We start from the raw sequence: 72,089 nt of genomic DNA, 5'->3' as shown, positions 1-72,089 counted from the left end.
AAATCCTAGTACAAACTGACCACGCATACACTCATACAGAGATGGGTAAACATATTTAATGTGGCCACTACAAGCATGATGGCTAAGTGCTCAGCCCAAATCTTCAAATAATGTTTTTGTATGGCAGATGAAAGATTACAAATTTCCTTCAAATGGCTTAATGGAAATCGAGAAAAATGATCCCTCTGCTCACTAGGTGAAGTGTCAAGACAAGGAAGGATTTGGTGGAAATAGGGGGTGGGGGTATAGAATAACAAAGAATGTCATAAGATCCTTTTTCCGTTTATACAATGAGATGCTTAATTCAATGTCTTGTCTAATGAATCGTCAAGATGATTGGGAAGAAGGACTCAAAGCTAGAAGGAAGATATACACCCATTGATACGTGCTAATGAATTACGCTTGTAATGAACCTGAAAATTGAATCCAATCTATGATCAAGTCTAACTTTACGTCAGTAATGGGCTTGAGATACAACATTAATGTTCTTATAACAACACTTGTGCACACATACCAAAGAAGCTTCAAGATAATCATAAAAGTAACCAAATTGCAAACAGACACAGAGAAAGAGAGATGCCAAGGCTTTCAGAATTCAGATAACTACAATCCAGTGGCCTCAACTGTATTAAACTCATTTACTAATGGCTTAACCATTATAGTAGAATTTAAATTTAGCGGATAGAAGTCAATACGAAGCACAAACACTTCAAAAAACAAAACAAAAGAAGGAAAACAAAGGGAGCAGTGTCCATGTCCAATTTCACCCTATGGACTCAGCACATACAAGCGAGCAAAAGTGCCTGGTAGCCCAGCCTGACAATGCACTGAGTATGCATAGCACAGCCCCTCATTCCCATCCACTATATCATATTTCAGTACATATGGATGTTTGGATTCATAGAGTGATAACGAAGACGACATCTCTGGGACCTTAACTCTTTTGTTTCACTGAAACATTAACTGGACTAGAACTTACAGCTTAATGCACTGAAGTACGGAAAACAGAATTAGTCAATTGGTCTTGACATATCAATCAAATACCATTGTTCATGAAACAAACACATGCCACCAAACAATTCCAATACACTGTTATATGCAAATATTCCTATTGAAGCATGAGTGCATGACCAAGAAGTCATCCCAGCGACCCAGATCATATCTGAGAGAGCCAGAGAGCCGTTCTTCAAGCCTCCGTAGAATTGAATTCGCACATTCGAATCAAAAAGAAAATTACGGGATTGCACGCAAAACAGACAATTTAATACACATAACAATGCTCTTTTCAAACGGAAACCAAGGCCTAAATCCACATCCTTGATTATGAGAAACTAGATTGACCCGATAAAACTCCACCCTCGGGCCTAAGAACTCAATGAGTCCCGATTCTGATTCCTTTTGACAGTAATGATCAGCAAAAATTATTTCTGGGAAGAAATTCGGGAAACCCAAGGTTTATCTGCAGGAAAGTTTCCCGAAATCAGTTAGAAATTAGAATTCAAAGGCCATCGTACAGATAGAAAAATGAATCAAAAACCCTACCTCATTGAAGACACGATGATCACATAACGAAGTTTTGTTTTAGAAATGAAACGCAAAACTAAAGCATACCAAATTGAAAAACAACTAGAAACACTTGTCGCCTGATGGAATGGTTAAATTGAACCGTCGTGATCGAAAAGCAAAAGAGGAATATTTGAAAATTGGAGTACCCTGGGTAGTTTTTTGAAAAAAGCTTTCTGTGGGACCAGGAAAAAAATTTTTTTCCCAGGAACTCTAATTTTTTACTGGGTACCTCAAATTTACAAAGTATATACTTAAAAAGATACGTAATTTTTTATATTTAAAAATTCAAAATAACTATTTTTATGTAATTATTTGATTGGATTAGATTCAAGCGAACATTGTCAATTGTTAGAATTAATTAAAAAAAATGGCTTATTTTTGTGAATAGAAAAGAGAGAAAATGATAAAGACCTTTTAAAAATATTAATTTCAATTAAAAACCACAACATTTTAAAATTTTATTTAAGAACTATGGTCCTTAATTAAGATTAAAAAATATAGTTTGTGAGGTGGGATTCACTAATGTTACTTAAAAATTTACTAACCCAACTTGAAAAAATTGCAAATGTATATTATGAAAACATAAAATTCTACTTAAGAATAGATTGTTTGATAAAAAATATCATTAACGACCTTTTAAAAATATTAATTTCAATTAAAGACCACAATATTTTAAAATTTTATTTAAGAACTTATGGTCCTTAATTGAAATTAAAAAATATAGTTTGTGAGATGGGATTCACTAACGTTACTTAAAAATTTACTAACCCAATTTAAAAAAATTGCTAATATATATTGTGAAAACATAAAATTCTACTTGAGAATAGATTGTTTGATAAAAAATGTCATTTGAGAATTCACTAATACAACTTAAAAAATTTCTAACGTATATTGTAAAAATATAAAACTCCACTTGAGAATAGATTGTTTAATAAAAAATTTTAATTTGGACAACTCACTTTTTGATAAACAATCTATTCTCAAGTGGAGTTTTATATTTTCACAATATACAATAAAATTTTTTAAGTTCGATTAGTAAATTTCTAGTAATGCTTTTTGTTAAACAATCGATTCTCAAATGAAGTTTTATATTTTCACAATATATGTTAAAAAAAATTTCAACTCGAATTAGTGAATTTTCAAGTGACTTTTTGTTAAACAATTAATTTTTAAATAAAATTTCATGTTTTTATAATATACATTAGTAATTTTTTCAAGTAGCGTTAGTAAATCTTACCTCACAAATTATATTTTTATTTCAATTAATACCATGGTCCTTAATTAAAATTTTAAAATATTATAAACTTTAATTAGGATTAATATTTTTAAAGGTACTTAATTATTATTTTCCGTTAAAAAAGGGCTAATTCCAGTTGCGTTGATCAAAGGAGGAGACATGGATTTCAGGAGAATCATTAATAATGACAGCTCCTACAAAAATAGGGGAGTCCAAAAAACAAAGGAACCCATCTTGGCCATTTGATTCAAGTAATAGAGAACCTAAGCATTTAAACCCAAATAAATAAAAAATTGATAGAGTATAATTCCACTGTGTCTAACAGGCATAATTCTTTAGTCATTTTGGAAGAATTGGGTCAAATATTCATGTTAAGGCCCACAAATGACAGCACTAATGAGCTCCACGTCAAGACATTTAACGGAAGAAATCAACCTGTTTTATGGCCAGCACGACCTGTTTATGAGATTCGCCAAGTACTTCGATCTAAATTGGTCTGGATTTTATGATGAACTTAAATTATATAAAGAAGAGGAAGTAACGAGAGAGCACGTGAACCGGCTGAATTGTATTGTCATGTTCAAGTATGATGCGATTCCCTTGTACACGCCGAGTTGTCTTGTAAGGTCGTGGGCCGATCGACTTTTACGGCGGACCTTCGGAATCGACTAATTAGTTAGATGTACTGTAAACTATTGGATTTGGAGGTAAAAAGATGTAACTTACTGGATTAATGATTCTAAATTAAATTTTACAATGATCACATTTCGTTTTTTTTTTAAATTAAGAAAATAATAATGAAACCGAGAAACGGGGAAAAAACTCACGGGTGAAATTTGCCGGAGCAATTGTCATCTTAATAACGTACGAGTCTACAGCGCCCATATTCATTTCAATTTTGTTTGTTTTTGTGAGTAAGTAAAGCATGACGTCATAGTTTGACCCAAAAAAAAGAAAAAGAAAAAAAGGCATAATATAAGAAAATTAAACAAGCGAAACAAGAACCTTAGAGACCATGTGAGGCGCGTTACAGCTAGTCAGCGTCTTCCACCATTTATCTCTGCATTAATTTGCACGGTTTATTAATCAGAGAAATGATACGGGCATATATGATTATTATTTTCAGACAACACATCAGCGTATGGGTGTAAAGTTACTCGTGATAAAGTGAAACTTCGCGGATCAAGCATCCAGATGCTGCCTGTTCCATTATTAAACAACCATAGGTCTGTGCCATGCCCAGCAATGATGACAATTTCAAAGTTTTCTTTTAAGAAACATGCTTATTTTAAAGTAATTTGCACAGATCTCAGTATCGATAAGGATAATTCATATGAAACCATTTTGAACTATTTGTATGATTGGTGCTAAGATGATAGGAAAATAGGTGGACCTGATCCTTAAAAGCTTAGGCGTTAAAGACTAATTTTTTAAATTTAAATAAATATTGATTCCTGGCTCCTATTAAAAGGGATTAGAGCCAGACTCAAAAACCTTGTTTTAAAAAAATAAAAAAATTAATATTATATTTTAATTTTATTTTTAAAAAATAATTTAATTCAACATCATAATATTTAACATTATAATTTAATTTTAAAATTTAATATAAACTAAATTAAAATCTCACATCATGTAGAAAATAAATACTAAAATATTTTAAAGTTTAAATGCATGTTAGTTTATACCATCAAAATTCACAATAAAGTCACATTAACAAAAATATGTGAGGTATATCGATATAATCTTCATAGAATAAGATAAGAAGTTAAAATTTTTAAATTAAATTGAAATCTTAAAAGTGAGCATTAAATTAAAATCTTGGATATTTATGATCTGAACAAAATGTCTATGTTGGAAGAGGAATTACTTGAGAGTAAAAAAGCCAAAAAGACAAATCAATAGAATGCCAAGAGGGAGTCGTTGAGCTAAGAGATGTTGCATCAAGAGACAAGATGAAGAGGGAAATTGAGAGATAGAGAAAATTAAAGGATGAGCAGAGCAGTGAGGAGAAGACGCAAGACAGCTAGAGAAAAAGAGAGGATGAGAGGGAGAGGTTGAGTCGAGAGATGAAAAAAGGTAAAGAATTTGGAATGGTTGAATGCTTAGGTTTTTTTTCATTTTTCAAATGATGCGTTCTAAGATGAAAGGACAAAAAAATAGCACAAGGTTTGGAGAGTTGCCAAGATCCAAGCCTTTTTTTTAGAGCTTATCAAAGCCAAGCTTAAGAGCTCAGTTACCTTAAAAATCTCTCATTTTTCAAGCTCTATCTCTTATTTAAATTGGCTCTCTAAGTCCCACCCTTATTCCCAACTCTATGTTGAAGTCCACGTTGCCGTAGGTGCATGTGGGGCTCACAGCTTACAGAAATCTAAGATTGATTTTTTTTTTTGAAAAATTATATCAAAGTCCTATACAAAAAATTAATTATTATAAGGTTCATTAGCAACTTAATTAAACAACATTGACAACACATTTAGTTGTCAATGATATTTAATTCAGTTGTTAATCAACCTCATAGTAATTAAATTTTTTGTGTATGGCTTGGTTGCAATTCTCCCTTTAAAAAAACAATACTCCTTCCATACCAAATTATAAGACATTTTTGGATAAGATTTGATATCTCAAAATATAAAATACTTTGAGAATATTAAAATTTTATTAAATATGCTTATTTTAATATTACTCTTTCTCTTTTTATAATTCATTTATATCCTTTCTCTTTTCAATGTATTAAATGATGGATATTTTTGAAAGTTTATATTTTTATTTTGAAAAAATAAAGTTGTTAAGTATATTTAATGAAGTTTACTGATATTTAAAATTTTATCTAAAAGTGTCTCATAATTTGATATGGTGGGAGTACTATATATTTACACTTCTCATGGTTGAGAAATTTAGAAGGTTAAAAAAGAGAGAGAGAGAATAACAAATAAATCCCTTGAGAAATGATAATTTGATCCTATAAAATATAACAATATCTTCTAAATTTCAAGAAACTTAATTATCATTAAAGTTTTAATGAAGTGACAAAAGTACTCTTTAATAAATAAAAAACACAACAAAGCATTTTTCATTTACAACTTTAGTTTTAAAATTCACAATTATAATCCAGCAAATGAATAAAGTGGTTTATAATTAACAACTTTCTCTCACCATATTTTTTCAAACAACAAAGTGTAACGATTTTTTTCCTTTACAACTTTGATTCTAGAATTTAGAACTCCATTGAATACATGATAAAAGTAATTTGAGCATTCTAAATTTTCTATCATCATTTTCTTCACTTTTTTAAATTAAGGGTATTTTTTTATTCATCAAAAACTTTAATAACAATTAAGCCCATCACATCTTATGAGATTAAATTATCAATTTTTTATTTTAAAATAATTTTTTTGTTATTCTAAAAAAACCAAGAAGAGTCTTGTTATTCACTTCAAGGGATAAATAAAATTTAATAAAATATCTATGACTATTTCTAAAAATGCCATGCATCTTTTGTTTTGACTTAAGTAGTTTAAAAAACTGTGAAACTTGTTTACATCAATTTTCTTAAATTCCTTAACCTCCATGGAGAAAATAGTAAGTGCAACCTTATAAGAAAAAAAACAGGGAAGGAGTGCTATTTATTAGCAACAATGTGTAGCTAAGGCTCTTTTCATATTAATTAAATTTCAGTTGGATTATATTGTCCAGTTTAAGCTCATGTCTTATTCTCTCATGTCAATATTAATTAGTTTTTAAAAATATAAGTTATTTTTTTAGGAATTAGATGATATAAAATGTTAAAGTATTTTTAATATTTTAAGGTATAATTAATGTATATATATTTTAAAATAATACTTAATAAATAAGTTATTTTATACTTATTTTAAAATGAAATATGTCATTAAATAAAAATAAATATAAAAATAATATTAATTTAAAAATAATTAATTAAATTATTGGGAGTGGTAAGAGTACTTTATACGTTCGAAGGGGTGAAGTACATGTGATGTATTTACAGACTTACAGTTACACAGAGCACAGTGGATGGGTCCCCGTGCCCGGAAACAAAGTCACGTGGACACCGTTTATTGCTTTAACCCATTAATATATTAATTGTGACAAATACAGAATGTGGTTTTGTTCAGGTGGAGCCATGGCGATATGGCTCTCGATGTTCTCATATACATACATATATATAATATTGTGGTTACTTCTCAAGGGAATCTAATGCAGGCGTGTTTCTTTAATTTAATTGAAAATGGACGATTGGCAAAGGCCTAGCGACAATTACTCCGCGGCTTGTATTAAAAAGGAAGAAGTGCATGAGTGCTAGAACTGGTAATATAAATTGAATTGCAGATTTAACTCGTAAGCTTACAAAATTGCGATAGGTTGAGTTTTAAAAAATGAACTAATTTTAATGCGGGTTGAGTTAGACCTGCACTACATAGGCTAATCAATGTGTTTGATGGGTTAGTTTGTCTTTTTTAAAAAAAAATATTCTCTCACAAGTAAAGAGTGGTCTAGACCAGAGGAGATGTGCAAATTCTTTAAACCACTTGCAGTGATAACGAAGTTAATTTCTAGATCATTATATCCAACTCCTAACATGTATTTCATACAAATTTTAAATATTGAATCATTGTTAAAAGTAAATTTAGATAATGTTGATCCTGTGATTGAAGATATGGCTTCTAAAATGCTTGTCAAGTTTGACAAATATTAGAGTGATTATTGTGTCATTCTTGCTCTTGGGATTATTCTTGATCCAAGGATCAAGTTTAATATAGTGAAGTATTCTTACTCAAAACTTGATCCCGTATATTGTAATGAAAAAAAATTAAATATAGCAGGAGCAAGTTGTATTATTTGTTCAATGAGTATAAAGATGTGGGATTATCATTATCTTCAGCTACTAAAGATGTGGGATTATCACTATCTTTAGCTACTAACAACAGTATTAGAGGAGAAGGTGCATTCAGTTCTAATGTGTTGGGATCATCATTATCATCATCATATCAGTTTACTCTTGATTTGGTGAGATCAAATGAAGATAATTATACAAATGCTTTTGCTGTAAGTTTTAAATATTTTTATATTTAAACATGTTTTAATGATATTGGGATTGACAATTTTAGTTATGCTTAATGATTTAGTTTTATATTCTAGGACTATCTTACTTGCAATAACTAAGACATTGCATCCATAAAAAAGTCTAAACTAGACTATTACTTGGAAGATCACTTGATCCTAATTTTAAAAAATTAAATGTGTTGGAATATTGGAGGACTAGCTCGTCTTGATTTTCTCGTCTTTTAAGGATGCCGTGTAATATACTTAGCATCCCAATCACTACAGTAACTAGTGAATATTGTCACACCTGAAAAATGTAACACGGACGATGTGCGAGCGGAAGTTTCAGCCTTCAAAAAGAAGACCGAAGAAATGAGAGTCGCCATCAACATTTTGAAAAAAAAAAATCTTAAGAAATCATTTAAAGAAGGTAAGTGTGGTTTGCGAAAATAAAAAATAAGTTCGGGAGTGGATTGAGTGCGAGAAAGGTGTTAGGTACCCCACAACACCTGTTCATAAGAACGATTACTTGAAATTTGTTGTGTTATATTAACATGGTTTTAAAATTATTTTAATTATTCCTTTTTATATTTATATGTTTGATATAAAAATGATAAGAAGTAAAAAATATTTATATATTTACGAGGGAGGACTTGACTCAGAATTCAATTTTGAGGCCTATGTACCCTATAATGAGGATCAAAATCCATATAGTTCAGACTTGAAAGTTGTTGATGAAAATATTTTTGAAGAGAAATTAATTATAAATAATTTACCATTTTGCAAATAATTTTTTTTTAAATTTTGATATGTGTGTTTTAAATTACAAAATGTGATTTAATTTCAATCATTTTCTCAATTTTTGAATTTGTTGAAATAAATAAAATAGTTTTAAAATTATTTTTCATGTTTTATTATTTTTTTAAAAAATTTAACTGTTATACTTGCAGAGCCTTATTAGCTCATACGATAATACAGTTATTCTAAATATCTGTGGAGATTCCAAAATCTCTCACAATAAAAGAGTGATTTAATTTCAATCATTTTTTTAATTTTTGAATTTTTTGAAATAAAGAAAAGAATTTTAAAATTATTTTTCATGTTTTATTATTTTTTTAAAAAATTTAACTGCTATACATGTAGAGTCTTATTAGCTCATATGATAATATAGTTATTCTAAATATCTTTGAAGATTTCAAAATTTCTCACGATAAAAGAGTAAAATAGTATAAATATTTTTAGTATGTTTTAATGTGTAATTACATAACTTATATTTTTGAACATAGAAATTTTAATCACTATACCTGTGAAGCCTTATTGACTTACACAGTAAGACAATTATTCTAAAGGTCTATAGATATTCAAAAATCTCATATGGTCAAAAGATTTAATACCTTAATTTGATTGATTAATTTTATTAAAAATATTTATAATTTTATTTACAAAAATTATTTATTTATTATATAAATTAATAATTTTAAAATTTTGTGAGGATTTATTATTCCATACAATAATACACTTAATTTATTTCTCTATAAAGATTCTTAAAATCTCTCATAAAACTCAAATATTTTATTAATTATAAAAAGATAATTAATTTTAATGATGAGTCTTTGAAACCCATATTATTGTATACAAAATTAATTCTCATATCTGTAAAATTTTATTAATCTTCACAATATAAAATCATTTTAATTATCTATGCAGATTCTGTGTTAATGTAGGCTCGATGCATTTTTTGAGAGTGAAGTTAAGACCCTATCCATGAACCAGATCATTTTGAATCATGTGCTACACACAGTGCCATTCTTGGCTTGGATGTCTAATCTCCCTCAAATTTTCAGTTAGCTTTCTTTCTTTTTTTTTTTCTAGAGCTCTCAGTCATCTCTCCCACCCTCGGTCCTCTCTCGTCCTCCTCTTCTTGGTTCGTTCCGAAGCAAAAGTCACAGGTCCTCCTTGGTCTCCTCTTCGTTTTCTCTCCGCAGCTGCTCTCTCTCATTCCTCCCCCCAGTGCTTTTCTGTGCGTTCATCACAGGTCCTCCTTGATCTCCTCTCCGTTTTCTCTCCGCTGCTGCTCTCTCTCATTCCTTCCCCTGGTGCTTTTTTGCGTGTTCGTCATAGGTCCGCCTCGGTCTCCTCTCCATTTTCTCTCCACAGCTGCTCTCTCTCATTCCTCCCCCCAGTGCTTTTCTGCATGTTCGTCACAAGTCCTCCTTGGTCTACTCTCCGTTTTCTCTCCATAGCTGCTCTCTCTCATTCCTCCCCCTCAGTGCTTTTCTGCTTGTTCGTCCCTGCTCCTCCATGCTCTGTTTTTTTCCTTCCTTTTCTCTGTGTCCATTTCTAGTTTCCCTTCCTCACTCGACCTCTCTCTTCCTGCTTCCACCTTCTGCTCCTTCTCCCTTTTCTTTCTCCAACTTCTTCTCTTTCTCTCTCTTGTTCTCCGTCTCTAGTTTTTTTCTTTTTGCGTTTCGTCTCTGCTTCTTCATGTGTGTGTACGTGCTGCGTTTTTTTAGTTTTTATATATATATATATATATATATATATTTTAATGCCTTTTTTCTTCTTTTTTTTGCTAATGTTTAACGCCTCTCTCTTTTTTTTTAATGCTTTCTTTTTTCATTTTTTTCATATTATGTTAATTATAATTTTGAAAATCAGATTAAGAGAAAAAAAATTTAATTTTGAGTTAAGTAAGAATACCTTTTTTTTGTTATATTTTTTTTAAAAAATATAATCTTAAAAGAGATTAAATTTTATTTTTGTATTTTTATATTTTTTGAGTTGAATTTATTATTATTTTTATTAAATTTTAAAAAAATATTCAGACAAAATACAATGTTCACAAATATACTTTTAATATTGGATCGATAGTTCTCACAAAATATCGAAGTAACATTTTTCCTAATAATGTTAAAACTTTTATTTATACTCGCAATTAGATTCTTAATTTTCCATGACTTAGTAGTATAATATTTATAGTCTCTCATTTACCTTTTAGATTTTTAAATGTTAATTATATTTTCATATTAATTATGTTTTTGTCTTCAATCTCTCTGTCCTTCAGTTCCACTTTGACTTGGCATATTTTATGACAAAGAGTTTTTAGCCAACTACAGTACAAATGGTTTAACTGTGAAAGAATACGCTTATAGCTTAATTAATATTCCATATTTGCTTCATTCCTCTTAATCTGTTGATGAGATTTTTCAACTACATGACCAAATTTTTTGAACTTTCTTGGTTTTAATATTGAGGTGATCAACAACTCAATTTAGAGAAATTAAAAAAATAAAAAATATTCTTTTATTAGCTGGTTAGTCCGCAAACCCACTACAAATTAGTCAATTTGCTTATATATAATTCACATAAGATACAAATTATGTCAACTCGCAATCTGATGTGGGCCAACCCATGAGTCGTGGGTTGGTCTATATTACCTGGTTCAATGAGTGTGTCAAGAATGACCAAGCCCCATTTTCGTTTTCACTATTAACCATGAGGAAAAAAATTAATGGGTTTGAGTAAAAGAAAAATAATAGAGAAGACTAGGGCTGTGCATGGGCAGGGTCGGGTAGGGCAGCCCCTTAACCCGATGCCCTGCCCTAAATGTTTTTGGGCAAGCAAATCAAGCCCGAAGCCCGACCCTACCCGAAAAATGCCCGACTTTGGAAGGGCCGGGCGGGCAGGGTCGGGCAGGGATCGGGCTCATCGGGCAGGGTCTCTAGCCTTGCCCAGAAATTCATCATGAAAAAGTCTAAAACAATATACTACACACCTAGTAGACACTAGACAATATAAAATGATATTCCACCACTAACAACAATAAAGGAAGTCAAAAATAGAAGATAAACATAACATGATAAAATTCATCATAACACAAAGAGATTTCTCTAATAATTCAAATATGGTCCAGTCATCCATAAACAAAAATAGCCTTTTAAAAGGCCATAGATCTATCTTCCACAAACATCAACCATCAAGCTATCAAGCCATCAACCATCACCACAATAAGTTTTCAAAAGCCACAAGTCAAATAGTCTAATAATTCAAAGTTCAAACATAAAATTAATCTTAAAAAAATCCAACATAAACTAGACAAATTAAGTTGCCAATGCCCATTTGGCCATTCCTCCTAAGGTTGAAGCTGAACTACTGAACCATCACATCAAGAACCTGAAATAAAACAATAAGAAGAATTAAATTATATGACAATTTATAATAGAAAAAATAAATTAATTTAACAAAACTACCATATTGAGCATTCAAGCAACAATCTTTGTCCCTCTTTCAACCATCCACAGTCATAGTATCATAGTGATCTCCTTCAATGACAGTAGTTACTTCTAAAGGAAAAAGAAATCAAATTAAAAATATGTCCAACACTGTACAATAGCTAAAATCAATATTCATAGCACAGAAAAATACAGAAAAAAAATCAAATTAAATTAAAAATATTACCAGATTGAACAACATGATCTGTCTCTTTAAAGTTATCAAATTCACGCAACTTATTAGCAAGTTCAGTGAGAGATGTTCCAGGTAAGAGCCAGTTTTGAGCACAAATCAGTGCTTCAGTCATTCGAGGAGATAGTGAACTCCTATATTGATCAACTACTCGCCCTCCGGTGCTAAAAGCAGATTCAGATGCGACTGTTGACACTGGAATAGCCAACACATCTCTGGCCATAAGAGAAAGAATTTTATATGTAGATGCATTTGCCTTCCACCATGACAAGATATCAAACACTGTACCAGAACCAGAAACGATCTCAAGATTAGCTGCAAGATATTTGTCCAACTCTGTCTGATCATCATTGGAAGTCTTCTGCTTTTGTGACTCCAGCCATAGAACACCAGGGTCATTATCATCATCTAAAGAGTCATCCTCTAATGAAATCACCCCTGATGGTGTAGATGAAGAGGGGATACTTGATTCCAAACTTACTCCAGCTGAATACTCATTATACAAATGATACAAGCAATCTTTCACCCTCATTTTCATAGCTGCACATACATCTGAATCAATGTAAAGCTGCTCAAAAACATGATTCACATAAGCCAATTTGTATCGAGGGTCTAAAATTACAGCAACCATCAATAAAGGATTCATATTATCAGTTTGACCCCAATACTTCTCATATTTTGTTTACATGCTAAGGCTCATGTCCCCAAGGAGAGGATCAGCATTCAATATATATTTTTGCAACAAATTCTGCACACGTGCAATTTGATGGAAGCATGTGTTAGATGTCACATTCAATGTAGAAGAAAACATCAATGTGATATCATAAAAAACCTTCAAAAACTTGAGGAAGATACGGGCTCTACTCCAATCCCTTTCCTTAGGATATTCACGTCTACATAAACGGCCGATTGGGTCACGCTTAGAGTGAGCACGATATTCATCATCTTCATCATGCATTCTTTCAAACACTTTTTCAAACTTCAAAGCAGATTCAAGCATCAAATAAGTAGAATTCCATCGTGTAGAAACATCTAAGCATACAAGGCTTTTAGTGTCCAATTTCTCTCCATCAGCCCAACTTTTAAATTTAAGAAACCTAGAAGGAGAGGAACGAACATACCTTACAGCATTTCTAATGGAATCAAAGCTCTCCTTTAACTCCTTCAAGCCTTCATTCACCACCAAATTCAACACATGAGCACAGCACCTCAATTGTAAGTACTCGCCATCACATACTAACCCCTTCCAAGCCTTAATCCTCCTCTTTAAGTATGCTAAAGCTGTGTCATTAGCTGTTGCATTATCCATAGTTATTGTGAATACCTTGTCAATTTCCCAATCTAACAAACACTTCTCAATTGTCTTTCCTATTGTTTCACCTCTGTGATTTTCAATCATACAAAAATTCAGAATTCTCTTATGAAGTTTCCACTCAGGGTCAATAAAATGTGCAGTCACACACATGTAGTTGAAGTTTTGATTGGATGTCCAGCAGTCGGTAGTAATACAAACACGATGAGCACACTTCTTTAAAGCCTTCTTTAACAGCTTCATTTCTCCAAGAAATAACTGCCAACAATCCCTTGTCACAGTTGTTCTTGTAGGAATTGGAAATCTGGGTTCTAATTCATGCATCAATTTTCTAAATCCTTCCTTCTCAACAATCCTAAAAGGCTGCTCATCTGTAATTATAAATTCAGCAAGTGCTCTTCGACATCTCTTCTCATTATATGTGTGAGGAATCAAGCCTCTTCCTTGTCCTTGCATGCTTGCCCCTCCTTGTGACACATAATTCAGCATTGATTGCTTATTGTCTGTTGTGGCTTTGTGTGGGTTCTTGGGACATTTAGGTATGTGCCTTTTCAAGGAATTTGTCCCATGCTTAATTGGGTCACAGGCATATGTGGTGTGGCAATATTTGCAAGCCGCTCTATACTCCCCATTTGTCTCTTCTAATGGCAATCTAAAAAAAAATTCCCAAACTTGTGATGATTTTGGTGTCCTCTTTTCAGGTTCTTTTCTCTTTTGACCCTTACACTCTGCTTCCTGAGGGGCTTTTGCAGTGGTACTAATAGGAGGTAGAGGAGGTAATGAAGATGAAGGCATTGGAAGAGGTGCAATCGAATCAGGATTAGTCCCACTTTCATCTTGGGGAGAGGGTATAGTCATAGGTGTGAATGGAGTAAGGTTAGCATTGGGACCCGTGGGAGTGGAACCAGGACTGTCGTGTGCTACATATGAAGGAGTAGAAGCAGAATTTTGTTCTTCCATTTTTGTGGCCTAACAAATAATTTCATTAAACTAAAAACAGAACCAGCATAAGAGTAGGCCAGCATATCGATGAACCATTAAAAAACCAGCAGAAAAATTAAAATCATTTTCAATTTAATCAAAACAAAATAAAAACAGAGATCTCACAAAGAAAAGAAACAATCCAGCAGCAATGATACTTGAGCTTCGAATAGAGAGAGTGAAAGAGAACAGCTTCGAACAGAGAGAGTGAAAGAGAAGAACAGGTATGAAGAGAAGAGACCATTTACCTAAGCCTTGAGGAGACGAGTTGAATCAATTGATGAACTCGAGTGCGATGAGACGAATGATTCTGAACTCTAAAGCTGCTAACCCGAGTCCAAGATAGAGGAAGCTCTGAACTCTGAAGTTGCCAATGCCAGACGAAGGAAGCTCGAAAAGATCAAGGGACAGAGAGCGATGCCGGAGATGCGATTGAGAGAGAGGGACAGAGAGCGACGTCGGAATACGATCGAGATAGCAGAATGGAGAGTAACGCTGGAGATGAAATCAGATTCAGTGGCTGTGCGAGTAATCGAGTATGCAGCTGTGAGCAGGCGAGCAAGGCTGTGAGCACCGAGCACCGAGCAGGCGAGCAAGGCTGTGAGCACCGAGCACCGAGCAGGCGAGCAAGGCTGTGAGCACCGAGCAGGCGAGCAAGGCTGTGAGCACCGAGCACCGAGCAGGCGAGTAAGGCTGTGAGCACCGAGCACCGAGCAGGCGAGCAAGGCTGTGAGCACCGAGCAGGCGAGCAAGGTAGGGTTAGGGAAGTTCGGCTGTGACTGCGAGCACCGGCTGCACTATTTGTTCTCAATCTAAATCTATTGAAAATATGAGTGACCGAGTGAGAGAATTGAGACTTAGGGTTATAATATTTTTATTTCCATTCATGCCCCTCACCAATTTAACAAATTACATAATATATTAATATTTTTATTAAAATATATATATATACCTCGGGTCGGGCAGGGTCAATTGGTTGGATACCTTAACCCTAAACCCTGCCCAACCCGAATTTCGGGCTCTGCCCGACCATGCCCAATCAGTGCTGGGCACATTGTTTAGGGCTCGGGTCGGGCATATTTAACTCGGGTCGGGTCGGGCATTACGGGCATATGGGCATCTTGCACAGGCCTAGAGAAGACATTACAATTAATCCATTGCTGCAGGTCTCCAAGCAAGCTGAATGAAGGTCAATTGAGCATCACTTATCCGTGACACTGGTCTTATAAATAATTCTGAAAATGGAGCATTAATTATCTGGGCAATGGACTGCCCCACATGGTAATGATCTGGAGATCAATTCTGATTGTGCCTCTTCAGGTCAGATGGAGAAGCCATGTGACTTAGCTTGTTGGTGTGAGATGCTGATAACATCTGCAGGCAAAATGTCTTCCGTTTGAAAATGTCATCTCTCAGAAATCCTCAATCTACGTGGATCCCCATGAAAGCCATCGCCATTGCTAGTTTTGCTTCTTCTTCTTCTTCTTCTTTTTGTAACGATTTTTTTCAAAAATAAAAAAACATAAAACTTTATCGTTTTAGGATTTTAAAATATTAAAACGTTTTTTATTTTAAATAAAAGCCAATAATTAAAAAAAAAGACGAAATCAAAAGGTTAGAAGAGGACAGATTAAAAGTCACTAACCCCTATTTTGATGATTCATATATTTGTTTCACCTAGAAACTCCGGTTTATTTTTTATCTTAATTATATAACCACATGATCTTGTTGGCGGAAAAACTTGTAATGAATATTCGATAAAGTCAGGAAAGAATACTATTGAAGAAAATAATCACTTTCCTCTTTCCCTTGGCGACCCCAGCGTACGTACTACGTACCCTCCATCCCGGCTAAAGGGATGAGGCTCTACGTTTTCAATCACGAGCAACTTTCACAAAGATGGAAACAATAATCAAAACACAAAATATCTATGAAGCGCGGCTAGGATTTAGGTGGAGAGGACGATTCTTCGTGAATATAAAAATGCGATAAATTCACATAAAAATCATCATAAAATGGCAGCAAAATTTTAAATGTAATTCTACTTGCAATTGTTTAAATTAGTGGCCAAGCGACATTGGGTTGAGGGAGTGCACCCCGTCACTTTGAAAAAAGGTACAAGTAGGGTATATAGAATTTACAACTCTATACTCCATACTTTTAATATTTTACATCTTTTGAATTAAATAAAAAATATTTAAGTTCAAAAAATTATTAAGTATATAATATTTTAATAATTTAGATAAGATATGAAGAGTATATTTATAATATAAGATCATATTAATCTATTTAATATAATTTTTTAAAATTAAAAATAATGATAAAACTATTTATATTATTATAATTTTAGTCCTAACATAATTATTATTTTTATTGAATTATTTTGCACCCCTAGCTCAGGTCGTAACTCTGCCACTAGTTTAAATCCATATCTATAACATTTTTTTAATTTTTTTAAACTAACTTTCAAACTATCATTTTCTTAAAAGTTGTTTTAAAATTGATGATAGGCACTTATTAAAGTGACATTAATTAAAAGAAGAATATAGCGAAGAATTAAAAATACAGGCGTGGCCCCATCGAGGGCTGAATTTATAGAGATCGATCGAAGCTGCAATCTGCATCACTTGAATACCACTCCAACAACAATGACTGAAACAAGTCAACGGCAGCAGCAACAATAATAATACCTTCCTTGACTAAATAATTTCATTCACGAACCCTTGTGATTAAATAAATTATTAAATTCAAGCAAACAACGGTTGCGCATAATCATGGATCAAACAAAATGTAGGTGTCATGTTTTTAGGATTACGGTGCATTCTTATCTAGAAGATATATCAACTATTCCCAGTATATAATTGTTTGCTGGTCAAAAAAAGTATATAATTGTTTAAAATCAGTACTGCAACGTGATCAACCTTTAACAGTCAACATTAAATGAGAGGTTGGAAATCCTTTCTTAACCCAACATTGACCACTAGAAAGAGCATTATTGTACCCATTTTAAAAGATTATAAATTAAGTTTCTGCACAATTTTAAGTTGCCTACAGCTACCTCAAAAAATAATTTCAGGGCAAAGATGTATTTAACACTTCTTTTTATAACAAACATGAAATGATTTACAATGTTGATAAATTGTAAATAATAGAATTTGTTGCCACACCTTTTATAGTTTACATTGATTAAATATTGACATTGATATTTTTTTGTCAGTTTTATACAATATACTTATCTTTTTACTGTTTTATCAAATATAGAATCATAGCTTATTTTTAAAATTTTAACATGTAAACAATAAATCTGAAGTCCTTTTTTTTTTTTTTGCATTGAACGAAAACGAGAGAATAACTAAGTATAATTTTAAATAATAAGATACAATTGCACAGTAATACAGAAAGTACCATTAAAATAAATAATATAATTGGTATATTAATATACAGTATACAATTTATAGTCTTCATTTAGAAACAAAACATTGGCAAAAAGGGAGAAAAAAAAGAAGTAAAACTTCTCTCGAATTAGCAATCCGGCCTAGTTGAAAAAGGTCCTGCCGGGCTCCAATCCATTGTATAAAAAAACATATAAACAAGAAATTATTTATTTATTAGCTGGCTATTCTATATGACACCCGTTTATTTATGTTTTTTTTTCCCAATCGCATTAGGTGGTCATATAATAAATTAATAAGTAGAATTAATGAGGATGTCCTTTTAGTGTATTGTTCCCTTCGGCCGCAGGTATATGTCGTCGCGGCGTCATAACTTATCCCATTGTATTCACCAAACAAAAGAAAGAAAGAAATAAAGAAGGAAAATTTTTTGGAAAATTAGGGTTTAAGAATCACTTGGTAGAGTACCCTCTATACAGCTAAGCTCCCGCGTTCAACCAATGGGAATACAGGGAAAGCAAAACCTTCAATAATAATAAAGCAAAAAAGGAAGGCCATGCCATTCTCTCTCTTACTCTCCCTGCTCTCTGTATAAGTATCTGACCTTCTCCCGATTTCGCCCTTGCAGGTTCCCTCTTTCTCCTTGATCTCTTCTTCTCAGGACTTAGATCCCATCTCAGCTGTTCTGTTACATATTACACTTCTCCTTCTCTTTTTTTTTTTTTTTTGCTCCAGATTTTTCTCTGTTCTCCAATCATGTGTGTGTGTGTGTGTGTGTGTGTTTGTATTTTCGAGTTTAGGTTATGCTTGATATATTTTCCTACACTTAAACTACTTCCGACATTTCCCGCCTTTCCAGTTTTCCTTGAGCCATCGTAAAAGAAGATAGAGATTTGTCCAGGTGGAGTCTTTTGGCTCTAAATCTAATAATCCGAGAGGGATCATTGCTGTTCGGGTTCGATTTTGAAGAGTGAAAGAACTGGGTTTCTTGCCCTTCCTCTTCTTATTTTTTTTTCAAAAGACTTTTCTTTTCATTACCCAGAATCTTGAAAACGTTTTTTTCAGAAGCCATACAGTTAGTCAGACCTGGAGATTTCTGAGCTATTTGCTTGCCTCGAGATCCCTTTCGATCGCTCTCTACTGTTTGCTGTCGACCTTGATTCTAATGCTGAAAGCATAAGGCTGAAGAACTAAAAAGCGAAGATTGGGGTTTGGCTTTTCTTTCGTAGGTTTCTCGAGGGATTAGTTCTTAAATCAAACATGATTTTTCCGGGCTCATCAGCTCCTCCCGCTGCCAAAAAAACTTCGGTTTTTCACTTTCTTCTTTATCCCCTTTACTTTCCGCTAGCTTTGTCTCTTGCGGTGTTCCTTTCTTTTTCTGATCTGTCTCTGGGAGACTATTTTCAGCGAGCTATAAGGCTTTTATTCCTCCCTTTTCTGGCCATATATATAATCATTTCGATTCGACGATGAGATTGGTAATCCCGTGGATATTTACTTTTTTGGGCTATATCATTGCATGGGCAGAGATTGGTTCAGTCGTTGTTTGCAGATGTAGCATCATCAAGATTCACATGCAAATGCAACAAGTGGAAGCGGGATTGTGAATGATGGATACAATCTTATCAAAATCTCTGTCTCTCTAGCTACATAGTTTCTTTCGGAAGTGAGAATCTTGATGATGCTGCATCGGCCATGAACGACTTTGTAAAAGCAAACAGCCAAACACCCAAGCCTCTCAGATTCTGTCTGCTGTGCACAGTGAAATAACAACAGGTGACTCATCTCTTTCTTTCTTTCTCTCTACTTTCCCTCTTGTTGTTATCGTCGTCAGGTGGGTCTTCCTAATATTTAATAAGATTCTTTAAGTCTTGTGATTTTATTTTATACAGAAATCAACAACAATCTCTAGATCCTTCGCATCTAGCAGAGGAAATCCTAGGTTATCAAATATATGTGTAGGATATATTTGGAGGCTGTGTTTGAGCGGCGGTTAGGGCCTTTTACTGCTGCTGACTTCACAGATCTATATATGAATATTCTTGTCCAGCAGATCATGACTTCATGCTTGGATTAAAAATAGTATCTTTTCACTGCTTTCTCATCCAGATCTATATATCCTTCTAAATCTAGACTCAGAAATAGCACCCAGATTTGGGTTTTAATTAGGGTACGGAACCCTTACTTATTAGTCTTATTATATGTATACTATTCATGGCCTGTGATCTGAAGACATATCTGTATATATTATTGATGGCTTGTGATCTGAAAATATATCTAGGACACAAACACAGACTATCTGTGACTTGACTCTGGGTCTTCTATAATATTATAATATACATGATTAGAAAATAAGTTAAATTGTAGACATTCTTGCAAGTGGGTGACAAACACACACACACACACACACACACACGTGAGGAATGAAGGTCATTGAAATTTGAAATTGAAGCTGGCTTCTTCGGAACTTGGATTATACATAAAAAAAAAAAAGGGAACAGTTTGTTTCACTATTATGGGGAAGGAGGTGACTTTGGCTTTAATCAGAGATGAGTGTGTTGCTGGTGGACCAACTGAAGCAGATAGCTAGGGACATCTTACAAGTTGGGGTTGGATTATCGGTATCTACTCTATCCTCTATTTATTCCCTACATATTTCACCAACCACTTACAACCCTTCTGATTTTTGCACGTATAATACTGATAACAAATTGAAGATATTTAAATAGATGGATATTTTCCCGATTTCTGCGCTTCATTCTTCATTATAGATTTAGTTTGGTTGGAGATTATGAAGATTTGTGTCCCGTATTAGGGTCTAGTTTAGAAATAAGAATGAAAACTAGAACGAATCTTAATAGAAGTTGGCAGTGGTAGCTTGAAAAAGAATATTGAATATATATAATACAAAAGTTAAGCTAATTAATTATCATAATATAATTGGGATAAATATAATGATAAAATAATCATCTTATTTGCAGCGGCGATGGATGGCAACTGGTGGCGCTCATGGCGGTGGCAGTTAAGATGATCCGTGTTATATTAAGTCGATTTTATGACATAGTTCGCATTTCCGTCCGTTTTAATTTACAGTCCAAACTCTTGCTTAGAAATCTTTCTCTACTTCAAAATGAGGTTATATTCAGGCGACAATTGAAGGAAAAACAAAACAAATGCAGTTTTTTTCCATCTCAGCTCGTCGCTCTCAGATGATCAAGGCTCAGCTCTCCTTCGTCATAAGTTTATGAAGTTTGTGTAATTTGATTCTCTGAGGTATTACTTATGAACTCAAATGAGCTAATAAATTTGGTTGGAAGGCTACTATGGTCTTTTCCGATTTGGAGTCTCCGGTATGGAAATTGTCTGTAATTACATGCATGCTTTTGTAAGTTAATAGTATATATATTCGATGCAACTTTTTATCCTTACTCGTACACTCTATTTACGTTCTTACCGATCAGCTTCATGATGTTTACTTTTCTCTTGTTCCGCACTACATTATTCGTGTTTTTGTACTGATGTCTCCCTCCCTCTTCACAGCTGGAAAACACACACAACAACTATATTTTAGGGTTTGAAAAATATAGATTAATGCTCACCAATTGGTATGAGACATGATCATGAACTGTCAATGAATCCAGAATGTTGATGTGATTAACTGACAGAGAGAGAGAGAGAGAGAGAGAGAGAGAGAGTTATGTTATATTGCTATCGACTAAATATTATTATAAACAGTGGATTCGATAAAATTTTGTCATCTCTATGACTATAAATCTGCATTTCTGCTGCTGCCATATCTGGCTTCAGTCGAAATTATCATTAGATTTGATATAAATTATGAATGCCATCTTGATATGAAGTAATATATCAAGATCGAATCTACAGTAATTGAAGTTTGAACTGGCACATTTGTTTAGGCCGGTCTTATTTTGTAATTTGTCCAGGTATATATACATTCTTCTATACGAGGTTTGGCATGCATTATTAATTGATTGGGAGATGTTACTATATAAGATAATTACAAAATAAAATGACAATTATATCATGGAATAATGTATCTCATTCTTTTTCTTAAATGGTTTTCCTTCCTTGGAATGATATTTGCTACTGGTATATTTCTTTGAAGTGAAAAAGAACGCACACAGATCGAATAATCCCGTTACTCTCGTTTTAGAGGGGAAAAATAGTGAAGTCGATTAGATTAAAAATAAGCATTAAAATTAAAAGCATGTTAAGGATTAGGACTGCATTACTTTTGATGTAGGGCATTTTGGTTCTGAAAAGTTCTGAAATAGATTCATCACACCCTCGATTCAGGTGTTTCAATAGGACCACACTAATTTATTTCCGCAAGCACTTTTCCCTCCTTCCCATTTTTTCTCGCAAGGCACAATTTGTATTCAGATAATATATAAATAATTTTATTCGGAAACTCTGTTCAAGAAAAGAAATATAAAATGAAAGAAATAATAGAATGTGGACAATTTCATATCAGTTTCACATATGAGAGAGGAGTGATGGTATTGGTCCCAATGGATCGTACGTTGGGGAGGCAGACATGCAACCCAAGGGACCGGCTTGGGCCCATATCCCCAAGTTTCAGTGTACAGTATTCTGACCTGTTAAGGACTCTTACGTCCCCTGCCTTCCACTGTCCTTTATTATTATTATTATTATTATTATTATTATTTATTCTTTTCATATTTTTTCTTTTAATGTAATCCATTTTAATAACCTAAATATTGGTTCAAGAGTTAATTAGAAACCCTAATCAAACAGTTCATAAATAAAGTATTTCATTAAATCAATAGTTTATTAGTTCAATCAGCTGGATTGACCAATGATTTCAATAGTATAATAATGTCATAATCATATTTATGTGAATTCTGCATACTTCGATGAGATCTATAGTAAAAATAATCATAATTCAAGGTATAACTGCCACACACTACTTCCTTTATTTTTTGATATGTCGATTTTATGGAAAAAGAATTGTTTTTATCTTTTATTAATATTTCGTTTTGTAATTTTAAGACAATGTCAATTCCCACTTTACCAAATATTCCTTACAAAGGGAGGGAAAACAAATCATTGGGTAACTTTTATTGGCCAATCTTTAATAGAGACATATCTTAAAAATAATTAAAAAAAATTTCACATAGTAATTGCTTTTCTAATCTCCGTGCAAAAACATTAAACATACACCGATGAATCATAAATAATACTATTCACATCAAATCCCGTATGATGGAGGGGATTGATATTTACTTATTTAGTTCAAGATATATTACAAAGTACCACTGAGAAAGTTTTTTATTTTTTTAAATGTGAGTATTTAGTATGTTGGGCCCACCTCACTAGAGTTGTGAATATCTAATAAGACCCAAACTAATTTCAATTGATTATGCATGACAAGAATCATTGAAGTGGGAGCTCGTAATCATTTACATTGCTGCATTCTTAAGATTTAAATTTGAGAATTCTAGTTATACTACTTCACATTCATATTTTTTAGAATCCAATATTATGAAAATTAGATCGGTCATTAAATCAGTTGAGATATCGTTCACGGTTCAAGGTTGAACCGTGATTTAAATCGAGGTTCAACCGGTCATAAATAAATTAATATATTTTAAATATTATATATTTAAAGTATTAAGAAATAATCATATATGGTAAGAAAAATAAGTATGCAAATTTTGAACAAGATAATTTATAATTTATGACATCATTTCCACCCAAAATTTATATAATATTTCATAACTTATAATTTATAACTTTAAAATATAAATAAATATACATAATTCATACATATTTTTTTTTATTTTTTCATTCCATCATGAATAGTAGGTATAAATATGTATAAATTATATTTTAGACATATGAATCAAAAATAAAAAAATAACATGGCCAGTTTTACTGGTTTTGGCAGGTTTGCAGTTGGTTCAACCGGTTCATGAGCTATTCACAGAAAAAATAATTTTAGCTGTAACCGGATCGGACCTATGACCGGTTCCCGATTCAATCAATCGGATTGGCCGGTCTGATTTTGATAATAGTGGTAGAATTTTTCATTTTTTTGAAAAAAAAAGACATTTGTATTGAATATATATTTGATGTGATACACCTGTTACAGTTCACATGCATCGCGTGCGCGCTTGTTGGCATTTGCTGTGCATAAAGAATCTTAATGATAATCAAAATAGAGATGGACATTTAGTTTAAATTAAAATCATCAATTAATTTATTTCATATTCTTATTGATACCTTGTATTACATTCGAAACATTTGTTTGAAATTTAGTAGTGACATTATTTTTTACGTTAATATATTTTACACGCTGACCCACAAGCATTTCTTGTAAAAAAAAAAAACTTCAAAAAAATTATAAGTCCATTTGTTTAAGGTTAAAAAATAAAGAGATTTTTAAATAGTTTAAAGATTTCATAAAAAATACTTTGTAAAAATTTTATAAAAAATGGACATTATTTTATGTTTCATTACACTAGGAATAAAGATTATTAGTTAATCATTTTAAAATTTCATAATATCTTTTTTATTTTTGTTTTATAAAAATGACTAATTATTTTAAAATTTATAATATATTCACATATTTACGTTTTTAAAATATTTTTTCTCGTCTACCATATCAAATTATTTTCAAAAATTATTTAATGTAGCTTCTAAAAATAATCAATCTTTTTTTAAATTTCGATTATTAACAAACATTAAAAAATTATATAGTAGATTTAAAAAAAATAATTTTTTCATAAAATAAATTAAAACATATGAACCCATATCCAATACATTGTATCGTCTTTCAACTAAAATCATTGCAAGATATCATTAAATAGTTTAGAAAAGTGAGCTTAGGAATAACAACTCAATTCTCAACCTCTCTTCCTTTCACCCAACGTTGATTGAGCAGCACGCTTCTAATATGAAAGCTGGGGCAGGTACTTGTTTGAATGTTTCAAGTCGAGCGCTCGCTTTTGCATCTCAAGATACACGAATTTGATTCTGCTGGTTCTAACCATGCTAATACACTCAGCAAAATCTCAATCCATGCCAAACAATTACATCAAACCAAAAACAAAAGGAAAAAAAAAAGTAGAGAGTGGAAGTTTTGGAAGGATAACTATACAGATAGGACATCGAAGGATACGTAGATGCTCATACCATGGGCCAAATGGCCAAAATAAGGGGTGGTTAAGACCAATGCTAGCTTTGAGGAGAACCAGAAAGGATGGGATCAATTATTGCCGCACCATTCTTTTTCAATGCAGGAATACTAAGAGAACGTTTTCTCAATTTGACTTTGCTAGGATGTAATCTACTCTCGCTGTTTTCCATAAATACAGACGCATAAGAGCACAAGGGCCCAGGAACTGGTTCGCTTCTAGTTCTGAGGTAGAGACCATGGTTTTGACCATCCTCATTTTCCGGCACATTAGTTCTATGGTCCCCACGACCAAGCTTCCCTTTAGACTCGTCATCATCACCAGACCAATAGCCATTTTTCACCGTATCTTGCATTGCCAAATCATCATACTCTTCATCAGACTTCGTCGATTCCTCATCAACTGAGCCTACCTGCACAACAATGGAAAACTAGAAATTACAACTACGCATTGGTTTCATACTCCATACAGTAGCTTAAACTTGGACTCAGTCCATTCGAAAATTTTCACAATTTCGTGGGCTTTGAAAGGCAGCTGATCTCATTGTTACAAGAAGACCAGCACGGATCAACGCCCATGTCAGCTCAACTCCACTCTACAAACTCAATACCAGTAATAAATATAAGATCCAAAAAGGCAATGGTATGATTTGGAAACCAAACTCTAGGGTTAATTTCATTAAATATTTACAAATTTGAAATCATTAAAACTACAAGCTAATTCTACCTCATCATGGACTCGTGTGTCACCATCTTCACTGAAATCCTCATCGCTGCCCACCTCGGGTGGATCATCAATCTCTTCATCACTACCATGCACTGACTGCTCCTCCTTAAGCTAAAAAGGAACACTAAACATTTATCAAAATTAACAAACAAGAGATGAAGAGATTTAAAATTTTTATATTTATTTCCCATTGACATCAAGCCCATAATTTCATATTCAACTAAGAAGTTACTTAAAGGGGTTTTCCAAGTTTACCTCCTTTGCAGGTCCATCAGACAGCCTTGGTGAGCTGCAGCAGGAGGACAAATATCTACTGCCAGTATCAGTCCCATCAGCCCTTGACTCATCAACACTTCCAGCACCACTAGTACCACCATCACTGGGCCATGCACTGATCCCGTACAAGCCAAACTGAAGATTTACAGGCTCAGCCTTGCCAATCATTAGAGGTCCATACCATGGAATACCTATTCCATGAACTGATCCATCAGCCCATAATGGGTTTCCATCACTATCGACGGAATTAACAGGCCAAACCTTTGCGACAGACCCATCTGTATTAACGAGAGCCATCAGATGCCTTGAAGAACCTTTTCTCTGGATCAACTGAAACATTCCTTTCGAGCTCAAAGAATTGGCAGCACATTGATTTCTATATTCCTCATCAACAACAGTGACAGTGTTCCTAGTAGGATCATACAGTAGTTCCCCGGCTTCGCGCCTGCGAAGACAGCTGAAGACAGTAGCATGGATAGCTGCTACACTCTTGTCAACATTAGTATTGTTTATTTTTGGAACTAAATGCTTGTCAGCACGCTTACAGAGATAATCCTGGATTGTTCTGATGTTTCGGATATACTTTACATATTTATTTCTTGCTGGGTCCAGAGTCATATACTTTGCACGTACAGCAAATCGTTCCAAATGCTTATCCTCATTTGTAATGTATATCATGAATGGTATGATCGAAGGATGTTTCTTCATTAGTCCCATCTGTTCCATAATTTTTTTACTGTTATTATCAATTAAAATATATAAATGATACCTAGGAAAGAAGAAGAAAAAAAAGGATCCAATAAAGAAAATTTGACATACAACAAAGTTGAGGCTCAAGTGAACACCCTCAACTACAACGGACTCTTTCCGTTCTTCCCAGGCAGTGATTAACCTATCAAGACTGTCAATCACCATCTCACTCTGCGCCTTAAATCCTTCAATTGCCATTTGTTTTGGATTTAGCAGTTCTGTGTTAGTAGCACCCACATCAGGCATCAGCCCATCAGATTTCCTGGAATTATCACCCTCAGTTGCCTCACCCTTGGGAAGTGAATGTGACACACCAGCCAACTTTTTGGCTTTCCTTCTAGCCTTTGCTTCAGCAACAGCAATAGGATCCAAGCACTCGCCTGCATGGTAAGTAGAAGCCCATAACAAGGGGTTTTCCTTCTCATCAACAAAACTTCTCATCATGTGCCTAATGGAATCAGTTGACACCACCGTAGTGATTCCCAGCCTACTGCCCTGAAGTGAGGATATAAATGGTATACTGAGTTCTAGAACCACAAGTTCATAGGCTTTCAGTTTCAACATTATTATTCACTGCAAGTTAAATATCCTACCACATAACAAGTAAAACTGGCACTACATATTTGTAATTGCTAAAAGACAACTACTTCTCAATGCAAAGATACCAGCAATGCAGACAAAGTTGATTTGCCACAGCCACTAGTGCCACATAACAGAATTGTTACAGATTCCTTCCGTTCTCGAATTCTGCACTCAAAACAAAATCATAGTTAACGGAGAGAAAATGGTATGATGTAAAAGATAATATCCTCACCATCAATCACTAGCATAAAATACAACCAAACCACAGCTTGATATAAACATTAGCACACGCCACTTCATATTAAAGCACAAGAAGTTAAGTAAACAAAAATCCATATGCAGCATGGACACTCACATGGGATACTAACCTGGAAACAGGATACAAAATGAGCATTGTGAGTCTGTGACACATCCAAAGGATATAGGTGGTTTTTGAAGTGTTGCAATATCTGCAACTCAAATCCTTTTTCAAATAGTTGGTGTAATTGTGCTTCATAACTTGCTTCCAAAACAACATTGAAGGGAACTTTGATTGTCTAGATTTTAGGCGTGGCAAATAAAATCAGAAGTGGAGGCACCAGAATTGAGTTGGGAACCTTTTGACCATGTAACTATAATAAAATCATCTTGGTAGTCATTTAAAAATTGTCCTAGAGTCCCTTTCACAAGTTCCTGGCAAGTTTATAACCCATATTTAACATAAGTCAAACGCTGCTGTTTAGAGTATATACATGTCAAGTTCAGATTAGGATGAGACAGTGCATATTTTGGTGAAATAACAGTCAATAGACGCAGCATATCTTGGACATCCGTAAACATTGAACAACGGAGATGCTGAACCACTGATTGCTGTCACCAGGCATAGGTCTCTCTTTAATGGCTAGAAATGTCTCTCTTCAATTCCAGACAGGTATGCCAAAAAACAAAAAAAACAAAAAAAATTTACACCTGGATGAAACTGACAGAGTTTTAAATTCAAGCATCTAAACGAAGATATTTTCCCAAGTAGATTATCATAACAAGCCAAAGTGGCTTAAAACACTTAAGACTCCTTAATACCAAGTATGATAATAAATGACAGTCAGGCTTAAGTCCAGAAAATCACAGTCAACTACTGAAATGTTTATATTTTATAGATGTTTTCAAATTCAGTACCAACCAAGGGAGTACACCTAAACAATTTAACGTGACACAGGCCAGTCTCTATAAATGTATCGTGCTAACAATAATTGTCAGGAAATATGTTCTTGACCCAGAATATGCAGTCACATAGAGTAACTTTAAACACAAAACTTAACGAATTCCATTGCATCAAAGCAGCAGCGGAAAACCAAACCAGATTTCCCCCCATTCTGATCAGGTTACCGAAGATCAAAATAGTCCCCACGAAGGTAGTAATTGATGTTATACCTGCATGCTAGAACCAGATCTGCTCTCTGGTTGGGTCCCACATACTTATACTCAGCCAGAGCCACACAGACAATATCTAAGAAAGTTTCTCTACGAACAACTGCAGTTGTACGCCTTTTGTACAACTCATATAGTGCACTCTTAATTCTATTATCGTTCCCAGAGAATGAGTTGTTCTGTACATCTGCTTTAGCAACAGCATAATGACCACCGTCTATCTCAAATTTTTCCTCAGCCACATCAATTCCGGATATTAAAATTCCTTCAGACAGCAAAGCATCAGGAGAACTCTCACTCCTTGTGAGTTCAAACACCCTTTTACTGATCTGGTAAAAGAAAAGCACATTCAGAAGTCTTGTGCAAAAGGTTCAGAATGTGTCAGAGTTAAAAATGTGATGTGAGACTGACAATCAGAATGTCATGGAGGCAGCTAAGTTTGAGATGTATAAGAAATTAAAGTAAGGTCAACTGATAGATGCCAACAGTGATGACTAACCATGATATATCAGCAAACTATAAAAAAGCCATCATGTATAGATAATTTTCATTCCAATTGAATAAACTTAACCCTTTATGACACTGAAAGTGAGGCAATATTGAATAAACACCAGACTTGAGCACTCTAGATGTTCAACCATGTTAATTCAATCATGTACCAAAAATAAGCATAGAAGACGCACAATGTCAAAGCCCAAGATATTTATCATCGTGCCAGCAGCCAAGAATCAAGGAGAGCAAAAATAACATACAGACGTAAGCAGGACAACATAAAAGATCAGGAAACGTTTGCATTTTCCTTAAAGAAAAAAGGTGGCAGAATCCCGATGCTCCAGGTGTTAAACTCATTGAGCGTGGAAGAACACAAAATGGAAAGACACAGAAATAGATCTTTCAGTCAGGTAATACAACTAAAAAGCTACACAATTTGGGGTAAATTAACCACTTGTCTAAAGAAACAAAAAGTCCAGATCAACGGCGTTAAAATACACTCAGACGTATCGCAAAACTCACGATCTTGTCCTAATCAATGAGGAAATCATTAAAGTACCATAAATAAAAATGATTCAAGTAGAATGAAACAGAGGACGACATAATAAAACTTTTCAGCATCAACCAACACAGAAACGGATATAGCTGTGAATAAATGAGTTTTATATTTATTAACTAAACAATTAAATTGAATTGAAAGAAGACATGCCTTAAAGGCATGTCGTGCTTTACATCCCATGAGCTGCAAAGTGCTCTGTAGAACAGGGCGCGTATACCGAAATGACTCCTTGCCCTTCCCTTTCTGCTCATCCTCATCAACCACCACGATATACAGAACTTTCCCTACCTCAGCCATCCCTGCATATTCGTATGGCACAAACATTCAGAGAAGGATCACGCTCACGATAACATTAATGAAAAAGCAACTCCAACTTGCACTGCCAGCGAAAGACATGAACTGATATAAGAAGGGGCAAAAATACCAAAGTAAAATGCACGACATTTATGTGTCGTGGGCCCATTGGAATACGTTTTAAAAAAGAATCCCGGGAAAATTTACAAAGATCGGTGAAGGAAAAAAGAAAATCTGAAAACACCGACACTTAACTGCAATGTGACGTTCTGGAGGCGGCAAATGGACGGAAACAGTGGGAGCAGAAAAGGATTTAGGATTGAGCAATTCAAATCTGAAGGGGGAGATCAAGCGATCCCGATGAGTAAAAGAAACGCGTAGAAACGAACCACGTGAGAAGATCAGAGAGAAGACACTAGGATTTGGACAGCGTTATGATCTGCCATTTGTTAGTTTTTTAAAAAAGCGATCTCGGCATGCTCCTGATCTAAGCTGGATTCATCTGGTTTCCCCGTAACTCTCACTCTCCACGTGTAAATGACGGATTTCGCCTTCAGACCGTGGAAGAATTTCAACTGCCGCGATAGGTCGCGCCAAATGCGAGCGAATGGAACCCTAGGAAACAGGATTAGGTCAAGGGTGGTGGAATCGTTGTGGGTCCGCCCAACGAACACGGGATCCTAATGATAGATTCTGCAATTAAAGGGAAAAGGCAGGGTCATTGTGTGAATGGGCGACATCGAAGCACAATTGATTGAATGGTTATTTATTTTTGTGTTTTGATTTCTGATCATAAACCCAATTGAATTGTTGATTGACCCCTCTAAAGTAAGTAAAATTACATGACATCCAAAATAGATATACAAAAATAAAGTGTAAATAAATGAAAATATTAAAGTATACGTGTGGTAATTTTACATAAATTTTTTTATTTTTTTATTTTATAATGTGAATTTTCAATTCTTAAATCCTAACATCATTAATTTTATTATAAATAATTTTTATATTAAACTTTTAAATATTAATAAAATATTTTTAAATATCAACTTATTAATTTTAATTTTGCTTAAAATGATAATGATTACAGTAAAAAAATAATTATTTAAAATAAAGTTAAGTGATTGAAAATATATTTTATAAATCCAGATAAATTTTATATAAAATTTGAGAATAAAAAATATACGTTAATCTAAATAAAAATTATAGTTTGATGGAGGAACCGTTGAAATGAATATATATATATATATATATATTAAGAAAAATATACCTTTTAGTCCTTACATTTTACTCATATTTTATTATAAGTCCTTCTATTTTTTTTAGTGTTTTAAAGTTTTACACTTTTATTTTTCAGTATTTTATGTTTATCCAAGATTTCTACACTTTATTTATTTAGGGACTTAAAATATTAAAAAATAAAAATATAGGAATCCAAAATACTGAAAAAAAGTGCAGAGACCTATAATAAAATATGAACAAAGTGTAGGGATCAAAAGATATATTTTTTTTATATTTTAACTTATATTTGTGAAGTTTTGGTCCTCATTCTATTCATAACTACATAACATGCATATTAAACAATGTACTAAAAATCCAACACTGAAAAATACACTTGTCATGTCACAAGCTCAATGGTTCAATTGGTTGAACAAATAATGTAATAGTTAAATTTAAAAATAACATTTTATATAATGACATATGTACAGGAAATAAAATATCAAGTCAATAAATAAACATAAAAATAAATTTAAAAGTTAAAGTATTTTTAATTATTTAACTTCACACAAAATTCCATTGTGTTAAAAGATTAAAAATACATTTTATAAAATTAGGAGACAAAAATAAAAATTTATATAAAATTAGATAATTAAAAATACTTTAATTTAAATTTAAATAATATAATTTTAGAGTGAATTAATAAGATTCTGTAATATAATAACAAACTCCAAACCTCGGCAAAAACAAAAAGTAGGGTAAAGCATACTTTTAATTATTTAATTTTATACAAGATTTTAATTTGATCTCTTAATTTTATAAAGTATTTTTGTAGTCTCTTAACCCTAACATCGCTAGTTTTAAATAATTATTTTTATACCAATTATTGTTATTTCACAAAAATTAAACTTAATATATTAATATTTGATAATATTTTGTTAATATTTTAAAGTTTAATATAATTTTTGTGTGTGATGAAATTAATAATATTAGGATTAAAAAATAAAAAAATAATTTATAAAATTAAAAAATAAAATAAAATTTTATATAAAATTAAAGGGTTAAAAAAAGTAACTCCAAACTCATGTAAGTAAAAGCATTTTTGGAAAGAAAAATGGTTAGAATACCTAAAAATTTTTTATTTTTAAAACAATTACGTGTAACTTTTCTCATCTTTAAAAATTTAAAATTAATTTTTTAAATTTTTTATTTTATTTTTTAAAACCCCTTACTGTTAATTATATTATTTTTTCATAAAGGTTAAAATGTTATATAACTAAAAAATGTTATTAAACAATATATAATATTATAGAACAATGGCTAACTAATTTTTTATATTTTTTGAATAATCAAGGCATTGATATTAACTAAAACAAATGTTATTATCACCATATAAAATTTTAAATATTTAATTTTATATTAATTTCATCTATTTTTTATTATCAATGGTATATAGTTTTCTTGTGTTAAAAGACAAATTAATCTAACTTGATAATGTATAAAATTTTAAATATTTTAACTATGTGCATTACATTAATCTAACATGAAAATATAAATAAAAAGTTATCTTTTAAAATAATAAAATCATGCATCATTGATAACAAAAAAACATAGATAAAACTAATATAAATATAAATATTTAAAATTTCATTAAGTGATAATAACATTTTGTTTGTATACCTCAACTTTCAAAAAAATATAAAAAATATATTATAAATAATTATATGATATAAATTTTTTATTTAATAATATTTCTTAGTTGAATGACATTTTAATCCTCATTAAAAAATAACATAATTAACAACAAAGATTTTCATAAACAAAATTAAAGGTTAGAGGTTTTAAACTTTTAAAAGTAAAAAAAGTTACATACAACTCTCTCAAAATTTAAAAGAGTTTTATACATTTTAATTAAGAAAAATTATGCATGAATTTTTTAAACCCGCTTCGAATTCCAACTTCACAGTTGGTTCAAAACAATTTAAGCCAGTCTAACAATAAAAACTTACAAGCATGAAATCAAGACTTTTAATAGAGCGTGTGGGGGTTTTCTGGCCTGAATCTTAAAACATTGATATTGATGTTAATTAATACATTTACCAAGGTATAAAAATCATTTAATAATTAAAATGAAAGGTTCAAGACGAGGATAAAACCGGGATTTGACATTCAACGCTCCACTTTGTTCTGATACTAAAACCGGGAGTACTAATATTTGAGAAGACGTGTCTGATTTTGACGGGGTAGGAAGAAAACAAAGCGGAGGACGTCCATGCGACTTTGCTGGTTTGTGTCGTTATGTGCCGTTACTGGGTCATTGACGCACATTGATCCTGTTGGCAACTTATAGGCTACTCTTGAGAAGCCATATCTCCAATTAAAAATTTAATTGCTTTTACATGTCCAAGTGGTACTCTCGAGAATTCTCATTAATTTGGACTGTGATCTGCATGTTTGGGGGTGTGTGCGTATGCACTATTTAGGAGGCCGAGTTTGAACGAGCAAGGCCCTCTTGCATTCCGTCCTAGACTGAAACTATCTTCCGCTCCTCTCTCTCGCCGCATCCAATGACGGCCACTTTTCTTCTTTGATTATTTTATTCATTTCAATTCAATATTTAATTTCATTAACAAAAGCCCATACTCTATCATCTATACTTTTATAATCAAGATGCACTCAGTCAAAGTCCGCACGTTAGGTGAATAAGTGACCGACTCAACCCTCCATGACCGACATAAACGATAAATGCGCCTGGATTTATTTATTTTCTTCAGATTACGCCCTCCATGGCATCTTTCTAGTGATCGTCTTCTAGATCCTTGAAATGAATTTTTTATATACATTTTTGATTGGATAATAATCTTTATAGGTGTTCGTTTATTTTCGTCCCCCACTTGTAGTTATGGACGGATCGAAATTGGTTAATCGTAAGGTGATCCATGATCATCTTGTCTTGTTTTGATGACTAATTTTTAATTATTGAATATTTTGACAGGGGGTAATAATGTTATAATAATGACATCTTGAAAATTAAGAAGGCCAACAGTTATAGATAAATATGTGGAACTGTCATATTTGTTTTTTGGCCAATAAAACAAGATTACATTTGTTTAGAAAAAGACGTGATTGGAAGAGTTCACCTTCGTTGACCTTGACTTAGCTTGTGAATGTGGATGGCGTGGTTTTGTTGTGATTGAAACCAAGAGTCCCGGTGATGTGCACTTCAGATATCTTTCAAATTTCTTACATTGATTTCATCAAAACGCACCAAATTTAAGCGGCCGCCACCAAAGTTTACATATCTCTGGATTTTTTTTTAAAAAAAGAATAAGTATGGTTGACTTAAAAAATTTATTTTGTTCGACTTATACTTATTTTCATTAATGCATTATTCAATAATAAAAAAACATTTTTGTCGTAGGATGTTTAATGCTACAGATTCAAGTCTTGGAAAGGAGGCCCTCAACTTCAAGGAGATATTTCTCCAACCATTAGCCAAAATTTAGTTGCGGTGGTTAGTAGTCTCACGGATGCTAGATGCGAAAATATTGTTTACATATTCAAACTAAGAAGGTTAAGCAGCGTGCATTTGAAAAAAAAAAAAAAGTCAAATCAAATCACGTATACACTGATTCTTTTGAAAAAATTAACATAGAAATATCTACTCATACTGCCCCCGCAAAAAATTTCATTTTGATCAAATTTATATGTATAATACATATAAATAATTCTCAAATTTAACAATATTAATTCTAAAATCCCCATAAAATATATCTATATGCATGTTGCTCTCATATTCTAAAATTCTTGGATCCGCATTGGGGGCACATAAAACCCATGAGATGGCCCAAACAGAATTTATTTTAAAAGATTGAGTATTTTAGAACTTTTGATGAAATATTTCCAATCATGTTAAAAAATGAAATAAAAGTTAAATTTTAAAAATAGAGCGGAATTTTATATAAATTTAACAAAGGAAACGGAATGTTATTACTGTATTTTACTCCTATAAATTTGGAGGCTTTTGTGATGGTCAAATCAAATCAAACTGGCGAATGAATGGAAGTTAAATGGGTTTGACACGGACGTTCACAGTGTATGATTGCCTGACTTGCGAAAGCGCCCATGGAAAAAGCATCGCCGGAGCAGTTTAGCAGCCCCACGTTTGGAAGGATGCCAAAAAAAAAAAGAAGAATAAGCAATTCGTCACAAAATTCAAAAGGCAAGGTATTTGGGAGATCGATTCTGCATCGTTGGTTGATACAAACTCGTTCAAAAAGGTAGTACTACCAACCAATAGAAGGGATCATGACTACATGCTAAATGACTAAGATAGTCATGCACTCGCTCACGCACATGTAAGAATGTTGTTAACCTTGTTAATAAAGAAATGGCTTTTTTACCCCCAAAAAAGAAAAAGAAAAGAAATGGGCCAAAATGGACGGACGTGAAACTCCGACAATATATTACGCATGAAGTCGCCAGAATAAGAAAATAAAGGTGACGGGCGAATCAGTGTCCAAGCAGTGGCCCCACGCATTCGAATTCATCGGTGCCCCTGATACAACCACGAATCTATTCCTCATTAGCGGCGTTAAAATTTTCCTCCAAATCTTTCAATGTTAAGAATGTACTAGATTTTTTTTAAAATTAAATGCCATTAAAATATTTTAAAAATAATGCATTTTTCGACAATATTTGAAGTAATTTCTTAAACTTGTATATAGTATAATTCAAATTCTTTTAAATAACGCAAAAGAAGCACCTCACTTCAATATTCTATAATTTATTCCATCGCTTCTTAACTGGCTTATAATATTTGTCTCCATTTATTAATGTTTTGAGCACGCAGAGAAACGTTTTCTCAACATATATAGATTGAAATCACAATTCTTTCTGTATGAAATATTATATTATAATTAGTTAAAGTATAAATTTAACCCTTTAACTTTTCATAACATTTCATTGTAATTTCTTAATTTTATAAAGTATTTGTTAGTCCTTTAATCCTAATATTGTTAGTTTTATCCCAACAAATTTTTAAATTTAACTTTCAAATATTGATAAAATATTTTCAAATGTTAAACATGTTAAGTTTAATTTTTTTTAAAATAACAATAATTGACATAAAAAATAATCATTTAAAATTAATGATATTAGAATTAAATGATTAAAAAGATACTTTGCAAATTGTTAGTCATTTTCTCAGGCTGAGTAATGATGACAAAGCCTTCCTTCATAGGGAGATGTCAAGTGAGGAAATCAAACAAGCAGCCTTTGATCTTGGTGCTTCGAACAAAGCACCTAGAACAGGTGGTGTGCAAGCTTTTTTCCACTAAGACTATTATGGGAGGATTCTTTTTGCACCTTTGTTAAAGAGGTTTTTTCTAACCCTCAAGACGATGGAAGTTAACAAAACCTATATAGTTCTCATCTCGAAGGTAGAGAAACCATAATAAATGAAAGAGTTTAGACATATATCCCTTTGTAATGTCAGTTATAAGCCGATCTCAAAACTTATTGCTACCTAATTGAAATCAATAATGGATAAAGTTGTGGGTAATCACAAGTGTAGTTTTATCGCGGGTAGACAAGGGAGTGATAATACCGTTGTTGCTCAAAAAGTAATCCATTTTATGAAGCTTAAGAAATGAGATAAAGGGTGGATGATAATGGAAGTGGACCTTGAGAAGGCATATAATAGGATGGAATGGAAAAGTGTTAAAGTTGTACTCACAAGATTAGGCTTAGAGTATAAATTATGTAAAATGATTATGGCATGTCTTAGAACTACTGCTATGAATGTCCTTTGGAATGGCGAGTTAATAATAGAATTCCATCCCTCACGTAGTTTAAGGCAAGGAGATCCGCTATCACCTTATTTATTCACACTCTGTATGGAGAACTTGAACCATATCATCAGAGATAAAGTTAAGGGTAATAGATGGAACCCTAATGTCCTTCACAAAGATGGGCCACTGTTGTCCCTTTTTTTTTGCAGATTGCCTTATTCTTTTTGGAGAAGCTAGTGCTAATCAGGTAGAGGTTGTGGAAAATTGCATTAAAAAATTCTGCCTCTTCTCAAGTCAAAGAATGAATAAAACCAAAAGTAAGATGTGTTGCTTAAGGAATGTTCATTTTAATAGAGCTCTTGACCTTAGTAAGAAGTTGAGAGTAGGCCTTACAGGTGACTTGGAAAAGTACCTTGGCATACCATTGATCCACAAGAGGGCTTTCGCTAGTCTCTTCACACCTATCCTTGATAAGACCAAGTTGAAAATTGTAGGATGGAAAGGGAAATTTCTTAATCTTATTGGCCGAACTGTGTTGCTTGAGGTAGTTATTTCTGCCTTACCAACTTACTACATGCAAACCGTGATTCTTCTAGTGGGCCTTCTTCATGGAATTGATAAAGCTAACATAAGCTTTCTGTGGGGAAATATAGGGGAGCAGAAAAAACTCTATTTGATGTCTTGGAATGAGGTATTGAAATAAAAATCCAATAAGGGATTAGGAATCAAGGATCTCAGAAATCAAAATAAGGCTTTTATCATGAAGCTTTGGTTTAATTTGATTAATAAGAGAGAGGCTTTATACGTTCAAGTGTTGAGATATAAATATAAAAGAGGTGACATAGAGATGCTAACAGTTAGACAACAGGCAAATGCCTCTCTAACTTGGAGGAGTATTGTTAGTATTTAGTAAGATTTTAAATGGGTCATAGCAAGTGTAACATTCGAAAAAAAATTAATCATAATTAGTTAACCTAGTAATTTTGATTAGTGAGTTAATAAGGTGTGTGGCTATAGGAGCCTAATTTGATATAATTATTGTAATTTTAGCCTTAAAAACAGGTTCAGATCGATGATGGACCATTTAAGTAAGGAAAGAGAGAGAAAAAGTAAGGTGAAGCCTTTTATGCCACATGCCATTAAACCCGTGAGTGTAAGTAAACTTGTGATAAGAATGTAAACTTGTATCACATACTCGAATTGTAAACTCATAAGAGTTTTTTTTATTAATAAATAGCCATTAAAATATGATTGTAATTTAATTTAAAAGTATTAAAAATATAAGTCATTGAAATTAAACCCTGTGAACATTGATAAATTATTATACATAAGACATAAAAATTTTAAAATAGGGGAACTTATTTTGGATATTTTTGTTTTCTTTTCTTTATTAATATTAGTTTTTGCATTTTAATTTTTTTTCTTTGAACCAAGTCCAAGTTTTATGAATTGAATTCTTTATGGTATATACTTAACTCATTCAACTAAAAAAAATTGACGAGTTTAACAAATTTAAGTAAGCTTGCATCTAGTCCGAGTTTATAAATTAGTTGACACGATTTTATAAATTAGAAACATAAAAATGATAAACTTAAATGTAAACTCATGAGTTTAATCGAGTTTATATCTAGTACGAGTTTATGAGTGAGTTGACACGATTTTGTAAATTGAAAATGTAAAAACATTAAACTCCTAAAGTCAACTCGAGAGTTTGACATACCATTGATCTACAAGAGGGCTTTCGCCAGTCTCTCCGCACCTATCCTTGATAAGACCAAGTTAAAAATTGCAAGATGGAAAGGGAAATTCCTTAATCTTACTGGTCAAACTGTGTTGCCCAAAGCAGTTATTTCTGCTTCACCAGCTTACTATATGCAAACCATAATTCTTCCAGTAGGGCTTCTTCATGAAATTGATAAAGCTAGCATAGGGTTTTTGTGGGGAAATGTAAGGGAGCAAAAAAAACTCTATCTGATATCTTGGAAGGAGGTAATGAAATAGAAATCTAATGAGGAATTAGGAATCAAGGATTTTAGAAATCAAAATAAGGCTTTTATCATGAAACTTTGATGGAATTTGATCAATAAGAGAGAGGCTTTATGGGTTCAAGTGTTGAGATCTAAATATAAAGGAGGTGACATAAAGATGCTAACAATTAGACAACAGGTAAATGCCTCTCAAACCTGGAGGAGTATTGTTAGTATCTGGTAAGAGTTTAAAAAGGTTTTTGGCAAGCGCATTAACTCAGAAGTAAATACCTTGTTAGGAAAAGATGTTTGGTATGAATTTAAAATTCCTCTAGCGGAGGGGACTGTTCATTGGGTCTCTTTTATGATACCTCTTAGAGGGTGTCAAATTATTTGACTCCTAATGGCAATTAGGATACTTGCAATTTAAGGAATGGTTTCCACCTAATGTTGTTGACATGATTACTTACACCCATGTTAATAGAGAGAGGAGAGGGTTAGACACTTATATTTGGCTCCCATTCATTAATGAGAGATTTACTGTTAACTTAGCTTATTGTTTCCTTTCTGCAGGTACACAAAGTGAAGCAATCAACATTTGGAGATTGATATGGAGATCTGATATACTTGAAAAGCTCAAATCTTTCTTATGGCTAGCTGCTCCTAACAAGGTGCATACAATAAAACTTCATGCGAAGCAAGGAATCTTAAACAACAGCTCATGCCTAATGACGTGTGGGGAGGAGGAGAACTAGATGCATCTCCTATGCGACTGTTAGTCAGCAGAGCAAAAATAGAGATACCTTGTCTCACCTGAACATCAGGAACAGTTTTGGCATCTGAATGGTATTGAATGTGTCTCTTGGAACTTGAAAAAAGAAACTGGCGAGAAATTCACTAACACTGTTCCATGGCAGTTTCTTTTTAGTCTTACCTGGTGATGATGAGAATTATGTGAGCTTTGTTGTTTTACAAAGCTTTTTTTGTACTTTAATGGACTACAAATTGAGAAATTCTCTTCATGGGCTCGATTCCAAGAACTCCTCTCACAATAAAAGGAGTCAATCTGTGGAACGCAATGTAATTCTTGTGATAGGTGGGTCGGTTAACTCAACAAGTGTCAGTGTGTGTGGTGGAGTTGTATGGAACAATGATGGTCAATGGGTTATTGGTTTCAACAACATATCAGAATCCCTTGCTCCAGCCATTACAGAGATTAAAGTTATCACCTTTAGTTTGAATCTTTGCTAGAAAAAAGGTTTCAAAGATATTGCAGTTGTAAGTGATTGCGCTCCAGCTGTCAATCTTGTCACACGTGATGGAATAGAGGGACACCCATTCCAGGACATCATTCAAGAAGTTGATAATTTATTGTTTAGGAATTGGTTTGTGAGCATTAACTTTTGGCATAGAGAATTTGTTAGCACAGCTAATGCTTTAGTGAGACATGCGCATGATGTGGTTAATCAAAGTAATGTCTTTAACTTTCCTCCGCCTTAGCCAGTAGGGATGGATGAAAGGGAAAGGTAGCTCTATAGCGAAAACCCCTTGTAATCTCCTTTGTTTTTGTTCATATCTTTATCCAAAAAAAAATTATATAAAGTTAGAGGATTAATAGTATACTTTAACCTATTATAATTATAATATAATAATATAATAATTTACTTCTTAAAACTTTTTCTTTTTCTATTTCGTTTTTCCGTCCCATATTAGCCCTTCGTTTTATAATATTATCATAGGCTCATCGGATGCAACGTGAATAAATGCTTGCTATATAAATATATATATTAAAAGATTTTATATAAGTTTTTTGAATATGTAAAGAGACTTTAAGTTTAATCTTTTTAATGAAAAAGAAAAAAAATTGCCAAGAAGTTGTACAAACATTTACGATTTAGTCCAACTTGGTCCATGTCATTGGTTAGTACTCGATGAATATCTCTAAAATATGCAAATGATAAATAAGTATCGCAAAATGTTATAATTATTGTTTAGTTCTTATAAATTTATTTGGCATTTTAATTTTTCGGGAGATGACATCTTTACTCATCCCTCAACTATTTCTTGACATTGTGCCGACGTTTACTCCATACCATTATCGTTGTATTATCTGATCAACCTATATAGATATTTACACAGACAAAATGTAATCTTTTTATTTTATTTTATATTTGTTAGAATAAAAATATGAAAAAAATATAGAAATCTTCAATAAATTTGCTTATAAAAAAAATCTAGCTAGTACATATTTAATTTAGATGATGAAATTTAATATTATTTTTAATAATTTTTACAAATTGATTATTCAGATATATTTTGGACAATACGGATATAATTTAAAGTTCTAATTTAATATTTAATTTTTTTATAATTTTTATTAATTAATAATCTAGATATACTCTAGATAGTTTATATTTAATATTAAATTTTTATATAATTTTATTTTGAGAAATAAAATATTAAAATAATTTAAAATCAACTACAAAGATTATTTGAAGGAAAATGGAAGGCAAAGATTACCCTGCAAAAGAGTGATGAGTATCAAATGCAAATCGCACAAGGTATCACAAACAGGGAAAAACTTTCCTATAAATAGAAAGATAAAACTTCCACTTTGAAGTTAGTGGTTTATGTTTATCACAAAAGAGAGATCCATAAGCCCTAATAATGTGAAATAGACACAAGCAAGGCAGTGAGATAGATAAGGGAGGGAAATGGAATAGCTAGCATTTACATGAATAAAGTAGCAGCGAGACGGCAAAGAAGGGAGGGGAGCCCTGGCCCCCAACGAAACAGTTCCTTAACGTAGCTTCAGTTGATATAAAAAATAAGAGAAAATATTTTAAAAATATAGGATACATAAAAATATCATAAAATTTTAAATAATTAAACAATAAATTATTTTATAAAACAGAAACTAAGTAATATATCATAAAATTTTAAAATAACTAATCAATATTTCTTTTGTTAAAAAATATAAAGTATTATTTAAGAGGTTAGATGTTAACAAATGTATAACATTTTTAATATTTAAAAGTTTAATTAATATTTTTTAAAGTGTCCATAATAAATAAATCACTTTATTTTTATTTTAAAGTGAAACATTACATCAAATAAAGGTAAATATAAAAATATAATGTTGGTTTGAAAATAACTAATTACTTTATTAAAGTAAAATTTAATTAAAAATATTTTATATTTTAAAAAAGAAGAATATTACAGAATGCAGACTATCATATAAGTCTTGCTTTGTTGCAGTGAGAGGGCAAAAATGTGTCAGATAACTCCTCCCGAGAGTGTTGAGGGAAGGGCAAAAATGTCATCTCAAAAAAATCTAAAAGGTTAAATGAGTTCTTAAGAGCTAAAAAATAATTATTACATTTTACGGTACCTATTTTATCATTTGTATATTTTGGAGGCAGGCACGAATCCAGGGAAAAACATATCAGGGGCAAGAATGAAAACTGGTTAAAATATAGGGGCCTAACACTAATTTTTACATGTAAAATTTAAAAAATCTTAAAATTTTTTAAAGGGCAAATCAAATTGGGAGGGGGGAGCACCCCCCTTGTTCCCCTACATTCGCCCTGGTTTGATTTGTTTTTTTGTTGTCATTTTCTCGTTCTAGAAAGCATTTGGCCAACTTAGATAATTGGCTGTTCAAATTTCAATTTATTTTACAAAAAAAAAACTTATTTTTTTTAAAAAATATTTTGTGCGCTTTTATGATATTAATTTAAACTTTTGAGAATAATCAAAATATAAAAAATATTTTTGATTGTTTTAAAGTAGCTCCATTGATATGAAAAATGAGAGAAAATATTTTAAAAATACAAGATATATGAAGATATCAAAATATTTTAAAATAATTAAATAATAAATTATTTTATAAAACAGAAACTAAGTAATATATCATAAAATTTTAAAATAACTAACCAATATTTCTTTCATTCAAAAATATAAAATATTATTTAAAAGGTTAGATGTTAAAAAATGTATAGTATCTTTAATATTTAAAAGTATAATTAATATTTTTTTAAAGTATTCATAATAAATGAATCACTTTATATTTAGTTTAAAGTAAAACATTATATCAAATAAAGATAAATACAGAAAGATAATGTTGATTTGAAGATAACTAACCACTTTATTAAAGTAAGATTTAGTTAAAAATATCATATATTTTTGAACGGATAGAGTAATCATTTATAATTATTATAACCAAATATAAAATAATATTCATTTTTTATAAAATATCTACAAAATAAATGTTTTAATCTATTTAAAAATTTATTTTTTTAATTTCAATTACACGGGCCCAACTTATAAGTGTGTGTTGTTTGGCCTTGTTGGTATCCCAGCAGAAGAAAAATCCATTACATTGTTACTATTATTGCTGAATAAAATTTATTATACTTTCATTATTATTACTTGGTAATTAGTCATTGTATGTTATTTTTATTCGAGAATAAAAAACTATCAAGCGTAAAATACCAGTTTTCATTTTAATTATTTATTTTTTATACAATCAAATCAAATACAGACAAAACATGACCAGGCTAGCTGGTTCGAATCCAGATCTCTTCTACGTCATTGGAACAACTTTCCGTTCACAGTTCTTTATTCCTTGATGCCATCCTATATACCAGATATGATTCTATACTCTCTATATTTTATTTCAATTTTAAAGAAGCATTTCATAAAGATCTCACTTTAGAATATCTACATCCAAGTTATAATTGCTTCGTTGAGGGCTTGCTCTTTCTAATCAGAAGGTGCGTAGTCACATCATTGCTCACTTGGCCCCATACACAACCTGTAAAATTCATATGCATAGCATTCGTCTTTTCCTCCCCCCCACCCCCACCCCCACCCCAACCCCAAATTTATGTATTCATTTGTACAAAAATATGCGTTTCTAAATTTCTTCCACGCAAAAATATCATTATTCTTTTATTTCTTTTTTGTTCGAAAACCTTGTTCTTTTTGTTTCTACTTGTGCTGGATACAAGATGCTTTAGATGTAAGTGGAAAAGGGTCCATATATACTTTAGATATTACAAATGAAAAAAATCACGCCAGAAGGGTTTCCTTTATTTGAATTTGCGAGTGTTTAGACTTAAAATTACTCAATACTACTTTAGATATCTTCTGACTAAAGAGATAATAATGTTAAAGAAAATGTAATTATATAAAGAAAACAGGTAAAAAGGTCATAGTTAAAGCATGCGACTTGAAAAAATTGAGGATAAATGCTTTTACCGACTATGAACTATGAAGGAAGCGTGACATCTACATTCTGGGAATATAACAGGTCGCTTTCCTCACACAAACCAAACCATCAGCTACGCGATGTTCTGTCCAGGCCAAAATACTCTATCAAAATTTGCATATAACCTCCCTTGTCATCAAAAGTTTATATTTTTGAGATGTTTAGAGTAAAATATTTTCTAGAATCTATACATTATTACCTCCACTTGTTAGTTTTTTATGCATTGATGGATATGTCCGGATATAGTGGGGCTATCAAGATATTAAAAGCACCGAACATGGGAGCCTTGAAGTTGAAATTGGACATGTCATTAGGACAAAAGCAGATCCTCTCAGCGGCCATTCTCTGCGCGCCTCTCTCTCTCTCTCTCTCTTTTTCCCCCCTTTCTCGCATCTCTGCACTTAAATTAGGTAAGGAATGTTCAAAGTAATCCAAAACACTGAACTCTCAAATGTTTCAAGAATGCCTTTATTATATTTATTTAATATGACTATATATTTCATGATTTAAACTCAAAATACATGATAAATTGATTCAACTTTTTGAATCAATTGAACTAAGTGCTTGCCTGTAAAAACCAAACAAACAATGTTAAATAGTTAAAATTTAACTTACATGATGTGCAACTATAATAAAATAAATAAATAAATAAATAATTTTAATAACAATATATAACTATAAACTGTGCAGGTCAGTTTTTAACAATTTAAATTTATTTATTTTTATATGATAATTATTTTAAAAACAATTATATTTGTTGATAAAAAATAATTAAATCTGAACGATTGACTTTATTATTTATTATTTAAGGGTGGAGATGAGATGAGGAAAAGAAAAGAAAAAGTGGGATTATGAGAGGATCCAGACCCAATTAGGACACGTGTTTCTTCCGCAAATTCATCCACCACTTGGACGTTGACATACGGAAATTGGAGGGACCTTCTGGGATCTCCGCATTCTGTTTCACAGGCCACCAATCAAATAGCGTCAACTGCCTGAAAATCTCTAATTCCATGGCTTTTGAAGTTGCCATACACAAACCCCACATTTTTTTGAATGGAATACATCAATGCTCAGAATGTTAATTAAAATCCGACACTTCGAAAGCATACAGACATGTCTGTATACAAGTTCATAAAAATTTAAAAGGATTATCATGGGAGATTTTCATGATTAATAACTTGAGATATTGTTTAAATTGATATCATTGGAGCCAAAGTCGCATGTGTGATGCGAGTGCATCCAACGTGGATTTCTTTAACGTTGCTTGTTACTCAATATTAATTAAGATGATGGCATATGTGTTAAGTGTGAGTGGATATGACTCAAAGGCATGCATATTTTCTCTCCCCCTTTCACGAAGTGTCAAAAATGTTTTTCACATGGCTCAAGAAAATCATTAAATAACCTAAAGTTTTGCAAAATCAATCTAATACTTTCCAAAAATGTTCGTCGTGCTATTTTAACAAATATCATTTGACTACTAATGACTGTGTCAATAAGGGTTAAAACAGGAAACGAAGTATGTAACACTTTCCTGAAATATGAAAATGAGACTTATTTTGAAGTATGGAAAAGAAGCTTTCTGTGACACTTGCGATGGAACGAAAATGTTAATGGAAAGACCCATAAATCTATTGCTTTGAGATTTGAGATTAAGATAGATTGTCGTGTGGCACTTATTACGAGATACCTCCCTCCATTTGCCATCAAACCACCGCCATGGAGCCATCACAGGAGATCCATCCCGCAGCCCAGAAGACCTCTACTCCTGTCGCCTGTCCTCTGCCGAGTAGGACAAGGAGAAGAAATTTTCAGGATGGTGATTTGAAGAACCCAATATACATGGCTAGGATTAAACACTCTTCCCCTAACTCAACACAACGGTGCATTTTAGTGGGCACTGGAGCTGAACATGAGTACCTGAAATGAGAATAGTCCGTCCAATTTACATCATGTCATACACATCATATGTTTTCGAACTTCCACTTAAATTATCATTTATCACAATACAATAATACCAAACTTCAATCCAATCCCCACTTTCATTTTCTACCCGTGAAATCACAATTTGCACGGGAAATAGAAAGCTAAGATAGTGAGAATGAACAAATCTGACTCGAAAGCATCCATATTGAGAAAGAAATACAACTCCATTTCTTTCTTTGCGGCATCCTTCAAGCGTTGTGGCACTAGCCTGAAATTTAATAAAGCTCAGGGGTGACGCACTAGTATCACTGCATATGTTGCAATGAGTTTCTAGATGTTAAAATAAATTATTCATATCAGATAAAATATTTGGGAAATCAAGACAGCCCATGCAATGAATACGTCAATAAGACGATAGATTGCGACCCAATGACCGTGCCATCACCAAAGTAATAAAACAATCGAGTGCAGGTTGTTAACCGAAGCGGCCAGAGGCCAAAGAGAGGGTCGAAATCACATCTCATTCTGCGGACCTGCAAACAAGTTAAATCCATCAGCCATCAATATCTTAACCCAACATCAGCTAATCAACAAGACAAAAAGACTTGATAGAAAACGCCACAGACGCCAAATTGATTGTGACTTGTGAGCGATAAGATGAACAGTGGAATTGACGTCACATCTCAATTCAAATCCAAAATCTCAAGTTTATGAGTCCTTCCACTATATTACATATTGCCTATTCTATTTGATGTAGGATTTTCAACATTAACTTACATTCACCCACATTTGGGCATCTCAACACTAATTAGTCAATCTGACCCATAGATACAACAATACGAAAATAATGTATTGTGCATCTCTAACTCTAAGAATGTTTTCCTTTGTCTCCACCCTCCACTGTTGGAGCTGCCCAATACTAACTACAAAGTTGTGAGGTAAAAAGCCCGTGAAATCCCATATAAATCATATACCTTGGCAATTGATATTGTAATAATATTCCACCGAACTACAGAGTCCCACACCTGAGAGCCATATCCTGAGACTAGTTCTCGTATCACAAAATCGAGTTCTTGAGGTCGGAAAACTCATATATCAATAATCCTACACCAGATAAATCACTTCCACTGCGGAGCATAGCCACCAGGCTAAGGTTATACATTCTTAAAGATATTGCAAAAGAATTTAATAACAATCATTGCTATAACTGCTTTTTCCACTCCAATTATGATCATGGAGAGCTATTAAGGCACATCTTTCTTTCAGATTAGTCTCAATAGGAGAGAGTCCAAGCTTAGCCACACTGGAGGCTATGCTTTTGGCGTAAGGCAAGTCTGAGAATATTAACAAGTCACATCAACAGCTTTAACATTCTTAATTTAATAGCCAATGTAGCATGTATGCCAGCGCAGATATGCATGCACCCTAACCTCCTTCAGGATATATTGAGTTGTAGTGTACTTCTGCCCAGAAGCTCAAACATATTACTGCACAATAAACATAAAATAACAACAATCAAAACTAAAAATAAATTGTTTTCATTTTCCATCTGCAGGTTAGTTACTGATAAAAATATGGAAATTTGCCCAAAAGCAAGAACAAAAAGGTTTGAATGGTTCTTTGACTTCTTCTTCTTCTTTTTTGGGTTTTGTTTCTATCCATTACTATCCGTGAATGAGTTAGCTGACTTCACTCAAACAGAAAAAAAGTAGTGAAATATAATTGCTCGGCATAGCTTAAGGCATAAACTCGAAGTATAGTAACCATTTACACTATATTACAATGCGATAACAATATATTATAACAACTAGATACGTTTTTCCCAGCATTGTGTGTACCGGGAAGTCTGAGAATTGAATTGCAGTGTTGGTAACTTGTATATAATGCAGCTTAATAGATTTTATCTTGATGTATTAATATTGATTTAATAGACAATGAGAGGTTATGAAGATCCATACTATATAATATATTCAATGATATTAAAATCAAGATACCTTTTTCTGGGCATTGCACAGAGTCTAAGAAATGAGTAACATTGTTCATTGCTTATGAAATATGAATAGTGTCACTTGAAATAGATTTTTCATATTTGATATTGATATTGATATTGATGTTGATGTTGCTATTGATTCTAGAATATCTACACTTTCAAGGTTTTGATGCATTCTGATTTTCTGGGAAATAGGCACTGATTTGTAAGGTTGGCAAATGGCAGAGAAGCAAGCACTGTACTTCCAGAACATCGTGATATTGTTAAAAGTAGCATGAAAATACCTCGTCTCGACCTTTCAAAATTTGGAAGAATCTCAATGTAGCAAGTATCCTTGAAAGAAGTGATGACAAATATTTTAACTCCATACTGCAATACATGATAGAAGAATTTAGATAGAAAAGCATGCATCTAAAGACATTTATTAACTACCATGTCAGTTAGATCAGGCCTTTTGGAAGTTATGCTAAAATAACAGCCGCTATAATACTAATTTACTGCTGCTAACTGCTCCCTGTTGACCCGGCATTAACTTTCCACCACTCTTGTTTATTCCATCTAGTGTACATAGGTCGTGTTACTCTGTCATACAGCATCTAGGACCATGAACTATAATATATATATATATATATATATATGACATCATGGTCTTACTGCAATAGTTGCTTCAGAATCATGAATTCTCATACAAAGAAGATGAAAGTGAATAATTTGAATTTTGAAAATAAAATAAGACTTTTAGAAAGGATTAGCCACCTTCGGGATTACATTTTTGCCAGGTGAAGGTCAGGTTACTTCTATCAACGATGAGATAAAAATAAGGATGACTCATTATCAATAATTCCCATTAACATAGCATATCAGCCAAAAAAGTATGGAAACTAACATGAATTCATTGACAATTCAAGTGTTCAAATGCAATTTCTAAGTGTCAAATACATTCATGTCATGTTTATTGGAAGCGAATGACATTTGTTGGGCACAAATGCAGCTCCTTTTTAATTATCCAACTTAATAGCAAGAACAAATAAATTATACAAAAGAATACATGACAATCATATAATTAAAGGCATAAGTGATATATAGTTTAGTTGCTGAAGCATACAAAATCTGCAGCAGCCTGCAAGGTCACATGGTCCCCCCACTCGCCATTCCTAATAGCATCATGGTTGAAATAATTAACAAATACCTTAAGCAAAAACCAATTGAATTAAGCTGGAAGTAGTAGAATGATACTTGGTCATTTTCTCCAAATAGTCTCTGTAAGCCATTGGAACATATCCCTCGTATATATCTGGGTATGACTTCAGCTAATTTGCAAAAATGTACCAATTACAAATCACCAACAAAAAAAAGAAAGAAAGAAAGAAAATTCAAAACAATTATGTCTCAATCACATCTAATCAATCCTGTCGTACAACACTTCTGTGCTTAAACTAAAATGTGGTAGAAGATAGCCAGACAACCTGATTTACTACTTGTTCTCTCACAAATATATGGTGCTCAGGTGTTCGATAGATTTGATCTGATAGTGCACGAAACTGTAAACATAACAAATTTAATTAGAATCTACTTGCAATACGTAAGACAGAGATCAGCTCTTTAAATAGGATGTCATAAATTTTGCAATTTCAATGTATTGATATGGCGAACTCTATCGTCATGGTTGATCCCACGGTCACATTAAGAGCATATAGAAGACAACCATTTGCTCATTTATCATGTAATGACTTGGCCATGTAATCATTGAAAATTTTATGACTTTTGATGGGCACACTCAGATGGAAAAGAACAAACCTGACAATTTCCATCTCCTTCAACTTTGGACTCAACCAGCTCATACAGCTGCAGCCTGTAAACAAAAATTAAATAAAAGGTCTTGAGCATACGAAACATAAGTTAATTTTAACAATCCAATCAATAACTATGAATAAAAATTCCCACATAATAAAAGAAAAAAATAATAATAAAGGTAGAAGAAAAATAACACATTACTAATGAGCATTACCTGTGCAATAGCCTTTGATGATCTAAAGTTGCTTCATCAATCGAAGGTATTTCTCCATTGATTCTAGGAACATGCTGTGTCAAGGATTACATACATTATACATTATAAGAGATAACATAGAAGAAATATTATTAAGAATTTATTAGACATATAACAGATTGACAGAAGCTATAAACTGTTAGACAACTACCACCACAATGCTGACTGAAGAAAACACGAATGCGGCTACAAACAAACCTTGAAGCATAAACATCAGTAAATTCAGAATTGAAGAAAGTCATCAAAAATTTCATTTGTCATTCAGTGTCAGGGGAAGCCAATTGATTAAGGTATTAATAAGAGGAAATAAAGTTGTCATAAGTTCATTGTTACCACGAGAGAGAGAGAGAGAGAGAATAGAAAACGTTTGGAAACCAAACCAAATCAATGGCATTTGAGAAGCCTAACTCACTGGAATTGGAACCATCTGATTCAGTCTTTTTCCTACTTCTCCATCAAGAGCATATTCATCAATCTGCTCCAACGAACACAACCATTGATCTCCACAATATAAGTTCTTCTCAGAGCTAGAATATGAACCAGAAGTTTCCGGATCATCTGCCTCTTCCTGATCATGTTGCTGTTCTACAAATTTTAGACAAAATAAACATAAAGCAAATTAATAGTGTCGAAGACCTAGCAGCTTAAAAGGAAATCATTATGACATTCTTAGATATAAGACATACCAGGGCAATAGCTATCTATTGGATGACTAAGCCACTCTTGCAATGAGTTGGATGGCGGCATATTTTCTGACCAATCATATGAAGGTTCAGAGGGTTCAGTCACCGCAAGTTGTGAAAATTGTTGCTGAAGAGCATGCACCGTTTGTTCATCATTGTCTATGTTGGTAAAATCATTGTTATAATCCTCTTCCCTAAAATAATACCCATGGTAACAATCTGAATTCTCTTGAGTAACAGCACCACAATATCTACAATTAGAATATGGACTAGCATAAAACAGCTGCAGGCCCCATCGTACAACATCTGGATCTTGCTCATAGGAAATCATCTCTACAACTCATCTTCTCCAACTAAACACAGTCAATTCCAAAACAATCATGGCTGATGGATGTTATTATAATTTTATCTCAGGAGAGAAATTAGCTTTATGCAGTCATTTTTATACAGCTGTCACTCCTGCAAAAAAATAATCAAGCACAAACTATTTCACATATTAATTATCAGAGGATTTACTATAAAGAGCATAAAAACAACTAACCCATATGTCAATAAAGAACTGAATGCAAATCTCATTTTCAATGTTTTGAAGAAAATGAAATTAACTTATACCAGCTACTCTGCTGAATGACTTTTTTCCACAGTCAAAAATACTTAAACCTTAATTTACACTCCAACAGAAGTTTCTGCTCATACTATTTAATATAAACACACACCAAAAGATAATTTTCTAGTTAAGGAAAAACGACTTGTGCTTCTTTGTAAGCTATTATTAACTTTAATTTATTATTTGGATTTTCAAACTGGAAATTGGGATTTACCATTGCATCATTGGTCATTATGATACCACGGTGGAAATTATGGAGATACATGAATTTCTTTCTTTCTTTCCCTTCTAATTTTTTTTTTTTTTTTTAAGCTCAAGTTGGTATTAGAGTCCAACTTTGACCCTATGCTTTGTAAATGCGCAATTTTCAAGTCAGGCATGCAGCATGACACAGAAATCACAGCAATCAAATCTAACTATACCAGTGTCAGTGTAAAATTATTAATATAGAAATAGATTGGCAGCTCGTTATGTACGATGGCCTATAAGACAACCAGCTAGAGAATTTTTGGTATTGACCACGTCAAGAATTTATCAGCTTAAATATTGAATTCTTATAGAGTCACTAGTGATATCTAAATTGGCTTCGCCCCTTGGAGCTCGTATGCACTGGCAAGCATGGAAATATATGCGTATGCTTAATACACCAGTATTAAAATATTTCAGGCACTCAAAGCAACTTGCAGATAGTGGAATTCAAAATAACCCAAAAGAAAGTTTCCCCAGTGGTCATGATATACAAGTAATTACGTCTATTGTACTGAACATTCATGTAGCTATTCAGTGGAAGCAAAATGAGCCAAGTGATTGCTGAAGCCATATGACTGATTACAAGACAAATACACTAAAAGCAACAGATTTAAAGGCATGCTAGCGCAATACGACCTAAAATAAATTCCTAGCAAAATGCGCAATAAGTTATTTCCAATGTACAAACTGAAGGGGGAAAAATGAGGAAGAAAACAAAACAAAATAAGAAGTGGAAGTGGAAAGTCAGAGAATTTTGAAGCGTGCACAGCATAAGGCAGCGATTCATAAATTTCATAAATAGTGCAAAAGAGAAGCGGTGGTTTTAGCAGGCATTCCCTGCGAGGAGAAATCAAAGGAACGATAAAAGCAGAGTTGAAGACATATTCTTGAAATGTACGATTCATAACCTCCCTCGAGTTTACTTTCTAGGTAGCCAAATAACGCATCAAACATAAACAGAAAGTTCTTCAATCCGATCAAACTTCAAGTAGAACACAACATTAATGAATAATAAGAAACGAAGATGATCCAATCAATCGAAACCAACATGAATGAATAGAAAGAAATGAGCAGCATAGATGCATTGAGATTTACACCTTTAGATCAAACCGACAGCGACGCATATCATGGTAAATCTGTTCGAAGATGAAGATGATCCAAACAAAACAACCAAGGAGGTCCGAATCCGAATAATTGATCAATAACTAAAGGAATTCAAAAGAATTAGAAAAGTTTGACATTTATTTGATACAGTAGCATAATGCAAATTATTGAAATCGGAAACGACATCAAATGAGAGGATGAGGAAAACAGGGGAAACAAGAGAATCTTTGCAAAAAGGGAGCTTCAGGTTCAGTAGAGGGCTGAAATGGTAAAGTGACAGACATCACGAGGTTTTGTTCAGTGATGCAGACGCGAATCTTTGAAGTGGAGGAGACTGTGACTGATGCTGAGAGAGAGTGTGTATTTTTTTTTTTTTTCCTCTGGTATTTTGTTTGTCTATATTCAAGCGAATCTTCAGAAAATGCCATGTCATTTTGCAGCGGCTGGGAAACGGGCTCATCTGAATTGGCGCCAAAGCTGAAAATGTTAAGTGGTCCCATCGCAATATTGATTCTTCTGTTTGGTCATGTATGGTTTCTGAGTTAAATTAAGCACGCTTTTCCCATTTAGTTTAAGTGTATGCCTACTTTTTGTTAGCCAAGAGTTAGCTCAAAATTTTACTTGACAAAAATTAATGTAGTAAAAATTAGTTTTTATAATAAAATTTGTATGGAGCTTTTACACACATAACCTATATCATTGAAGCCAATTTAATCTATATAATAGTCATGATTCTACACATAAATAGTGGGATTAATTTGCTTTGAATTTTGAAGTTAAGATTTCAGGATGTTATTTACGTAATAGTTTAGAATTGATGGTGCTAATTTAAAATGACACATCAACAAGGGATTGCCACATAAGCATTTTCATTGGGCCCCATTGGTGAATAGTAATAACGTTAATGGTGAGTTAACAATAGAATTTAATTTGTTATGAATTTAAAAGTTTATAGTCCATTTTGTATATTTTAAAAATTCAAGGTGTTTTTCGTGCCATACTTTAGAATATATTTTGCACATTAACCCTAAATCATTTTGCAAAATGCACAAGTTTATACTCTTTTGATAAAAAATAATCATCAATCTTTAATTTCACTCACTAAGTGCACTATCATATTCTATCTAATAAAAATATATCATATCAGTTAATTATAAATATAAATTGACTTTGTTATTAATGATGATGGAGAGGATTGCAAAAACTTAAATAAGAATTATATTCAAGAAATAAAGTCATTAAAAATATATATAGATCCATATACTATGACATATATATTCCATCTAATTAAAATATGCCATGTTGTATGTGTTCAGTTAAATAAAATTTTATGTACCATTATTTTTAATAACTTTATTTTTAGAATTGAGTGTTTTTTAAATTTTTTATATATTTTTTATTATTAATGTTAAAATTAATTTATATTTACCTGACATGACTAATTTTTGCTAGACAAAATATGATTGGCGCACAAGGTACGAGCAATAATTTCACTAATTGGATTGTTGGATTTTGTCTGGTCTATAACATGAAAAATTTTTAATTCATTTAAGAGTATAAACTATCTTTAATTAAATTTCACTCTCAATAAAATAATTATTTATTTTTAAAATAATTCAATTTTTTTATATTTATCTCTATTTAATAAAGTATTTCAACTTAAAATAAATATAAAGTAATTTATTCAATAAAGATGTTTTTTTAAAAAAATAATGATTATTCTTAAAAAATTAAAAATATTTTATATTTTAAAATATATAATCTTTAAAAAAATATTTTTTATTTTTGAATGAGTATGATTCATTTGTAAAGTAAAAACAAAGTTACGTCACAAAAATAATATAAAAAAGAAAAATAAATACACAATACACAAACACAAATCATAATAAAACACGGACGAAAGGTTGGCCAAATAATTTAACAAAAAAATTGGAAGGGATTTTTCTTTTGGTCATTAGTCTTCGCTCATGAAATAACAGATTAATAAATTGATAAACAACGCCGGCAAACCATTAAAAAAAAAAAAACCCAACATGTTGTCGTTCTGTGTTCCTCACACTTCGCCAACTCTTCCTCCCCGCCATTTCTTGCTCCGAAAAAACGAACCATCTCTTCACGCTCAACTCTCTCTCTCTCTCTCTCTCTCAACGTCTCTGGTTCCAAAACAAAATCATAGAATTACGCCTCTGTTTCTCCCTTTTCCCAGGCCTCTAGTTTTGCGTCTCTGCTTCACACTCACGATGAATTTACCCTACGTTGAAATTGTGCTTTAGCTGTTGATATTCATACGAAGAGGAAATTTATGTTTGTGGAGCTGAAACCTAAGTTGATCACAAAAATAAAAAAGTAAAAAATGAACAATATAATCAGGAGGGTTGCTTTGGCTTTCATTGTTGCATTAAGCTGCTATTCGGAGCAAGTTTCATGTCAGAACAGCAATAAAAGCCAAGCTGCGGTTCAGCTCGTAGCCCAGGCCGTTTATGGAAGCATGTCTAGTTTCACGGGCGTCTTCAAGGACGAAATAAAAAAGAATCTGGGGTTTTGTATAGTTGATGTGTGAGCAATTTTTTCTCCTTATCTTTTTCGTATACTTTCGCCGCTTTCATTGCTCTGATGGGCTGCCATTTTTTCCTCTAGAGATGCTGATTGGGATGGGGCATTTAATTTCACAAATGATCTGACATTTTTGACCTCATGTTCCCAATCTTTAAAAGGTATAGAATCCCTTTGCTCAATCTCTTGTCCCATTTGCCCTGGAAATTGGCGATTGAAGCAGCTTTTTCCGTTCCCACAAAGATATTCTTGGAAGGATGTACCTCAGTCACCATTACATTTATCAATAATCACAGCATTGTATATTTTTCCCCCAATTTGTCATTCATATATAATAAAATTCACCAAAAATTAAGCTTTTGCAATGGCATTAACCTTGCCTGAAGATTGTTCTATTCTTAAAATCAGCATTGTCTCAATTTCAGCAGTATCACTTTCTGAGCATTTGATGCTGAATTTGGCGATTTTGCAGGAGATATTTCACAGCGCATATGCACAGCAGCAGAAATAAAGTTATATGCCAGTGGTTTTGACATAAAGTCAAAGAGCCAATCTAACAACTTGCAGCCCAACAAAAACTGTAACTTGAGCGTTTGGCTTAATGGATGTGAGCCTGGATGGGGATGTAGTGCTGCTGAGAAAGTTCAACTTAACAATACTAAGGACATCCCTGTCAGGTCTACTGACTGTCAACCTTGTTGTCCGGGTTTCTTTTGCCCACGCGGCATTACTTGCATGATACGTAAGTATTCTTAAAAGGGCTATTGAATGCGTTAAAAGAGAGTCAATTATTTTCATTTCTTATTTACTAGCATCTTGTATTGGCCTTTACGGTGATGTTTTATCCTGCACTCCGCCCTATTCACTAAATCCTTACGCAAGAAGAGACAAACATTTAGTTGAAAGAAAATGTCTCTATTGTCCGGTTCTTGACACGGAAAAATGTTCTAATTGATTTATGTTTGAATTTTTGTTTGGAATTTAAGCTTGCCCTCTGGGTGCTTACTGTCCACGCGGACAGCTCAATCAAGCTACTGGGATATGCGAACCGTAAGTCCATACATTTTGCACTTTTAGTTTCCCACATTTCTTATTTATAGCATACATTAATATTTATCAGCAGAATCAATGTGCAGGTATCATTATCAGCTACCTGCTGGAAAGACAAACCATAGTTGTGGTGGAGCAGATGTTTGGGCAGACATTTCAAGCAGTTGGGATGTTTTTTGTTCAGCCGGATCTTACTGTCCATCTACGATCCAAAAAAATCCTTGCACCCAGGGGTATTAAGAACTACACCTGAACTTCAAAAATGTATTGTTGGTTTGTGAGTTGTTTCTTTATTTTTTAACTGGTCACATGATTTCAAATTGTTCCTGAACTACTTGCCTCCATTTTTATAATCTTCCTGCTGATCACTTCTTCTTTTCTAATGTATAATAGCCATATTTTATGTCCTGAATTCTTTTTTTTAAGTTACTTTGGTATTACGTTGCAGACATTATTGCAGGACGGGTTCAACTGATCAAGAAAGTAAGTTTCACTGATTCTCTTATCAGACCCATTGTCATTCTTCTATGCCCATTTTTGTTTTCTCTAATAACAACAACAACAAGCCTTTCTCTAATAATGAAAACTAAATAATCTGACCATAGATATGACTTGATTTAAAATGTATATGTGTTGTGTTATCGATTTCAAAACAAAACCTTGGGAGTTGAGGGATGTCCTGTTCCTTAAACCTCAACAGAAGCTTTTTCTTTTTTATCCTGAATTACTTAATACATCCTTGACATACTTCATGTCAACATATTTCTAGCACAAGTTGCCATTTGAGAAATGAAATGAACTTTTCCCTTTAGATTGAAGGCTAATCTACATAGAGCAAGATGGCTGTTAAACTGAACCTTTCTCTTTGTTTCACAGGTTGTTTCAAATTGGCAAGTTGTAAGCCTCAGTCAGCTAATCAAAATATAACTGCATATGGTGTCATGGTTTTCGTGAGTGATCTTAAACCTTTCCATATCATGCAAAGCATAGCTAATATAAGTTCTGTAATTGTTATGTATATTGTAGATAACCTGTGCACTTTTATTATTTATTTTTAGTTATTCTTATTAAACTGCTATGTGGCCTTTTATGTGCATAGACACTACAAGCTCATTGAGTCTCAGAAACCCTCAGTATCACCTAACCTGAAAAGGATGAGCATTAATTACAACATGTTGCAATATTCTTGGCAACTTAGATGACAAAAGTGTCAATTTCCATCGCAGTTATAAGACTGTCAGAATGAAATTAAATATTTGATAACACTTTCTCAAAAATTCTACTTTAATCTTGACAAATTTATGACAATATGCCATCTGGAACTTCCAAAAACATGCCAGCATGAGATTCTTTCCTTTCTATCTGATTGCAAGCCCGCTCCCAAACTGAGCACATCTCATCTCAATAGTAGAATTGACCATTCGGTTGTTCATGTAGGCTGGCTTGAGCTTCTTGCTTATCATCATATATAACTGTTCTGACCAAGTTCTTGCAACTCGAGAAAAAAGAATAGCAAAATCAAGAGAAAGGGCTGCTGCAAGTGTAAGAGAAACACAAGCACGTGAAAAATGGAAATCAGCAAAAGATATTGCTAAGAAGCATGCAGTAGGACTGCAAACTTCTTTATCACGTACATTTTCTCGTAGAAAATCTATGAAGGGAGACTTGAAAGCTTTTAATTCTAAATCTGCATCAGAAACTCCCTTACCACCTGTGCCACCAGAAAGTGCTGGTACATCATCTGCAGCATCAAAAGGAACGAAAAAAGATAAGAACAGCCTCACAAAAATGATCCAGAAAATTGAGGAAGACCCTGATAGTCAGGAAGGCTTTAATGTTGAGATAGGAGATAAAAATATCAAAAAGCAAGCACCAAAGGGCAAGCAATTGCATACGCAAAGCCAAATTTTTAAGTATGCGTATGGTCAGATTGAAAAAGAAAAGGCTTTACAAGAACAAAATAAGAACCTAACCTTCTCTGGAGTTATTTCAATGGCTAGTGATATTGAGATCAGGAAGAGGCCTACAATTCAGGTTGCTTTTAAAGATTTAACTCTCACTTTGAATGCCAAAAACAAGCATCTTCTAAGATGTGTGACTGGGGAACTACACCCTGGTCGAGTTTCAGCAGTCATGGGCCCATCTGGGGCTGGTAAAACAACATTTCTTTCTGCTTTAACTGGAAAAGCAACTGGATGTCATACAACTGGCTTAGTTCTTATAAATGGCAAGGTTGAATCTATCCGATCATACAAGAAGATCATTGGGTTTGTGCCGCAAGATGATATTGTGCATGGCAATTTGACAGTAGAAGAGAATCTGTGGTTCAGTGCCAGATGCAGGTATTCCTCCTCAAACTCCTGGTCTCCTGGACCACTGCAGCCTCTTGAATGGCTGTACTTTAAAAATGAATAGGTTATGTTAATAACAAGACTAGAATCTTTCGAGATCTCTTGGCAGAAGTTTTCCACTGTTTAGTTGCCACTTGACCGCATGCTCTATTAATATTCTTATACCCTGATACTTAGAGGATGAACCCCAGATTTAATGCTTTTTCTAGCTTCTGACTATTTTAACCTCGCTTAGTTGAGTTTTCTTGCCATTGTAGACTTTCAGCTGATCTACCGAAAGCAGAGAAGGTTCTAGTAGTTGAAAGAGTTATTGAGTCATTAGGTCTGCAAGCAATCCGAGATTCTCTGGTTGGAACGGTGGAGAGGCGTGGAATTTCTGGAGGGCAAAGAAAACGAGTGAATGTAGGACTGGAAATGGTTATGGAACCTTCACTCCTGATTTTAGATGAACCAACATCTGGCTTAGATAGTTCATCTTCTCAGTTATTGCTTAGAGCACTTAGACGCGAGGCTCTAGAGGGTGTAAATATATGCATGGTCCTTCACCAACCAAGGTAAATTCAAACATAATGATAAGCAGTTGAAATTGAAAATGTTCATATTTTCCATTTTTTCTGTTTAATAAAAAAAATCATTTATTTACCTGTTATGTTTGTTTTTCTCCTTCAATCACCCAAGATAATACTCCCTTCTATTCTATTTTGGGTGTTCTCCAGTTACACACTGTTCGAGATGTTTGATGATTTTATACTACTCGCTAAAGGTGGTCTTACAGTGTATCATGGACCGGTGAAGAAAGTTGAAGAGTATTTTTCCAGCTTGGGGATTGTTGTTCCTGATCGTGTTAATCCTCCAGATTATTACATAGACATTTTAGAAGGGATAGTAAAACCAAGCTCAAGCACAGCAGTAAACTATAAACAACTACCTGTTAGATGGATGCTTCATAATGGGTATCCTGTTCCTTTGGACCTGCTTCATGGTGTTGAAGGAGTGGGAGGCACAAGTGGTGAAAGTTCCACACATGGGGCAGCAACTCCAGCCACAGAAGCTGAAGATCCGTCTTTAGCTGGGGAAATTTGGCAAGATGTAAAAGTCAATGTTGAGAAGAAGAAAGACTACCTTCGATATACTTTCTTTTCTTCACATGATTTATCCAATCGGGTAACCCCTGGAGTCTTCCAACAATATAGATACTTTCTCGGAAGGTAAAGTACAAGAGAGAGGACTTTTTAGAAGAAAAAAATTGAAAAGGGGAACTCATTACCAAACACTTGAGCAATGCCACCTCAGTCATGTCCTTACTAAATTTTGCTGTGTGATGGGTTCCCTGCAGGTCTGGGAAACAGCGGCTGCGAGAAGCTAGAACCCAGGCTGTGGATTTTCTAATTTTGTTACTAGCTGGAATATGCTTAGGAACACTTGCCAAAGTGAGTGATGAAACGTTTGGAGCAAATGGTTACACGTATACTGTTATAGCAGTATGTAAGTTTCATCTTAATTTCTTGTTTGTCATTGCCAGGATTGGTGAAATTGCCAACCATTTTGGTCATCTATCCTTCTTCACTAATAGTTTCTTAATTTCAGCACTCCTGTGCAAGATTGCGGCTTTGAGAACATTTTCACTGGATAAGTTGCACTACTGGAGAGAGAGTGCATCTGGCATGAGTAGCCTGGCTTACTTTCTTGCAAAGGATACAGTCGATCATTTTAATACACTCATAAAGCCTGTGGTCTATCTCTCAATGTTCTATTTCTTCAACAATCCTAGATCCTCTGTTGTAGATAACTACTTTGTTTTGCTGTGCTTGGTGTACTGTGTCACTGGCATAGCTTATATATTGGCGATCTCACTTGAACCTGGCCCCGCCCAGTTGGTAAGAAGTGTTGCTTTTTGTATTTTTTTCACATTTAATGGTGTGAGTTTTTTCTAACTTTCAGTCACAAACCGTTGCCATGTTATGCAGTGGTCGGTTTTACTTCCAGTAGTTTTGACTCTCATAGCAACCAGTGATAGTGTAGCCGAGAGCTCCTTTATGAGCAAGGTAGCTGACGTATGCTATGCTAAGTGGGCTCTTGAAGCATTTGTGATATCAAACGCTAGAAGGTTTTACGCCCCCTTTCTCTCTCCTAACCTTCAAAAAATTGCTTCTGTGCTGATATTAAATGCTTCTGTGGTTTAGATATGCTGGGGTTTGGTTAATAACCCGATGTGGCGCGCTGGATCTCCGTGGCTACGATCTCAACAACTGGTATCAATGTCTTATTTTTCTTGTGGTAACCGGAGTACTAAGCCGCATTGTTGCATTCTTTTGTATGATCACCCTCCAGAAGAAATAAGTTCAGTTCTTCAGTTCCTCTTTCTTTTTGTACGAGAAAAAACAAAAACAGAAGAACAAAAGACGCAAGAAAAACCAGGACTCTTTGCTGGTGCTGCAGTTCGATCGGGCCTTTGGCCACTTCCTGATTGAGCAATCCAACTAAGGTTTGGATCCTCGTGGAGATGAATTATGTACAGAAGAATGACTGTAATCTCTGACACCCATTCTAACGTAGCATTTGGAATGACCTAAACATGCACACCCCTTCTTTCTAGAGTTGGCTACAAACTCTATTGTGTAAGTAGTACATCGATAATAATATAACTTGCAGGTGTTTTGAAGGTTTAGTGCTTATTCATTGAATAATAGATGAAAATTTCGACTTGAATTTCGCCTTTGGCTACCAGAGAAGCAAGCAAAAGTGGATTAACGAACCATTATAGTAGTCATCATTAAATGAAACCACAAAAAGACTAGGAAAAAGAACGCAAATTAACGTAAATACACGCTATCTACAGATCTAAGCGTATGTGCTTGTCATCGACGTGCTCACAGTCGTCTTTGTGCATGTACGGACACTAGATACGCCGGGGAAAAAAAACACACCCGTGATGTTGATTTAATACTATTATATTGAAGCTGCACATATAAGATAGCTGTTGTTTGTAGTGCAAGTTTTGCACTAAAACGAGGCATTCGGATTTTTTAGCCTATACAGATGCCGCACAAGAATTCAATTATATGATCAGTGTGGAGCTTGATATAGCCACAATAGATTCTGCATTCATAGTTGAGTTGCTTCAGTCGAAGGTTAGGCAACGGTTTATTAGATTAATTTATTTTCAACAGAATAAATTACTTAAAAAGTCCGATCTGATAGAAACATGTGGGACATAAGTATGACAAAAAAATTGTAAAGAACTGATTGCATGTTAGCTTTGACAACTACTGTGATCGGGGAGGATAATAACCGAATGTCGGCAATATACATACTTAGTTTCCGTCAAAGTGAAATCACGAGAAAGATTTTGTGTCCACTAGTTTGTGTGCTTTTCACCTGGACGTTATGTTTACTCCCGCGTCTTATGACAGCCAAAAGACAAACAAAACAATTGAAACGACTAGACCAATTGACTCCATTTGATACTGATAATGCGCACGGCAAAAGTTTACCGAGGTTCAATTTCAGTCCTCTTCTCCTAAGACGTAGTACGTAGAAATTTCGGTTTTGCAAATGTTAATTCAATACATCTTTGACTCTTGAGAGTTTGACTCCACGTATGTAACAACCAATTTGAAGGATCGGTCTTAATGAACCTTTACCCCATTGAAACTTCCTAATGTTCAAGTTTACTTATTTTCATTCGTTTTACTAGACATTATTGTTATATTAGACTTTGAAACTGAAGATTTTCAACTCAGACCTCACGGTCAACGCCCTGGCCCACAGCCAAAATCCAAATCAACCATATTCAACTCGAACATTAAGAAAAATTCAGCTCCTATCCACATCATATCATGCCTAATTCAATTATCCATACTTATTAGCGCACCATATCATGTCATGCCTAATTAGTCAATAACTCTAAGTGGCCTGAAATTGAAGGCAACACTTTGCCCAATGGGATACCACTGTTAAATGGTCAAATAGATTGCCAACACGTTCTCCATATTACCAAAATAAAAAAGGATAGTCAATAATCGAATAAAAAAAATCTCTATTGAAAGCTAAAAGCAAGAATAATTTGTCACCAAGATGGTTTTTTTCGCGTTCTATTGAGGGTAAAAAAAAAAGAAAGACATCACCAAACTCATCTAGGGGCGAACGAGGTTGAAAGAATATCGGTGGGCGTCCTCATCCTATCGGACCAAATCCTAGACTTCAGATATAGCCTCGAGATTTTTCCAGCAACGCGTCCCATACTGGGCCTCTTATCTGGGTCCACGTGTACGCAATCCAGTGCTACACGTGCCACTTCCTCTGCCACCTCGACCGGGAACGAGTCCTTCAGCCTCCGATCCACCCATTTCCTCAGCCTCCCTCCCAGGCCACCCCCGCCGTCGAGAACGGCCCTCGCCGTATCGATCACCGAGTTGCTCACGAATTCGCCGGTCTTCTTATTGTATTTGAACTTCAACGGTTCGTCTCCCGATAGCAACTCCAAGATCACTACCCCAAAAGCGTACACGTCGGACTTCTGGGTTGCCATGCCGGAGGATTGGTATTCCGGTGCCATGTACCCTCTTACGCCCTCGAATTGCATGTTAGAGCTTCTCGATCGTGTTACGCCCTTTGATTTCGTGAAAGATTGGGAGGAAGATGACTCCTCTGCAATCTCTTCCATCTGTTTAGCATTTTCGCTCTCTTCGTCGATCTCACCGCACAGCTGGGCGGCGCCGAAGTGAGAAATCCTGGCGTTGAACGAAGGTTCCGTCACGATTATCGCACTGCTCTTGATGTGATTGTGCACGAAGTTTAGGTTTAAGCCGGTCTTGTTGTGAATGTAATCGAGCCCTTCGGCGAGATCCGTAGCAACCTGCATTCTAGAAATCCAGCTGGACAGAACCGTGAAGTTAAGGTTCTTCGTATTTCTCAAGCAGTCGGAGAGATTAGCCCCGTTCACGAAGTCGTACACGAGGTAGATGTGATCGCCCGAGATGCAAGCACCAACAAGCTTGATGATGCTGACGTGATGACTACGGCAGATCACAGAGAGACGTTCTCTGAGTTCATTCTGATTCGTCTGGAGTTTGCGACGAAATTTGCGCTGGAAAACAATGACGTCTCTGCCTCTGAGAGTACATCGCCAAGAGGGAGTAGAAGAGGAGGAGGAATAACGCTTGGCGAGGAAATTGTTGGTGGCGGAGCAAATTTCAGAGAAGTCATAGATGTGGGGGTTTTCAGGGAGGCTGTCTCGGAAACTAGCGAGAGAGGCTCCGCTCGAAATAGAGGTGTCGGAGGTGAGTTTGAAACCGGAGGAGCCAGAGTAAACGGCAGAGCTGGTGAAAGAGGTAGAGGGGTCAAAGGAAGAAGCTGCGGCCGCGGCGGGGGTGGGTAGGGTGGGTCTGGAAGATGATGGAGCTCTTGAGTTAGGGGTGAAAGCGTCGACGGCCATTTTGGTTTTACACATTCAGGTAAGAGAGAAAGGTAGAGAAACAAGAATTGACGATGAATGCCTGGGATCTGAAGAAATCGTGATGGGGTCGACAAGCAAATTGGTGGCCGACAGAGAAAGATTAATTAACAAGTAAACAAGGGCGAGGTTACTACGAATGATTGCTAATGTCGATGGAGATCGCGCATTGGCACGCATAGCGTAGCTGCCTGCTCTGACTCTGAGCCAAAGGAGAAGGAGTCTTCTTCGGAGTTGCCTTGCTTCCGCTGAGGCAAAAATGAATTTGGATCTTTTAGATTTAATTTAAACCATTCAAATTTAATATTTTAATTTTTAATTTTTAAAATAAAAAATATTAAAAAATTATTAAAAAATTAATAAATAAATTTATCAAACGGTTCAAATTTAATGTGAATAATTTAAATTTAATATTAAAATTTTTTAACAACTTTACTGCTATATCCAAAATATAACTACACTGTCTGAAATAAATTTTAAAAATTAATTTAAATTTTTAATTTTAAATTTAAATTATTTATATTAAAATTTAGATTGTTAGATTGATAAGTATATTTATTAAATTTTTTAAACATTTTTATTTTAAAATATAAATTAAAATTAAAAATATTAAATTTAAATAATTTAAATTTATCTCTATCTCAATGGAGAGGTAAAGGAGGCTTCTTTCAACAGAGGAAGCTATCTCCTTCTTCTTTATCTCCTGAATTATTTTCATTAATTTTTCTGTAACATTTAAATTAAATTTATATTTTTAAAAATTATTAAATTCAATTTGATAATTTAGATATGCAAAATTTCTTCTTTTGAAAAAAAAGAATCCAATTCCAAATTGTTGAAGCTTTTCTCTTCTTCCAGTACCATAATTATTTTCAAATTATATCCTCTTATAAAAAAATAATTTAAAGTTTTTACACTTCACTCAAGTTTTATTGTAGATTTTTTTATTTTAAATTTTTATACTTTTATTTTTTGATATTTTAAATCCTTGTAACATCGCTCATAGAACAATATAAAATATTAAAAAATAAAAATGTAAGAAATTAAAATATAAAAAAAAAGTGCATGAATATATAATAAAACTCAAGCAAAGTGTAGGAATTCAAAAGTATATTTTTCCTTGTTATTACCTACACAAAAATGAAAAAGAGGAATAGAAATATTTAAAATTTCTGTAAATTAATTTTAAAAAAATAAAAATAGTTGTAACTAAACAAATACTTTTTTTATATAACTTGACAAATGTTACTTTCATTTCAAATTATAAAATAATTTAATAAAAATTAAATTTTGTTAATTATGTTTTTGACATTACCCTTTAAATAGAGAGAAAATTAAAATGATATTGCAGTATAATAATTACGCATGTTAAATGTTTTTAAAAGTTTATAGTTTTATTTTAAAAAAAATAAACTTACAAAGTTTCACTATTAGAATTTAGTGATAGGCATAATCTTATCTCAAATTATTTTGTAATTTGGGATCCCATGCTAATAAGCATATCCTCTATAGAAATAGTTGATTGATTTTTTTTTTTTGTGAAATAAATTAAATTCCCCATATTTGTAAGGCAACTCCCGCATCACAACCGAAAGCTTCACAGCCAATGCCGTGACCTTTTGGGCCAAAAAAAGTTGCGGCGACCTTGTTGACTTGGTCCTTCGCACCTTGTAGTGCGCTGTCAAAGATAAAGGAGTGTGTTTGACGAATGAGGATTTCACTTATAATATAATATAGCCCATCAATAGATAATACGAAATTTAAGAAAAGCATATTAGATTCTAAACTTGAGATCAAAATTGAACTCGTCATCTTTCACTGGCGGACTTATAAAGAAACTTGCATGCCATTAAGCCATATGGCCATTGATATGTATAAGGGTTAGTTAGTTAGGATATTTAACATCTTTTGCACTTATATGTTATATCTGACATGTCATTTCCTTCTTTCATATACGACTTGCTCTTTTTTATGAAACTTGCCGTTGAGAAGAATCTAATTTTTAGCCCTTCTTCAAAAAGACTATAGTTTATGATAAATCATGTAATAGGATTTAGTTTCAACTTTCAACAATGCCAGGGGTTTTATCAGGAGTGCCAAGGAAGAGGCAGCGATCATGATGTCACGAGTGGCCTATAATATAATATAATTCCCACGTAAAGGTGACAGTTGATCCACAAAGCAGATCACTCCTATAATATGTATATATCAGTCAGGTCGCTCTCGGCGCATAAACGGCTGCGTTGAAAAAAATAAAAGGTCAGTTATATTATCATATTTATTTTACCTTTTGTTTTTTATTTAAATTTCAAAGTTATTGGAAATATTTTAGAAGGTCATTTTTAGTTTATATCTAATTTTTGTAAGGTGACGGTCTGACGGCGCCTAGCTTTATTTCGGGGCCTGCAATTGCATCCTATTCAAACTGGCATTCAGCAGGAAAGTCACGAAGGTGTTCAGATCTTATTCCTTCTTCTTTCCGTTCCTTAGGTTTAGATATCATGTATCTTTTGTTCCCTTGAATAACTTTCTCATTTGTAACTTTTATCTTTTTTGATGTTATTATGGTATTTTCTATGCGAGAAAACAGCAGCATCTTTTCGCTTTTCATTCTCCCCTACTGCTCTTGAGGTTTCTTTCAGATCAAAACCCAACGTAACCTGCCCTCACCCCCATGCCAGCTGCTGAAAGTAATCTAATCTAACAGAAAAAATATCAACATAGCTTTATTAATTTTGTTTACATGGTAAAAGCCTTCCGAAATCTTTTCTTTTCTTTATTAGGTCTTTTTTTTCTGGGGGGGTTGTTTCCAACAAATATCTTTTTATTGGAGATAATCATAAGGCATTAATTGTGATTACATCTTCCAGCTGAAATTTAAACGTTAATTTACTATATTGTAAGGGATTAGTTATTTTCACTTGACCTAATCCATTGGTGAAATACCTTTTCATCTTGTGTGTTGTTGTTGCCTCTTACCTGTTCTTTGGGGACAATTCTTTCGTTTTTGGACTTTGTTTGGGTTAACCATGAGAATGGGCTCGTGGTTAAGACAGTGGATCAACCTACCAGTTCAATATGAGTAACCACTATTAGCTAAAGTGGCCCTCAAGAGAAACAATACCTCCTTGTAAACACCCCACTAAGCCCAAAAAAAAAAAATGACTAGGATTATCTGGGATTCTGGACTACACTGCAGGGCTACTGAAGAATTTGTTAGGGGAAAAATCTCACCAAAAATGAGCCCCAAAACGGCACTTCAAGAAAAAAGTTTCGATAAAAAAATAAAATAAAGGAAAGGCATGTTACAAAAATGTTAGGAAGACGAAAGTGCATAATATTCATAGACCTGGTAATATGCTCATAATCAGAGGTGCGAGCTGCAATAACGTGACCAAAAAAAGTGGGACAATTACATTGAAGTTTTATATAAGGTAATTAATTACTGTAAGATACAATTACAGATACAATTTAATTTAATTATTAATAAATTTTTTAGTAATTAATTTTTTTGTGAGGGACCTGATTGTAATTTTTAAAAAAATATTCAGGGAAAAAAAAGAGGAAGCTGGTAGCTGCCAGAAGAAACGAGGAAATTGTAGATGCGTGTGGGCGGGTGCAGGGGCAGAACCAGGATGCAAACTGTAGAGGGGCCAAAATTTATAGAAAAACATCAACATGTACTATATTAAAAATTAAAATAAGTGATTTCATTAAAAAAATTTATAATTAAAAATTATAAGATAAAAATACTTTAAAAATTCATAATATTTTTAAATACATAATTATATTATTTTTAAAAATAAATATGAAGAATAAATAAAAATATTAAATTTTTAACATATTTTGGTATATTAAAAATTAACAGTTGATATGCGATTCCCAAATTTTGTTATAAAAAAAAACTAACACAGTGAACAGGCTAAAGTGTAACTATCCTCTAATTTAATATAAGATTTTATTTTAATTTCTTAATTTTATAAAATATTTTTTAGTTCTCTAATCAAAATATTGTTAGTTTGAAATGATCATTTTTTTGTATCAATTATTATTTTTTTAAAAATTAAACTTAATATGTTAACTATTTAAAATTATTTTGTCAACATTTAAAAGTTTAACGTAAGAATTTGTTGTTAATGAAGTTAACAGTATTAAGATTAGAGAATTAAAAAATATTTTACAAAATTAAATGATTAAAATAAAACTTTATATAAAAGTAAATAACTAAATATATATGTTAACCCATTGAATACAAATATTAAAACAAAGGAAGAACTCAACTATTAAGCTTGGCTCCTTTTTCTATCAAACAGAATAATTAATATTAACTATAAATAACCATGATCCAATAGCAAAATATATACTCTCTTTATCCAAAAATATAATGTATTTTTTAAGAAGTTGGATGTCAAAAATATAAAGCATTTTTAATTTTTCAAGATGTAATCATTGTATTTTTTTTTTTAAAAGTGCCCCTATTGATAAATGACTTTATATTTATTATAAGGTGTTTAATAGAGATAAATATAAAAAAATAGAGTTAGTTTGAAAGTATATAACTATTTTATTGGGATAAGATTTGATTAAAAATACTTTATATTTTTAAACAAAGGAAATATATATATATATATTTTTTCGTTTCTATTTAATTTTGCATGATAATTTCACAATACCACAAAATCACATAAGCTATGTGGGTAGCATTGGTTAGTTTGTGTGAGTGGTTGTGAAGAGATTTTTGTTGTCAATTAGAATTATGTTAAAAAAATTATTTTTCATTATCCTCAAACAACTTAACCCCTAACAATTTATACAAGGACGTGGCCCCCCTTGATATACACCTAATTCTGTCCCTTGTGCAGGTGTGTATATTAAAAAGGACAAGGTGAGAAAGGTGATTAAGAAAATTGAAAGAACAATCTTAATGAGTGATTTCCATGACAGAGTGACTTAATGGTTTCTCGCTTGGTCCCTTAACCAAGTTGGAGGGGTTTGATTCCTTCCTTAATCATAGAAAAACATCTGTAGGCAATCACTTTTCTTAATTGGAGGACCTAATGGTGTTTGAATTAGTTTGGGACTATTAATATATTTAAAAGATAGCTTGTCCTCGGACACCGAATGCTCTAAACAAAAATTTACAGTAGTGGTGCTAAACGTAATTTTCGCTTACACCGTGAGCTTGAATACTATCCCCTCAATGCGAGTTGGATTCACTAGAAGACGCACCAAAAGGTTTTCAACATTATAATTCTGATCATAATGTACGTTAGTGATGATCTCTTCACCTCTTTGGTAATGTTTCAATTAATCTTCTCCACTCACTGTTTTCTTGATATTACTGGTTTTTATTTAATTATACAGAACTACTGGATATTAAAAAAAATTATGAGTATTTCAAAATAAATTATTATAAATTAATAATATTTAATACCGTTTAAATAAATTTATGTTGTAACATATGTATTAAAATCCACTCTCATATGAAACTATTTTCCAATGATGTTTAATGTGTTTTTATTGCCTAATTTGAGATATCTCTCTGTAAAAAGCAATGCTTACCACTTGTTTTAAAGAGCATGGAAGATGGGCTTTCCCTCTTCCTCTTTCATTACTTCATTAGTGTTGGTTATTCTAAAATATTTTGTTATTATGTATCCGTCCTCAATTTATAGGAATAGTTTATTTAATTTTAAAAAGCTGTTACACTATCAATTTAATGTGATAAAATATCTTTTGAGAATGGTGTTTTCAAATATAACTCAGAATATCATTTTATCTGTGAATACCAAAAAGAACTCCCCGTTAATGATTTCAAAGGAACTTAAAAGTTTAAACAAATCCTATTGCATTAATCTATGCAAAATCTGAGCACAGGAACACCACAGCACAGACCGGCATTTCTCATTCTTCTTCGCCTCTTCTTTTCAGACGGTCATCGATCAGACATTAATATAACGATCGTTCTTAATGGCCAAAAATAAGGGTAATGCCTTCCCTCAAACACACGCAGACGCACGACTTGTGTCTGTGGTTCCTTGGTCAAAATTGACAGGACAATAAATGCATAGTTTGGCCGCCATGATCTTCAAGGCAATGAAATTTCAAAATTGGAGGCTCCAGTCAATGCCCTAACACTCTACCCCACCGCACCGAGAACTCTATATAAGGACGCACTCACACAAGCTTTATTCCTCAAGCATCATATTCACACAATTGATCCGTTCACATGGCTACTCTGGCGTTCTACTTATTAGCCGTCTGTTGCCTCTCTAATGTCATAAGCCTTCCTCTGCTCGCAAATGCCATCTCCAACTGCGGCGGAAGCTGCGCCACCCTTAACGACTGCGCCGGCCAGCTCATCTGCATCAACGGCAAATGCAACGACGATCCTGACGTTGGAACCCACACCTGCAGCGGAGGAGGAGGCGGCGGAGGTACCTGCCAGCCTTCCGGCACTTTAACCTGCAGGGGTAAATCCTACTCTCAGTATCGTTGCTCCCCGACGGTCACGTCCTCCACGCAAGCCATCCTCACACTCAACGACTTCAGCGAGGGCGGCGACGGCGGAGGTCCGTCTGAATGCGACGAGAGGTACCATAGCAACTCGGAGCGTGTGGTGGCGCTATCGACGGGATGGTACAACCACGGGTCGCGGTGCGGGCAGATGATAAAGATCACGGCTACGAACGGGAAGAGCACGACGGCGAAGGTGGTGGATGAGTGTGACTCGGTAAACGGGTGCGACAGCGAGCACGCTGGACAGCCCCCGTGCCGGAATAATATCGTGGATGGGTCGCAGGCTGTGTGGGATGCGTTGGGGCTTAATTCGGACGTGGGTGAAGAACACGTCACTTGGTCCATGGCATGACGACCTGGCTAGTCGCAAGAAAAGTTATCAATGAAAGGAAGATAGCACACTAACTGGCTGATCGCTTTGCTTTGCTTTTCATTTTTCTAGTCTGGAATAAAGTTCAAAACGCAGGAATATAATCACCGTACGTGAAGATAATGAGCATCCCAGTAATGTACCTATAGTGGATCAACAAATTAAAAAGTTTATTGTTGATCCACATTAAATCTACAATATAATGTTATAAGTGCACTTTTATGCTTCCAAAGTGCTACCTGTTTGACTAGAGGATGAAGGGATCCCCATTCCGTACTCATCACTCCCATATCTTATCTTAAAATGATCTCAGCCGCTAACTTTAAATTAATTTTTAAACATTTTAAATATTATATTTGTGAAAGTAAAAATTATAAAAAAATATTATTAAATTTTGAGTGCCTAAGATATATCTAGTTTGTAAAAATTATAAAAAATTTAATATTAAATTGAATTATCTAGATATAGACAATCAAGAATACATCTGAATAATAAATTTATAAAAGATATAAAAAATAACCATCTAGATTAGATCTGTACTAATAAGATTGATTATCAGCAAATTTATTAAAAATTTGATTTTTTATGCATTTTATTTGTTTACTGTAAAGAGTAAAACAACTTAAAAAAAGATTACAATCGATAATGGCCATCTAAAG

The 72,089-nt window shown here is 33.3% G+C and overlaps 6 protein-coding genes and 1 long non-coding RNA gene across 16 annotated transcripts in view; 3 read left to right on the top strand and 4 right to left on the bottom strand.

The window, feature by feature from the left end:
• LOC129312641 (SNF1-related protein kinase regulatory subunit beta-3-like) overlaps positions 1-1,672 on the bottom strand; it is a 4,030-nt gene extending 2,358 nt beyond the window's left edge. The window contains exons 1-2 of one of the 2 annotated variants that reach the window (XM_054955315.1): positions 1,612-1,672; positions 1,132-1,459 (exon numbers count right to left, since the gene is read on the bottom strand). In XM_054955315.1, coding sequence (XP_054811290.1) covers positions 1,132-1,160 — 29 coding nt within the window. In that variant the 5' untranslated portion in view covers positions 1,161-1,459; positions 1,612-1,672. Of the gene's footprint in view, positions 1-1,131; positions 1,460-1,542 lie in introns of both variants that reach the window. The other variant, XM_054955316.1, reaches the window with a different exon arrangement.
• A 16,855-nt stretch (positions 1,673-18,527) lies between these two features.
• LOC129312929 (uncharacterized) lies at positions 18,528-21,438 on the top strand. The gene is made up of 2 exons (XR_008593772.1): positions 18,528-20,631; positions 20,992-21,438. It is a non-coding gene; the product is annotated as an uncharacterized LOC129312929 (long non-coding RNA).
• Positions 21,439-24,828: 3,390 nt separating this feature from the next.
• Positions 24,829-30,841, bottom strand: LOC129313433 (P-loop NTPase domain-containing protein LPA1 homolog 1-like). 8 transcript variants are annotated; one of them, XM_054956525.1, is made up of 8 exons: positions 30,533-30,841; positions 30,134-30,282; positions 28,936-29,261; positions 27,609-27,690; positions 27,013-27,438; positions 26,173-26,910; positions 25,918-26,028; positions 24,829-25,603 (listed from the first exon to the last, which is right to left on the bottom strand). In XM_054956525.1, the coding sequence occupies exons 2-8, from the start codon at positions 30,278-30,280 to the stop codon at positions 25,232-25,234; spliced, it is 2,202 nt and encodes a 733-aa protein (XP_054812500.1). In that variant the 5' UTR covers positions 30,281-30,282; positions 30,533-30,841; the 3' UTR covers positions 24,829-25,231. The 8 variants fall into 8 exon arrangements, with proteins under 8 accessions (XP_054812500.1, XP_054812499.1, XP_054812505.1 ...); XM_054956524.1 differs by lacking the exon at positions 30,533-30,841 and having other exon boundaries at positions 30,134-30,374; XM_054956530.1 differs by lacking the exons at positions 30,134-30,282; positions 30,533-30,841 and adding an exon at positions 27,894-28,419 and having other exon boundaries at positions 27,537-27,690; positions 28,936-29,060.
• A 15,295-nt stretch (positions 30,842-46,136) lies between these two features.
• LOC129312525 (OVARIAN TUMOR DOMAIN-containing deubiquitinating enzyme 12-like) lies at positions 46,137-53,494 on the bottom strand. The gene is made up of 11 exons (XM_054955171.1): positions 53,126-53,494; positions 51,176-51,631; positions 50,902-51,074; positions 50,451-50,524; positions 50,240-50,294; positions 49,909-49,983; positions 49,679-49,752; positions 49,548-49,596; positions 48,727-48,811; positions 47,883-47,939; positions 46,137-46,985 (listed from the first exon to the last, which is right to left on the bottom strand). The coding sequence occupies exons 2-11, from the start codon at positions 51,501-51,503 to the stop codon at positions 46,966-46,968; spliced, it is 990 nt and encodes a 329-aa protein (XP_054811146.1). The 5' UTR covers positions 51,504-51,631; positions 53,126-53,494; the 3' UTR covers positions 46,137-46,965.
• A 1,986-nt stretch (positions 53,495-55,480) lies between these two features.
• LOC129314465 (ABC transporter G family member 28-like) lies at positions 55,481-61,748 on the top strand. 2 transcript variants are annotated; one of them, XM_054957906.1, is made up of 14 exons: positions 55,481-55,688; positions 55,770-55,846; positions 56,158-56,427; positions 56,672-56,735; positions 56,822-56,968; positions 57,184-57,218; positions 57,612-57,685; positions 58,173-59,077; positions 59,344-59,640; positions 59,803-60,294; positions 60,423-60,571; positions 60,674-60,963; positions 61,054-61,193; positions 61,270-61,748. In XM_054957906.1, the coding sequence occupies exons 1-14, from the start codon at positions 55,486-55,488 to the stop codon at positions 61,424-61,426; spliced, it is 3,300 nt and encodes a 1,099-aa protein (XP_054813881.1). In that variant the 5' UTR covers positions 55,481-55,485; the 3' UTR covers positions 61,427-61,748. The 2 variants fall into 2 exon arrangements, with proteins under 2 accessions (XP_054813881.1, XP_054813882.1); XM_054957907.1 differs by lacking the exons at positions 61,054-61,193; positions 61,270-61,748 and having other exon boundaries at positions 60,423-60,567; positions 60,674-60,827.
• Positions 61,749-63,105: 1,357 nt separating this feature from the next.
• LOC129313698 (protein LYK5) lies at positions 63,106-64,806 on the bottom strand. Its single transcript, XM_054957011.1, has one exon. The coding sequence runs from the start codon at positions 64,536-64,538 to the stop codon at positions 63,219-63,221; it is 1,320 nt and encodes a 439-aa protein (XP_054812986.1). The 5' UTR covers positions 64,539-64,806; the 3' UTR covers positions 63,106-63,218.
• Positions 64,807-70,732: 5,926 nt separating this feature from the next.
• Positions 70,733-71,656, top strand: LOC129314446 (kiwellin-like). The gene has a single exon (XM_054957884.1). It carries the CDS (start codon positions 70,771-70,773, stop codon positions 71,410-71,412), a length of 642 nt encoding a protein of 213 aa, XP_054813859.1. The 5' UTR covers positions 70,733-70,770; the 3' UTR covers positions 71,413-71,656.
• The last annotated feature ends 433 nt before the right edge of the window (positions 71,657-72,089 follow it).

This window comes from Prosopis cineraria, unplaced genomic scaffold, assembly GCF_029017545.1.
Source record: "Prosopis cineraria cultivar Desert tree isolate PC_DT_omini unplaced genomic scaffold, ASM2901754v1 PC6, whole genome shotgun sequence".
Taxonomy (NCBI): domain Eukaryota; kingdom Viridiplantae; phylum Streptophyta; class Magnoliopsida; order Fabales; family Fabaceae; genus Prosopis; species Prosopis cineraria.
Note: the sequence above shows the minus strand (reverse complement) of the source record. Positions and strands in the feature narration are given on the sequence as shown.

Bases quoted from the DNA above. Each gene is read 5' to 3' on its own strand.
- LOC129314465 (XM_054957906.1), top strand. From the start codon at position 55,486: ATGAACAATATAATCAGGAGGGTTGCTTTGGCTTTCATTGTTGCATTA. The intron at 57,219-57,611 runs GTAAGTTTCACT...TTTGTTTCACAG, and splicing joins GGGTTCAACTGATCAAGAAA to GTTGTTTCAAATTGGCAAGT. The intron at 59,641-59,802 runs GTAAATTCAAAC...GGTGTTCTCCAG, and splicing joins ATGGTCCTTCACCAACCAAG to TTACACACTGTTCGAGATGT.
- LOC129313698 (XM_054957011.1), bottom strand. From the start codon at position 64,538: ATGTGTAAAACCAAAATGGCCGTCGACGCTTTCACCCCTAACTCAAGA.
- LOC129313433 (XM_054956524.1), bottom strand. From the start codon at position 30,307: ATGTTTGTGCCATACGAATATGCAGGGATGGCTGAGGTAGGGAAAGTT. The intron at 27,439-27,608 runs GTATCTTTGCAT...TCCTCACTTCAG, and splicing joins CAACTTTGTCTGCATTGCTG to GGCAGTAGGCTGGGAATCAC. The intron at 25,604-25,917 runs GTAGAATTAGCT...ATTGTTGTGCAG, and splicing joins ACACACGAGTCCATGATGAG to GTAGGCTCAGTTGATGAGGA.
- LOC129312525 (XM_054955171.1), bottom strand. From the start codon at position 51,503: ATGATTTCCTATGAGCAAGATCCAGATGTTGTACGATGGGGCCTGCAG. The intron at 49,597-49,678 runs GTATCATTCTAC...TGATGCTATTAG, and splicing joins TATTTGGAGAAAATGACCAA to GAATGGCGAGTGGGGGGACC. The intron at 47,940-48,726 runs GTATTTTCATGC...TTTATTGTGCAG, and splicing joins TTTTGAAAGGTCGAGACGAG to TAATATGTTTGAGCTTCTGG.
- LOC129314446 (XM_054957884.1), top strand. From the start codon at position 70,771: ATGGCTACTCTGGCGTTCTACTTATTAGCCGTCTGTTGCCTCTCTAAT.